A 72,089-nucleotide genomic window follows, 5' to 3' on the forward strand; every position below is an offset into this window, starting at 1 on the left:
CGGCCACAAATACATTTGCAAAGGCTGGGGCGAATTTTGCCCCCATCGCCGTACCAGTTGACTGTAAATAAAAATTAATCAAAAACCAAAAATAATTGTGACTTAAACAAAAATCAATACATTCAACCAAAAATTCCCCTTGTGCTTTAGACATACAGTTGCAAGAAAAAGTATGTGAACCCTTTGGAATAATATGGATATCTGCACAAAATGGTCATAAAATGTAATCTGATCTTCATCTAAGTCACAACAATAGACAATCACAGTCTTGCACAACAGTCAGGAGTAATTCTTTACCATTCCTCTTTACAGAACTGTTTCAGTTCAGCAATATTCTTGGGATGTCTGGTGTGAATCGCTTTATTAAGGTCATGCCACAGCATCTCAATCGGGTTGAGGTCAGGACTCTGACTGGGCCACTCCAGAAGGCATATTTTCTTCTGTTTAAAGGGTTTCTACCACCAGAAATACTGTTATGTAGCTGACTGACATTAACGATGCGCTAATGTCAGCACTACATAACAGTATGTGTTTTACCTTTCTACCTGCAGCAGTTCTGATAAAATACATACTTTTATAAAATTCTAATGAGCCGCTAGGTGCTATGTGGGCGTAAAATCAGTACCTAGAGGCTCCGCCTTCTCACCCTATTAGAAACTATCAATACTAAACCCGTATACCACAATTTAAGATATGAGGAAAGGCAAGCATTGCTAGCCCTGGAATCCCAAACTTAGATAGAGATAAAGCCCGCCGACAAAGGGGGTGGGGTTGTGATAATGGATAGGATAAAATATGAGGCAGAAATGCTGAGATTATTGGACGATAAAACTACATATAAAGTGTCGAAAGACCCTAGTATTGAGTTTAAAAAGGAAATAGAGTATCTGTTGGAAAAAGGGTATAAAAAGGGAATATTGAGTGGAAAAGAATATAAATACCTGAGGGTTAAACATCCAGTCATACCGATAATCTACCAACTTCATAAAATACAGTCTTGTAGATCCACCCATAGTTTCGGGAATAAACTCAGTAACTAGTAGATTGACAGAGTATGTAGATTACTACCTACAGAAATATGTAATAGCTATGGCCTCATATTTGCGGGATACGGGTGATGTGCTGAAAATATTGAATGACTTTGGATCATTTACTGAGAATATGTATCTTGCTACAGCTGATGTTATGTCTTTGTACTTGGTAATTCCTAAGGAGAAAGGGTTAAGAGCGGCTCAGAAGCATTTGGAAAATGATCCGAATATGTCTAAAGCACAAGGGGAATTATTGATTGAATGTATTGATTTTTGTTTAAGTCGCAATTATATTTAGTTTTTGAATCATTTTTATTCACGGTCAACTGGTACGGCGATGGGGGCAAAATTCGCCCTGGCCTTCGCAATTTTATTTATAGATCCTATACTAAATTTGCGACAAGAAAAAGGAAAATTGTGTTTATGGAAGCGATTTATCGATGACTGTGTGTTCATTTGGGAAGGTGAATTATTGGGGTTGGAGGAATGTTTGAAAAATATTAATAATAATCACTTAAATTTAAAATTCACAAACACTATAAGTTCAGTTAGTATACATTTTTTGGATCTCACTATTTATGAGACAAAGACATATTACAAACCCACAGACGCAAATACATACATTGATATCATCAGTTGCCATTATGGTCTCAGGATTGTAAATATATCACAAAGGGTCAGTTTAAAAGAATTCACCGGAATTCTCAGAGAAAATAACCTATAGGGAATAGAGCGATATGATACAGAAGCTGTTTTTGGAAAAAGTGTACAAAAATAAAAATCTAGAGAGGTGTAGGGAAGAAATAGAGAGTGAAAAACAGGAAAATCACAACAAAAAAATGGAAAAACAAAGTAAAAAGAATTATAGGTTTTCATTTATCACCTAATTTAATTGCAATGCTGGTTTAATTAAAAATGCTATAAGAAAAAATTGGTCAGTCCTTAAAAATGATCATGTTTTAGAGGAGGTGATCCCTGCTCATCCAGAATTGATATTCAGAAAGGCACCTAATATAAAAGATCGCCCCTTTCATAGCTGTTTACCTTTAAAAAATGAAGGTGTCCAAAAACATGTGTTCACATGGTAGCGGTTTCTGCTTGCCGTGCAAAAAACTTCAAAAGAAAGATAGAAGACCTAATGTAACTGAAGTGGTGTCTATGAGCAATGGTGGTGCTTTTACGATTGGAGGTGAATTGTCCTGTGAAACCATGGGGTCGTCTACATGCTGGAGTGCCCTTGTGGACTCAGTATGTAGGACGAACTCTTAGAAAATAAAAAACCTGTATACAGGAACACATTAGAAATAAAAAAAAATGGCTGAAAACACATAGTGTCTCGGCCCATTTCAAAAGAGTACATAATAAAAATATCACGGACGTTCCCGTGGCAGGGACCAGGAGATCGGAGAGACTGGCAACTCGTGGGCTAAATTGACAAGTTCACTGTGGATCTTATTGTGTCTATGTTTTGGTGAATGTCACACCCCTTGCTTCAGGTGTTGCTTGTTGGTGATTTGTCTTTCCCATAAGTAGCCGCTACTCACTCTTGGAGGATCCGGTTTATAGATTTTCTTCCTGCCTTCTAACTAGCTGGTCGGTTGTACTCTGTGATGCTTCTGGAGTTGCCAGTTTTTTGCTTTCAGATAAGTCTTGTCTTTTGTGCCACCGGAATTGGGTCGCAAGGTGTTGGAGAAACATCATTGTACGGTTCTTACAGGACATCCTGGGAGTAGGTCCACTGCCAACTCCATATCTCATAGATTCTGGTGGCCGGGGTGTCTTAAGTGTGTGAAGGACTATGTGTCAGCCTGTACTACCTGTGCACGTGCCAAGGTGACACATACTCGACCTTCTGGATCTTTACTTCCATTACCCATTCCGTCCAGACCATGGACTCATGTATCCATGGACTTTATCACTGATCCATGGACTTTATCACTAATCTACCTACTTCTTCAGGAAAGACAGTTATTCTGGTTGTAGTTGATCGCATTAGTAAAATGGTACATGTTATTGCATTACCAGGCCTACCTAATGCTAAAACCCTTGCATAGGTATTTGTTGACAACATTGTGAAACTTCATGGCATTCCCTCTGACGTGGTTTCAGATCGTGGGACTCAGTTTGTTTTCAGATTCTGGGAGGCGTTCTGCACTCGTCTGGGAATTCAACTGTCCTTTTCTTTGGCTTTTCATCCTCAGTCGAACGGACAGACGGAGCGCACTAATCAGAGTCTGGAGACTTGAGATGTTTTGTATCTGAGAACCAGGAGGAGTGGTCTTCCTTTTTGTCTTTTGCATAAACAATCATAGTCAGGAGTCCACTGGTGAGTCGCAGTTTTTTGGGGCCTATGTGTAATGACAGGCGTCACACACAGGGAGGAAAACAGGGAAAGCCCTGCCCAAGGGAGAGGGAAAGGTGGTGACCCCTGACTCACCTTGCGGCTGGCACCTGACTGCCCTGACGTCCCTAGACGGGTTCCTCACCCGTGCGGCGATCACGTGCCTAAACCCTGGCTTTCCCTGAAATGAGCCCTAGATAGTGAACGGGCCGGTGGGATCGCTAGTCCGCACCACTGCACTAAGAGGGAAACACCAGGGAGAGGACAGACAATACAAACAAACACAAACACCCAGGTGGGCGACCACAGCAGTCCACAAAGGTCCAACAGGGATCCGGAGGGTAGCGTTCTGAAACAACCATCCGAGAACGCAGCAACACAGCTCCAGTGGGTCAGAATAGATGTCCAGTGAGGCCTATGGATTTCACCCGCAGTTTGGCACATTTTCTGGTTCTAATACTTCTGGTATCCCTGAGATAGAATGTTTTTCGTCATCATTGTCATCGATATGGCGAAAAATTCAAAATAACTTGAAAAATATGGGCAACAAATATAAACGTGTGGCTGACAGGAAACGTATGAATGGTCCAGACCTAAGTGTGGGTGATTCTGTGTGGCTGTCCACAAGAAACATTAAGTTGAAGGTACCTTCCTGGAAGTTGAGTCTAAGGTTTATCGGCCATATAAGATCACGGCCATTATTAATCCTGTAGCTTTTCGTCTTGAGCTTTCTCAGGCCCTGAAAAGTCATAATGTGTTCCATAGGTCTTTGTTGAAAAAATATGTGGAACCTTTACAGCCATCTTCCTTGCCACCTGCTCCAGTCATGGTGGACGGTAATTTGGAATTAGAGAATGCAAAAATAGTTGACTCTCGAGTTTTCCTTGGATCCCTTCAATATCTTGTCCACTGGAGAGGTCATGGACTGGAGGAGAGGATGTGGGTGCCGACATCCGATGTTAATACCAATCGTTTAGTGAAGGCCTTTCATAGATCTCACCCGGATAAGGTCGGTCCTGGGTGCCCGGAGGTCACCCGTAGAAGGGGGGGTACTGTAACGGACGTTCCTGTGGCAAGTACCATGATATTGGAGAGAATGGCAACTTGTGGGTTAAATTGACAAGTTCAGTGTGGATCTTATTGTGTCTGTGTTTTGGTGAATGCCACACCCCTTGCTTCAGGGGTTGCTTGTTGGTGATTTGCCTTTCCCATAAGTAGTCGCTTCTCACTCTTGGAGGTCCGGTTTATAGATTTTCTTCCTGCCTTCTAACTAGCTGGTCGGTTGTACTCTGTGGTGCTTCTGGAGTTGCCAGTTTTCTACTTTCAGATAAGTCTTGTCTTTTCTTTGTTTTGTGTTTGTTATATTCCCTGTTGTTTGTATCTGGGCCTGAGACAGAGACTTCCATTTGTCCATCTGGGGAGGAATGGGTTGTCTCTGATCCAAACCTCATTGTAGGGCCTGATAGGGATATAAGGGCAGATGAATATTCCTGTTCCCCTTCCCTCCTGTGTTTAGTGTGGAGTTTTCCCCCCCAACACTGATCGTGACAAAAAATACGTCCGGGTTAAAATGTGTTGGAGCTGAGTGTGTGATGAACAAATGGCGGGGAGATGATCCTGTTGCCAAGATTAATCGCCGTGAAATAGAATGGATTCACTAATTGGGTACTCTGCAACCTGCAGGGTTAAATATGGAGTTTGATTTAAAACCTTGTCTGGTATAAAAGGGATGTTTGGCTTGTAAACTGATGGTCATTCATATATAATAGTAATTCATTAAAAAAATTATCATGAGAAATGGGAACTTGAGTATGAATAGATGCTTATGAGAGGGTAGTAGTTTTTTTTTAATGGGTCTTGATAGTATTCTCCTATTGGCCTTATACAGACATGTGATGTTGGAAGGAAGCATATACACATATGTGATGTTGTAATGAGAAGGATTGTTGATTTTATGGATTTTAAGAGCTAATGAGCTATTTTTTATATGTTAAACCAATGCTTTCACTTGTTATATAGTGGTTTTATAAGTTTTTAATGCAAACTAAGTGAGAGGAGGAGCATAACTTGTATATAAAAACACGCCCATCTTGAGCGGGATATGCACCCCTGACAAAGCAAAGGTGAAACCTGGGGCGGGTGATAGACGGAAAGCCAGTCGAATTGTTTTATATGCCTATGTCCCTCGCATGTTTGTGAGTATAATAAAAGCTGGTTTGTGATTAAATCTCATTGCGGTGCTTCACTATCTTTGCCTATCTGGTCTTGACCATTGTAGGACAGGCGAATAGATGTGTAGCAAGAAACCAGTGATTGGCGTATTTATTACAGTCAATGCAAACTGAAGTGGTCTGAGTGGAGCTTCTGGTGAGCAGCGCGGTTTTAACATTGTAAAGATTGGAGCTCGGTGTGAACAGGACCCACCACGCGTAACCTGCAGCGCTCAAAGTAGGATTGACTATTCGGAATTGACTTTGATTTCTAGTGATGATTAACTTTGAACCTGTTACAATTATAACTAAACTACAACTCCAAATATGCAGGACAACCACAAAGTGTGAAGGCATGCTGGAAGTTGTATTTTTTCAGTAGCTGGAGAGCCACCGGATAGGCAACACAATCTTAAAGCATTGTTCTATTTTTAAAAAGGATATCCTAAAGGATCCCAAATGGATCAAATGGATTCCTGGTGCAGTTCTGGTATTTTTTTTGTAAAACTAGCCCCACATACTGCTCTGCTATTGCCCTAAAAAATGCCGGAAAGCCTGATGTAAACCCAGACAGAAACCAGTAATGCCAAATGCCAATGTAAAAGAATAAGCAATAAGTCACACTGATGGTAGTCAGCCAGTCCGGCATCATTTTTTATGAGAACCCTTAAGAATCAATGTTTCTGAGTAATAATACTTTTCCAAAATTATTTTTTTAGATCATGATTTCAGACAAGTGATTCATAGACAGTTTTGTCAGCAATGTATTACATGGCTGTGGTTTAACACAATGAAGCATCTTTTGGTATGTGAAAATGTTTCTGCATATTTCATTGTATCTGTAGGCACTCCGTGTGATGCTGTTTGGTACCTCTTCTGAGGCATCATATTCTTCTCTGGAAGCAATGCCGAGAGTCAGTGAGACCCTGAGGATAGTGAGGGAGATTTATCAAGACTGGTGTAAAGGAAAACTGGCTTAGTTGCCCATAGCAACCAATCAGATTGATCCTTTTAGTTTTTAAAGGAGCTCTAAAAAATGAAAGGTGGAAGCTGATTGGTTGCTATGGGCAGTCTTGATAAATCTCCCCAAATGTGCTAGTGTAGAGTCACAACCACCGACAAAAGTACTAATACAGTCCTGATAATTGGAAACCTGTGAGAACAGTGAAGAAATAAAGCCTAACAATAGATGGCCGCTCGCTCTTTCAGCCAATCACTGCTAGAGTAATTATGTCCACCCCCAGAAGACAGTATTGTCTCTTCAGAGAAGTAGTTCATTGGTCCCAGGACTGTTACAGTGAAAAGGGGGTCACCTAGTAGTTATTTTTCCCCTGGGGCACACCATTGTTGGAGGTTCCTACCCGATGGGAGGTGGTATGCCATTAGGGTTGCCACCCGGCCGGTATCTCACCGGGAAGGCCGGTAACTTACTGGCCCTGCCGGTGACGGTAATTTTTTTGTACCAGCAATGTTAATTGCCGGTATTTTCCTTTGCAGACTGCTACTAATGAGTGCTTCCATTGTGGAGCGCTCATTATTGCAGCCTTCCCCCCCCCCCCCCCCCCTGTTTTAATAAAAGCAAAAAAACAAAAAGCACTCAACTTCTCCATTTGCTGACGCAGCTGACAGGATGTGCAGGACAGGACCTGCGAGACGTCATCACGCTGGAGCGCAGGTCCTGTCCTGAGCTTTAAGTCAGCAGGGGGCGTTCACTGCAGAGCGAGCAAATGGAGGAGGTGAGTGCTTTTTTTTTTTTTTTTGCAGAAGCAAACTGGGGGCACAAATAGGGATATTATTCTAACTGGGGCCACTAATGGGTGGCATTATTCTTCCTGGGGGACACTAATGGGGGCATTATTCTTAATAGGGGCACAAATGGGGGGCATTATTCTTCCTGGGGGGCACTAATGGGGGCATTATTCTTCCTGAGGGCACAAATGGGGGCATTATTCTTCCTGGGGGCACTAATGTGGGCATTATTCTTCCTGGGGGGGCACTAATGGGGCTATTACTCTTACTGGGGGCACTAATTCTGGGGTGCACTAAAGGGGCATTATTATTACTGGGGGAACTAATGTGGACAGTATTAATTCTGGGGGCGCTAATGGGGGCATTACTATTACTAGGGGCACTAATGGGGGCTTTATTAATTCTGGGCGGCACTAATGGGGGCATTAATTCTGGGGTGCACTAATGGGGGCATTAATATTACTGGGGGAACTAATGTGGACAGTATTAATTCTGGGGGCACTAATGGAGGCATTACTATTACTGGGAGCACTAATGTGGGCATTATTAATTCTAGGGGCACTAATGGGCGTTATTAATATTATTGGGAGTCACAGTATGATAGGGACTTAACACCCAGTGTTAAGCCACACCCTTTGGTGTGTGGCTTAACTTGGCCGGTATTTTTTGTTGGGAAAGGTGGCAACCCTAGATGCCATTGGTGTTGTACGTGGCGCGGTGCAAAAGACATAAGACAGGCAAGGAGGAAGTGCACTTGACCATAAACAAGAAATTTCGTCAGCACTTGCAAGCTGCCATACTGATACATCTGGGAGTTGGAAACTTTTACATGCAATCAAGTGCTGTGAAGTCTAGAAGCTGTTTACGTGCATTACCTTCACAAGCTTAATCACGCACCACCTCTTTTTAGCAGCTCAGCAGTCTGAGGTGGGGGTTCTTATGCTCAGACTGCAGTTTACAGAGGCCAAGCTCAAGGGGTTAAGTTCTGCCCTGCAGCTGGAAATAGTACCTCAGGGACATGAGAGACATGTATGCTAATTAGCCCCTTTGTGCAACGAAGACGTTGCTGTTGCACTGGAGGGTCCACTCATCTTGTTTTCAGGCTGCACCCCCATCACTTTAACTGACAGGGCCTGGTCCGGAAGTTTTGTGGCACTGCATTTGGCGCATGTGCAGTACAGGGATGGATATCGCCACGAGGATGGTAGAGTTCCATTAAACTGGCAAACTCCAACCTTGTACTTTCTGTGCGTGCGCCAAACACGCTGCCACGAGACTTCAGGGCCAGGTTCGAGTACGACTTCAAAGCCTGATCCTTTCAGTCAAAGTGGAGGGATCACTGCCTGGAAACAAGATGAGTGAAGCCTCGGGTGCAACAGCAATGTCCTCATTGCACCAAGGGGATAATAAGCATAAACTTAAAGTGCGGAATTTCTCCGGATTGTGGGCACTCATGAAGGTGGGACCAAGAGCAATAAAATGTTACTCCATTAAACTGACCATATATGTGAGATACATTCAGATGAGTGGAGGTCCATCCAAGAGCAGCTATTGTACCCCCAAAAAGATCAAAATTTGAATGCTACAAGAGTCCTCAAGGCTGCTATTTTATTCAGTGTATCCCTCATTGAATGCTGCCATGTGGTGCCATGCCAAGTAATCATATATTGTATGGCTCTAACATTTAAAAAACACAGGACACACAGCTTTTACAACAAAGCACATAGAAAATTTATAGCTAGGAAATAGCAGATATAAAATGTGCATTGATGGTGGAATTGTAAAGCAGTTTTGTCATTTTTTACTCTGATTCATCAACAAAAAATCCATTAAATATTATGCCAACATTTTCTCTTATGTTACTCAGAAGTGAGCAAAATGATGATATCATAGGAGAACAGACAGCAGGGAGTCTGAGCTATGGATGCCAACCCTTGTAAATATTTCTGCTCTGACGCTTAGTTTACTGACACATTGCATCTTTAAAGCCTTTCTCAACAGCAAATAAAGAAGGATAGTAAAACATAGAATGCATGATAAAAAATACTTGAAACACAGATACTGCAGAGATAATACAGTCAGGGTTGTCACTAGGTCGAAACTTCTAGGGCTTGGGCCATGGGCCATGTTGACTTCATTGCACCACCTGGGCTGAGAAGCCAACAACTCAGTATCACAGGCGGCTACGGGGAAGTTAGGTGAGTATTATATATTTTTGGTCTTCTTCCTCACTTTAGAGGAAGATAGTACTGGGGCACTATGTAGGGCGGACATTATAACTACAGGGAGGCACTATAAGTACTGGAGGCACTAGAGGGCTGCACTATACATACTGGGGGCACAACAGGGCACATCATATATACTGGGGCACTACAGGGGGCCATTATAACTACTGAGAAAAAATAGGTGGCAATATACTTACTGGGAGCACTGTAGAGGGCATTTTACTTACTGTGGGCATTATACCTACTGCGGGGCACTACAGGTTGTTATTATAACTATTGGGGAACTACAGTGGGGCATTATAACTACTGGGGCAATTTACCGACTTGGGGTACTACAGGGAGCATTATAACTACTAGGCAAACTACAAGGGGTATTATAACTACTAGGGACCCCACAGGGGGTATTATAACTACTGTAGGCACTATGGGGGTCATTATTACTACTGGGGCACTGTAGAGGGCTATTATAACTACTGGGGCCACTATAGGGGGCATTATAACTATAGGTGCTCTAAATGGAGGCATTATTACTAGTGGGGGCACTTTGGAGAGGTTGACCTATCTGGACATTCATGGCTTATCGATAGGATATGTAATAAATGTCCAATAAGGACCTACTCCTAACTCAGGAATGGGGCCCCACCCTTAATAGAGAACACATTGTGCATGCACAGTCAACCTTCCTTTCACCACTATGGGATTTCCAAAAATAGCTTCTATGGGAATGCCAGCAATTTTTTCGGAACTCCCATAGCAGGAAATAGACAAAGCTGTGTATGCGCAACTTGCTCTCCATTCATATTGGGGCCCCATTTATGAGATAGGAACGGGTCCCAGAGGTGGGACTCACACCCATCATACATTTATGGCATGTTCTAAAAAAAGGGGTAAAGGGTATGGGGAGGGGGAGGGTTAATGATGCTTTTTACATATTCCATCTTTAGTGAGGTTTTTAGTATAACATATTCTGGTCATAAACAAATGATACAAGCTTACAATAACGATGCATTGTGAAAGAGCACACATAACATACAGTGCTCAGAAGTAATAAGCCACGCAACAGCGTGGGTAATGGCGATTACGAAAACTTGGAATATAACAACTAACAAAATAACTTAAAGGAGAAGAGAGACAGACAGAAGATGGTATGGAAGGGGGGGAGGTAAGGAGGGGTAGGGAGTCAGATATGGAGAGTCACATCTGTATATACCGGCACATCTACAAGGAGGACCCAAGTTTTGAAGAATCGTGAGGAGTCTAGGGGTGTAACACTAATTAGGTCCTCCATTCTCTGGTATAGAATGATTTCCTCGAACCATTCCTCTGGTGAAGGAGGGGAGGGGGATTTCCAGTGTTGTGGAATAACAGCTTTTTCTGCTTGAATCATGTATTTCTGGGGTGAGGTTTTGTAGGCAGGGATATTTAGGAGGAGTACAAATAGTAGAAGAGCTTCAGGGGAGTTCTGCACAGGAATGCCCGTCACCTCTCCGATGGTTTTGTGCACAAAGTTCCAAAAGGGGCGCAGGACAGTACAATTCCACCAAATATGGATCATCATGCCCTCCTCTGTGTGACATCTCCAGCAGCGATCTGACACCTCGGGAAACCATTTATGGAGAAGTGCGGGCACCCCGTACCATCTGGATAGGATTTTATAACTTGTTTCCTGGGCCTTAGTAAAGATCAACGCTTTATGGGATAAGAGAGTAAATTGTGCACCTATATCCCGCTCCCAAGCTTGACAAAAAGGGGGGAGATGTGAGGAGCGTTGATGTATTAGTAGTTTATATATAGTGGATATGTTCCTGAATACCTCTTAGGGGGTTATGCACATTTGTTCAAATGATGTGAAATTTTGCTTTAATGTATGGGACTTACTCAGAGAAGAGTAGAAGTGTTGGAGTTGCAGATACTCAAAGGAGCTGCGTGGTAGAGGGAGGGGGGTCTCTAGCAATTGAGATAGGAACTTCAGAGACGATCCCGAAAGGACATGGTAAAATCTAAGTGCACGAGTCTTCGTACCCTTGAGAAAGGGATGAGGCGAGTTCCCTGGAGGGAAGTGTGGATGATCAGTGATTAGGACCAAGGGACCTTTAGGATCAATTAGAGAGGTGTGGCGGTTTATAGACGCAATTATCGCAAATGTGTGGCGGGCCGTGAAAGAAAGCTTAGAAGAGGTAGAGCATGAGGTGCCTATTAGCCATGGGAGTAATGTTAAAGCGCAGGGAGAAGAGCCTTGTGCTATATGTACCCAAGAGGCGGCAGTCCGGAAGACGAACCCCCCCGCCTCTTTAGAGCGGTTCAGCACTACCCAGTTAATCCGTGGTTTACCAGGCGATCATACAAATTGCGTAAAGCAGCGGCGCACTTGGGACCAGTATACAGCCGGAATACGGAGGGGAATGGTCTGCAGGAGATAGAGTCATTTTGGCAACAAGGTCATTTTTTAATATGGTAATTCTGCCAAACCAGGAGAAATCCCGTAGACGCCAGGCTTCCAAGTCCATTTGGAATTGCTAAAGGAGGGGGGGGGGGGGGGTGAAGTTTAATCTATAGAGTTGTGACAAGTCAGCTGCGATTTTTATACCTAGGTATGTTATCCCGTTTGATGGCCAGGCAAAGGGGAAAGAAGTTTTAAGAGAAAAAACCAAGGCGTTGGGTAGGGAGACGTTTAGGACCTCAGATTTAGTCATATTGATTTAGAAGTTGGTCCAGTCGCCAAATCGGGAGATCTCACGGAGAAGAGATGGCAGGGAAATGTGGGGATTAGTTATATAAAGCAGGAGGTCGTCTGCGAAGGCCGCACATTTGTATTCATGATCTCCAATCTTTACTCCGGAGATGTCCGGGTTGGCAACGGGGCCGGACTGGCCTGCTGGGATACCGGGAAATTTCCCGTTAGGCCGGCAGGCCTAAGTGCTGCAAGGCCGCGGCCTTGGTGACAAGTGGGGGCGGCCGGCGGCAGGGCACAGCAGGAGATGAGCTCTTCCATTGTGAAAGCGCTCATCTCCATAGTCATCTGTATCGCCGTCCTGAGGACGGCGATACAGATGTCTATGCTGCGTCAGGGGAGGGAGAGGTGTGTACCCCTCCTGTTCCTCTGATAGGCTGCCAACACCTCTGATAGGCTGCCAGTCATCGCACTGCCTGAGCCGTATAGTGAGGGACACAGGCCGGAAGAGGCCTGCATCGCATCACTGGAGGTAAGTATGTTTTTTTTTTTTTTTTATATATAGGTACAATACTGGATCATGATGGGGATCTACTGGCACATAAGGGAGAGCTACTGGAACATGGTAAGGGGGGGCTACTGGAACATAAGGGGGACTACTGGCACATGATAAGGGGGGCTACTGGCACATAAGGACGACTACTGGCACATAAGGGGGGCTACTGGCACATGATGGGGGCTACTGGCACATAAGGGGGGGCTACTGGCACATGATAAGGGGGCTACTGGCACATGATAAGGGGGCTACTGGCACATGGTATGCAGGCTATTGGCACATGATATGGGGGCTACCGGCACGGCTACTGGCACATAAGGGGGACTATTGGCACATAATAAGGGGGGCTACTGGCACATGATAAGGGGGACTACTGGCACATGATAAGGGGGCTACTGGCACATGATATGGGGGCTATTGGCACATGATATGGGGGCTATTGGCACATGATATGGGGGCTACTGGCACATGATATGGGGGCTATTGGCACATGATAAGGGGGCTACTGGCACATGATAAGGGGCGGCTACTGGCACATAAGGGGGGCTACTGGCACATGATAGGGGGGCACTCTGGCTACTGGCACATGATATGGGGGGATCTGGCTGCTGGCACATGATGGTGGGGGGCTTTTATTACTGGCACATGACTAGGGGGCATCTATGGGGGCACATCTTACTGGCACACGATTGTTGGCATCTATTGGGAAACTTATTACTGGCAGATTATTGGGTGGCACTATAGGGGCATCTACTGAGGCTAAAAAGAAGGGGTATTTTATTTGGGGGGCTCTGTATAGGGGCATTTTATACTGGGACACATTATGGTGGGTACTATGGGGAAGGGGGGAGGAGCACTATGGGGTCATCTACGGGGCACTGATTAGGGGTATTTTATATAAGCACATTATGGGAACATTAGCTCAACTGGGGGCATTACAAAGCGGTATGTTTTGCACATTATAAGGAGAATTATTACTACTGGGGAGGCATTATGCTATCCCTCTGCCCCTTCTCCAAATCCTTATTATGAAATCTTTCTAATTAGGATAAAACACATCAGCTCCACCGAGACCCCGGCCAAAGTGTGGAAGTGGTGTCTGAGATCCCCAAGGGCCAAGTAATTGTAAGTTTTCATGTGAAATATGTTTATGTTTGTAGTTGATCTTTATTATCGATTTTACATTGCAGATTTTTTATTTTTTTTTGCAGCCTATGGGTGAGATTTACTAATATTTTTATTATTTGGTCGAAATGCTCATTGGGGGGGATTGTAACAGGACTGCCGTAGAATATCTAAAATAGCTGGTCAAGTAAAATGTTGCATGCAACAATCATTAAATAGGTGGCCAACAAAAAAGGGTCAGGTCAAAGGGCGTGGTAAATCACTGTCTGAGCATGCTGAGAGCTGTCGTTTTGCAACAGTTGGAGGCATCCTGGTTGGGAAAACACTGTGATAATATGAACAATGGGGGTTCTACAAAAGAGCTATCGTGGGGCAAAGTTCATATTCGTGTTTACACACGTGTTTTAAAATAAATGCTTTCTCCTATTGTAAACAAGTAAATAATGACGCAACGCTGTGGGGCTGGTGTGCAACTTTTTCCAGGGCTGGATTTTATCCCCAGTCCGGCACTGGTTGGCACGTATAGAGGACATAAGATGCTCCATAACCAGGACGTAGAGCTAGTGATGCTTTTTAAACTGTAGATGATGTATCACTGAATTGGTAAAGTAGATTTACAATGCATTGATACAAATGTCTGTGATATAAGATATAAAGGAAATATAAAATAAAATTTAGACTGATAGTTTATGGTATATACCAGTGTTCTGAGATTTACAGCAAATAGAGGAAATGGCTATTTAATGTTGGTTTATTACCAGAATCATCCCATTCGCTTCCATATAACCAATAATCACATTCAAATCCATTAGGTATTAACAGATATTGTCAACATATTGTTCTCTTTTTCTTTTTTTCTTTTAGCATTTCCAAAGAATGGGGCAGCTGCAATTAATAAGAACAATGACATTGTGCAAATGGCATGTACTAAGCAACATAACAAACTGTATTGTGATATTTACTGGTACATGGAGGCTCCCACAGCATATGGCTCCTCATCACGAGTGTCACAAGGGAACTGAACCTAGGCTTAACAATAAGGATTGTTGAAGCAAAGGCATGCAATCAGTCTCTGGCACTGTGTCCTAGCGTCTCTCTCGTCCAAGGTCGACATGTGCAGAGGATACTGATATGATTTACAAATACACAAGATTTGCAAATACACACAGTACAGAGAATCGCACATCAATCCTGACACGTCTGTTTAGGAAATTGGTGTATTCATATAAAATAATCAACAAATATTAATCTTGTTCCTCTATTATTCCTTCTAGAAATGTATGAATGTTACCATTCCTTTGTCAAAGGGATGTGTCCCTATACTGGCAGCAATGATTGGACAGTGTCAGACAGCATACAGATACTGGTAACACCCTGTTGTCAATTCCTAAATGTCTAAGAATAAAATGGCACAATGCAGTGCTATAAGAAAAGTTGCTCCAGTATTGTTTTTATTAGTAATGCAAGTACAGTGGTGCTTGAAAGCTTGTGAACCATTCAGAATTTTCTATAGTTCTGAATACGTTTGACCTAACACTACATCAGATTTGCACAGAAGTCCTAAAGGTAGATAAAGAACCAAATCCAAAAAATGAGTCAAAAATATTAGACTTGATCATTTATTTATTGAGGAAAATGATCCAATATCACATGTCTATGAGTTGCAAAAGTATGTGAACCTTTGTTTTCAGTATCTGGTGTGATTTGTAATGTGAGAAAGGCCTTTAGTTGCATAGAGGTTACCTAGGGTTCCTTTGTGACCACGTGGACTATTAAACGTCTTGCTCTAGGCGTGATCTATGTTGGTTGACCACTCCTGGGGAGTGTAATGATGGTTTTGAATTTCCTCCATTTGTACACAATCTGTCTGTGGATTGGTGGAGTCCAAACTCTTTACAGATGGTTTTGTAACCTTTCCCAGCCAGATAAGCATCAACAACTCTTCTTCTGAGGTCTTCCGAAATCTCTTTTATTGGTATCATGATACACCTCCACAAAGATTTGTTGTAAAGATCAGACTTTGATAGATCCGTGTTCTTTAAATAAAACAGGTCACCTTCGCATACCGGATTGCCATCCCATTTACAGAAAACACCTGACTCTAATCTCACCTTCAAATGATATGCTAATCCTAAAAGTTCACCTACTTTTTCCACTTACAGACTTATGATATTGGATCATTTTCCTAAAAAAATAAATGACCATGTCTAATATCTTTGACTCGCTTATTTTATTTGATTCTCTTTATCTACCTTTCAGACTTGTGTGAAAATCTCACATATTTATGCAGAAATACATAATTCTAAAGGGTTCACAAATTTTCGATAACTGTATTTACTAAAACAAACGTGTTAGCAGAGCTGATAGACCCTCTTTAATCATGTAGACTACATAGGGATTGGTAAGCTGTAAGATTCACCTGAACTTAGAATGCTGTGTTTAGTGTGTATCCAAATCAAATTATGCCATCTAAAAACTGGCAGGTTAAAGAAATTTTTTTTTTAGTTTTTTTTTCATTAAGTAAAGAATCTATTTGCCAGAATATATAATTAAAACTTGTATTTTTATTATTTTTGCAATTGAAATGTAGTGTAAAGAAATAATCAGTTGATACGTGTACAAGATATATATTCAAACCAATATGGAAATAGCCTATATACAATCTAAATACCTGTCTGCAGGGATGGACAGGCCCATAGACCCTACAGGGAAAATTCCCAGTGGGACAATGCCCAGCAGGGCACCTGAGCCCCCCTCACCTGGCCACTGGCTGGCTACATAACGATACTGACAATTTCTGCTGGGGCAGTATATCGTGATGCACTTTGCCATTTGGTTCTGCTACAGAACCATATACAGGGTAGCCCACGAAAAAGTAGCCTGCCTCCAATATCTCAAAATGAAACTGTCAAATAGTAAATCTGTCTTAGTTGTCCATAGCAACCAATCAGATACCAGTCATTTTTTCAGAGCCCTGTAGGAACTGAAAGCTGAGCTCTGATTAGTTGCTATGGGCAACTAAGACAGATCTACAATTGGGCAGTTTGATTTAGAGATAAACGGGCAAGAATAGGACAGGCTATATTTTTTTTGCTGACCACGGAACGGAGCAACAGATGCGGACAGCACACGGAGGTAAGAGGCCCAGATGAGGATTCGGGGAAAACAATATCTCCAGAAGAGCATTGCCTGGCATATAAGACTCCTCACACCGTATTCTCCAAACAATGATTAAGAGACATGCAACTCTTAATAATAGTGGTCTATGTGACGCCAATGGGAAATAGGCATGTAATACGTTGGTTTAAATAAATGTCCTCCACAGTGTCAAGCATGTAGTACACAAGGCCAAGTGAGAAGACTAAGCAGGAACCTGGGAGGGCTGTCAGCAGAGAAAACAGGATTAAAACAATGTATCCCTTAGGCCTCATGCACACGACCGTTGTTGTGTCCCGTGTCCGTTGTTCCATTTTCCGTGATTTTCTCGGCTAAAACTCGGCTAATGCACCTTTTGTCATCCGCGTCCGTGATCCGTGTTTCCAGTCGGTGAAAAAAATAGGACCTGTCCTATTTTTTTCACGGACAACGGTTTGCGGACCCATTCAAGTCAATGGGTCCGTGAAAAACTACAGAGGCACACAAGATTGTCATCTGCATCTGCGTCCGTTTTTTTCCTATCATTTGCATGGTAAACTTGACTTTTTTTTTTACTTTCCTTCATGTCTGGAGATCCTCCAAAAATAAAGGTAGACACAAGAAAAAAAAAAAAGGAAACGGAACAATGGAACCCCTTTTTGCGGACCGCAAAAAATACTGTCGTGTGCATGAGGCCTTACATCATTAAAGGGAACCTGTCACCAGGATTTTGGGTATAGAGCTGAGGACATGGGCTGCTAGATTGCCTCTAGCACATCCACAATATCCATTACCCATAGCAGTTTGTTCCCTGAGGCTCTAGCTTTGTGACGTCGGGGAGCAAGGAGGCGATTCGGAGGATGCGGGGCGGAGCTGGACTCCTGCACAGTGGGCGTGGCTGGGCTCAGAGTCCGATAACGCTGGACTCATCTCTCAAGCACAGAGGAGGCAGGACTCATCTACGGTTAATTTACCCATCTCTTTTTTTTGACACAATAACAGCACAGAGAGCTATGGGGACTGGATATTGTGGAATTGCTAGCTGCGATCTAGCAGCCCATGTCCTCAGCTTTATACCCAAAATCCAGAGGACAGGTCCCCTTTAAGTACCAATTGATTCTGTCCCCTTTAATTATTGCATCACCTTCTATATTCTTTGTAAATGTAGTAAGTTAGGGATAGCTAGATAACATACAAACCCCCATTGTGCAGAGAAGGCTGCGTTCTTGAGTGATTATCTCAGAGACATGAGTACTGCACACTGGAAATCCTTAGGATGCGGGGCTGAAAGGTATAAACTTATGTGCACAAAGACAAAAAGAGGTGCTCCAATGAGAATATTATCCCTCTTATGTATCACCATGGGGTGTCAGCCATGTTCTACGAGTCCCCCATTGTGTGGCAGGCCAGTGATTATTTTTAATACTCTGTATGTGATTTGTCTGTTTTATATTTTTTATTTAGTAAATATATTTGTTCACATAGCCTGTGTGAGCTTATTTAGTCTCAAATCTTTTGACTTCATGTTAAAACACCTGAGCTGAATGGAAAAGCAGCAGGCATCTGTGTCCACTGCTTCAAATGGGAGAACACAGGATCTCATTCTTGTGATCACTGCACCAGTGGTTGGGCCCCCACCAGACACTGTGGATACGGGATAAATTGATGTCATGAAACAAGCATATTATTAGGAAAAAAAATAGCTATGACCACAGAAATCCAGAGAAGATAAAACATCAAAAAATGACAGTGTCAGCAAGTGCAGGATCACATCACCGCTATAAATTCCGTTTTTGTTTTTCATTATAAAAACGGAAAATAACGGAATCCATAAGACTGAAGTCAAAACGGAAGCCTTTAAGAGGCATTCCGTTTTGATCTCTCATAATAGAAGTCTATGGGAATCATAACGGATCCGTCTGGTTCCCGTTATGCAAGACGGAAAACAAAGTCCTGTCAACAGACTTCCGCCTTATGGATTCCGTTAAAACCATGTTATAACGGAAAACAAAACCGGTATCCATAACGGTGATGTGAACCCGCCCTAACTTACAAACAGGCTTGGTCGTTAAGAGTGGAATAACATTTCTGGTGACATCCTTATAGAATGGTAACGTAAAGACCTTCAGATCATAGAACTGAAATGTAGAAATAAGTTAGGCTACTTTCACACTTGCGTTCAGAGCGGATCCGTCTGCATTATATTGTAAAAAAAATTCTAAGTAGCCTCAGACGGATCCATTTGAAAATTGAGCCATATAGTGTCAAATTCAAACGGATCCGTCCCCATTGACTTACATTGTAACTCTGGACGGATCCGTTTGCCTCCGCACGGCCAGGCGGACACCCGAACGCTGCAGCAGCATTCGGGTGTCTGCCTGCTGAGTGGAGCGGAGGACAAACACTGCCAGACTGATGCATTCTGAGCGGATCCGCATCCACCCAGAATGCATTAGGGCTGGACAGATGCGTTCGGGGCCGCTTGTGAGAGCCTTTGAACGGAACTCACAAGCGGAGCCCCGAACGCTAGTGTGAAAGTAGCCTTATGCGTTTATTTAGGTCCTGTGTTGCATTTCCAATCGCTATCTCTATATCTGCCAGGAGGCATGGGATCTCTGGGCCACCAGTGTAGGACATACTACAATTGCAAACCATTCAGCTAGAACACAAAGCATCTGGAAGCAAACACGTACATGCTCTAGCCATCTGCAATTATGGCTGCTCCATCTGAGCACTGAAGGGTGCAACGGCTGCAGAATGTGGTCACGGTCCATAGCCGATCAGACGCCCTACAGTATGAGGTTAATTAGGAAGGGACCAGGACGGAGGCTGATGGAATAGGTTGTGATTTAGTTCCCCATCACAGAGCAAAGAGCAACAATCAGAGGAGGTGTTAAAGTGACAAGCTCCCTAAGCTCATTAGCTACACTATGTGAGCAGGAACAAAAAGAATGGTGTGACCACAAAGCGGAGCATGACAAGCCAAAGAAAGACGCAAGGTTGTAACAGGGATGCAGCACTTACAGCTTACTATCATCCAGGGGTGGCAGACACATTACTGTGACCCGGGCCTGCAGTTGATTTAATAAGTCATAAAGAGCTACTCATGCCTGCTAATTAGGAATGTGGACGTTGGGCTGCAGAGAAGCTTTCAGCAAGGCCTCATACACAGGACCGTATATGATGTGGTAATGTATATGGGAAAGTAGTGGAGGGAGTGTATACTTCGCCCAGGTTCCTGAGCTGGGTGGGATAGCGTAAATGCATCTTTCTGGATTTCCTTCAGCAGATCAGTTTAGACCAAATAAAGCACAGTTTGAAACCGCTGTTTCTGTGAAAATCTACTGTTGCCAACCCTACTGCCAGTACAGATCCCTACAAGGAGTATAGCATTAGTTTATATATTCGGTGTTTGCGGCGTGCCGTTGCATTGTGTTTGACTACTTGTATGGCATACATCGCCCATTTACACATATTGAAAAGGTGTACTGTGCATTATACTTGTTTTTTGCAGTGCGCTTTCCTATTCAGAAGAAAAAGGGGCATGCTGACAAGTTCCAGCCCATAGGTGGCCATAAGGACTACAATGGAAATGTATATACTTGGAGCTTTTCCCAACACACATGCCAAAAGTAGGGCGCACAGTGTGCACAAAAGCCTTAGGGTCCTTTTATATAGGCAGATCGATGATATAACAAGTCAAATCGGCGCTCGTTTAAGGGTTCTTTACACGGGCCGATGCAACGATTGTTAGTATGGGGCCCCATGCCCCAGCAGCTGACTGATGGACAGGTCGATGACAAGCAGAACGAAGGTACTTCAAAGGGACTTTATTTTAATTCAAGAAAGAAAACTGAATTAATCATTTTGATTTCAATATTGTATTACCAGCTACCCGCTTACCAGTATAAAGCCTCATTCACATGTCAGTGTTTCACGGACGTGTGCTGTACATGTTCTTCACTGACAGCACACGTCCCTATTCATTTTAATGTGTGTATTCAGACATCAGTGTTTTAGCGCGGTCTGTGGGTCCGTTTTTTTAGCACGGATGCATGCTCTATTTTGTCCGTGTTCACAGATCCATCACGTCCATTACAGTCTATGGGTCTATGAAAACCACGGATGCCATCTGCGTTTAAAGGATCATTAAGAAGAGATTATTTGGAAAAAAAAAAATTCAACTGTTCAGTGTCTGTGAAACACGGATGCAACACAGACAGCAAAAAACGGACACACGGACCCAACATGGATCTTTCACGGACAGCTTCACCGATTCATCACTGACCACCTGCTCACGGATCTGAACACGGACGTGTGAATGAGGATTAAACAATAACACCCTTTATAAATCAATCACTGACCACTAAGCACCACAACCAGTAGTTAAAAAAAAAAACACAAACAGCAGACTTTCTCAAAATGTGACTTTTATTAATTATAAATAAGACACCATAGCACCATACACATGAAAGAAAATAAAGTCACAGAGCCGAGGGAGAAAAGTATGTTTAACTGCAAACATAATGCTGCCTAAAAGGGTTAAACAAAAAATATATATTCATTTATATATTTCACAGCATGGGAATAAAAGAACAAGAATTACGTAACCAAGTTGCTTTGTTCTGCAGCATCATTCACATAGAAAACTTTTTAGAAAGAGCTGTGGAATCAAATTCTCATGAAAAGACAGTACTGGATATGGGGGAAGGGGGATTCTCCAGGGGCTGATCATTTGGCTACGTCAGAATTTAGTATACTGCTACTTTGCTTTATTTATTTTGCATTGGTTTTAAGTTGGTGCATGCCCACCCCTCTCCATTCGAATACATAGCTGCTTACAAAACTCAGCTGGTTGCCCTTGGAAACAGACAGCGGCTTATCTGCACTCCGCTATCAGACATGTGACCCATCTGCTCCCCTCTAATGGCCACAATGCACTGATCTCTGGTTTACGTCCCGTGTATACTATACAATGGCTCAGGGCCGAGAAACCAAATGCACGACATGATCATTTATTGGATTACTTTGTTTCAAACTTTTCTTTATATCTCAGATGCAAAAATAGAGTTATTTTCCAAAGTAGGAAACATCCCTACAATGCTGAGAAACAAGTAGTGATGGCTTAAGATTGAAACACTGGGATCATCACATCTGTTGCCTGCGTTTTATGGATCTAAAATCTGTAGCAATGGTCTATAAATGGACGGGAATGAACAGAGCCAGCTAAAATAGGACATTAGCTTGAATAGAGTGGAAAGCGGCAAGTAAATAAAACCAGTATATGATAAGTAAAGCAAAGTATTTGTAGTCACTTATCATTTTATATAGATGTAAACGGTTGCAAAAAATGTGCTCAAAAGTGATCATTTCCTTTAGGCCACCCATACATACTAGAAAATTATTCGGCAGGCAACAATCCCACCTGTAACATGAATGTTCTACTTAAGGAGGAAAGACAGACGAACGAGAAGGTCCAAGAGCTCCGCAAATCAGTGGTATAGGGGAAGGGTCCTGTCAGTGGACATATATATTAAGGGGGTTGTCTGACATCAGAAAAATAGGTAAAAGAAGGCTAAGTGATAAAACAAAACAAATCAATAGTTACCTGTTAGATTCTCAATGCTCCAGTGCCACCTCTCTGGTGCTTCCTGCTGGTCTTGGTTTACTTGGCTGCAGAGGTGACATACCTGTCTACCATGTGACCGCGCAGCCAATCACTAATAGGCTCAGTGGTCTCGGCACTGGAGGACCTAACAGGTGATGATTATTGGTTCTTTTGTTATTTTATCACTTTGCCTGCCTTTGAGCAAATCTTATGATCTTAGACTTTCCCTTTAAGGTGTCAGCAGATCCTACAGAGGCCAAGGACTCTACCGTGTAAGGGCAGCTAAAGGTGTATAGTATTTGCACTTGTAGAATCCAGTTTTAGTAATATGATCGGTTGTCAGTGCACTGACAACCGAAACACCAATCAGCGAAGATGTATCGTAGGCTATTTCAGAAACAAGGGGAACCTAGTGTACCCCGATTGTGATCAAATCTGCTCTGTGTCAAGTAGGAAAGGAAAGAAATAAATTAAAGAGGCATTTATTTAAAAAAAAAAAAAAAAAAAGTGTATAAAGTAATTATTTAAGTGAAACTGAAAGAATGGACCGCAAAACCTGGATCCCAAAATATTAAGACTTTTCGGGACAATCTTTTTAGGGAAATGATAAAATAAAAGTGTATACCTGCCTTCTGACTCCGCCCCACATCAGAAATTGCATAGGATATACTTGTGCAAGACAACAGCCTAACCCACGTCTGGAATATTGACACTTAGCATTACTGGGCAAGTCTCTTCTACTGAGCAACCACACTTAGATGTCATCAAACTTGTGTTTCAGGTAGTCCTTCATAACCCTGGCAATGGGGAGCTCGTCCAGTAGCTTGAGGTTCTGCAGTCCAATACAGTAGCGTATTTTGATCCGGCATAAATCCTGCAAATATCGGGGTTGCCCTGCAAACAAAGGAAAAAATAGCAGTGGGTTATCGCCGGTAATGTGTGTGCCATCGTAAAATGCAAAAACTGCTGGAAAAGTTCATCAGCCAACAGCATGTAAAAAAAAAAAAAAGTTACTGGTGAGAAAATAGCAGAACGACGCCTGGGAAGGAGCCACGCTGTCCACTTACCTCCAAGATCAGCCTGCAGAAGTAAAACAATACACGTGGCCTGCACCATCAGCAGGTCTATTATACCAGTCAGGAGGCATGACATGTACACTGTTCTATATTGTTGTATATTTGTCACATTGCAAGTTTTTGAACCCAAGATTGTGATAAAACCCACAACAGAGCTTCTATATGAGAACTCGTCCAACATGGATTCTGATCTTTAAACAGATAATATTAGCCAAAGGAAACTAGAACACAGCAAACGGTTAGATTTTTTTTGCTACTGTCGTGTCGCAGTATGTCGCAGTGCGACACCACAGACTATCATTATTAAAATTGCCGGGCAACACACGTGTGGTTATGCGCCAATGTATGAGATGGGACAGCCCCTTTAAATCTGTGTGTTCTATATTAAATAAATCCTGGGCATCTTTTATTAGAATTTAGAGTTGTGTTGTTCCTGTTATTCTGCCTAGAAATTTTAAAAAAAAATTGACGCAAGGGTATTGACGCCTTGATGTCGTTATCCCTCCTGCAAACCCTGATGCGGCCATCATCAGTACCAAGGCAGAATCTTCTTTCATCATGGAACAGCATTGTATGCCATTGATGGCCGCATCAGAGTTCGCTGGAGGGTTCGAGATGGCCTATACTTTGTAAAATCTTAACTCCATCACATTAAGTTCTCCAGCTGTTCCTGATTCATTTTCCAAAAGTGCATATTTGTCAGCAGTCGAGTATAATTCCACAGTACGGCAGAATTGGTCCCTTTCTGCAGCAGAGGCTTGAGCCCATCACGTGTCATTGGTAGACACTTACAGACCTGGCAGGAAAGTGGTGACTGCTAGGAGAGTCAGTCTGTAGTCTCTGACTATTTTTAACCCTTTGATACCTACTATCGCCAGATGACTGCGCAATCTCATTCTGGTCAGTCCTTCCGCCTTGCATACTGGAGTATTTACCAGGAACAAATTGCATCTTCCAGGCTTAAGCCTTTGTTATTACATCCAGTAAGTTCTAAAAGCCAAAGTCAGGAACAGTGCAAGGTTCCCTAGGAGGAGTGTCTGCACTTAGTCATTCTTCAAGATGAATGAAAGCAAATACGAGAAAACCAGTAACAGGAGGAAAGGTCACTGGTGACTCCCAGTACTGATAAATCTCTGTCGGGGTACATGCTGATTCACTACTAGGAAATATACACTAGGAAAACATATGTACAGTTCGGAGGATCCCAGTTCCCACTAGCGCTTCAGATTTGGACGGCTGTTCCGGCAGGGAATAGCCGGACGGATATCTCAGCATTGCTGGAAGTTTGTAAGTCTCGGTCCAGTCCCATTAACTACAATGGGGACCTGAGGAGATCTGGCCACATTCAAGCAAATATGGCGAGAATCGGCCAGAAGAGACAGTTGCTCCATAATGCAGAGATCTGGAACAGCCGGACGGATCTGAAGTGCTAGTGTGAAACTGGCCTAATAGAGGATAAAACTGCTCACTGTCCTTTAGGATCAATCATTTGTATAATTTGCTAAATGTTGTGCCAGGATATTCTAGAAATGAACATTGTCAGCACAATTTCCCTATCCTGACAAACTGGGTTGTCACTAAACTTTCCATAAATTAATAGTGCAGGTGAATAAAAGAAACTTTGTAATATAACTTATCAGAAGAAAATGCCACTCTCCCCCTCCTGATCTAACAGTATCTGCTAAGGCTACTCTCACACCAACGTTTTCCCTTTCCACTATTGAGAGCTGTCATAGGATCTTAATACCAGAGGAAAACGCTTCGGTTTTGACCCCATTCATTGTCAATGGAGACAAAACTGAACTGAACGAAACGGAGTGCACCAGAATACATTCCGCTCCATTTCATTGCGTTCCCACGACGCACACAAAAGCACTGCAAGCAGCGTTTCTGAGTGCACCCTGGGATGCGGAGCAAGAGGGATACGTCATGAATCACAATATAGGTCAATGACGACAGATCCATTTTCTCTGACAAAAGAAAACAGACCCGTCCCCCATTGACTTACAATAGTTTTAGAGACGGATCCACCATTGCTATTTTAGAGAGAATGCAACCGGATTCGTTCATAACGGATGCAGACAGTTGTGTTACGACGGAAGCGTTTTTGCTGATCCATGACGAATCCAGCAAAAACGCACATGTGAAAGTAGCCTACATCTGCCTTCAGAGGCCAGACGGGCTGTCAGCGCACTAAAAGATCAGAAAACATATGCCCATGGAAGTCTATGGGAGAAGGGAGGAGGTTCAGAGAGTGAGAAGCAATCTATGGAGATGGTGAGGAGAAGTGAGCTGCTAGAGGAAGAAAGAGGCATTTTTCTCTGATAAGATAAATAATACCGTACTTAGAAACTCGCCTCCTGTCTAATCTAGAAAACGCCATGGAAATTGCTCACTTCACATCAGCTTCCATTTCTTGCACCACTTCTACTGGCTGAGACACTTTCTTATGGATGGCTCCCTTGGTGTTCTGGGGCCTTGATTCTCCATGAAGAGCCCATATCTACAGCAAAGGTTCAGTTCATGATGTGACATACGAATAAGCCGAGTTGTAAACCAGGGGGTTTAAAATCAATTGTTGTCTGCCGGATACCCCCACCATATGAAGAGGGAGCAGAATTACATAAGTCTGGGACTTATACAATGCAAACTAATCTTTGGGCAGAATGGCATAACTTTCCATGACAACTCAGCGCTGAACTAGAATTTATGACTTGTTTTCAGTAACAAGTATGAGGTCACCCGTGCATTTCTCACTAATATGCGGGATAGGATCTGGTACAACATAGCAGGTGCCAGAGGAAAACTTCCCATGGATAACCATCCCTGGGCTGGCACTACGCACACAGGGAAGCTGTGTGGCTGGGATTTCCTGCAGAGAAGCAGAGCCTCCATGAAAATTAACACGCAAAACACCTTCCACTGAGAGGGGCCCCGCACCCATGAATGGGGCAACCCCATTTACTGGCAGGCTGCTGGACATCTGGCAGTGTTTGTGAAGCATGTGGGTCCTCTCAATCCTGCACACAGATGTGGGCTCTCTCTTCACGTTACTCTATTGTGATGGAGGATGTAATGTAATCTGTGACAGATTAACTTCAGGACCCACACTCATGACATCTGGGCCGGGGAGAATACACGATACAGGAGTAATTCCACTATGCCAGCGTTCCTCAAAAATATTTCTGTACAAGGTCTTCTTGGCACAGACATGAAAAAGTGTTACCTCTGATGACCTTATACTAATGGCAGATAAAGCAATTCCTTAATAAATGTCTATTATCACAAGGTAAAGCACGTCAAGAAGCGAGGAGCGGTCAGGTCAGGCCTTAGCCAGAAATCGAAAGCCCAACCAGTCTAGTCTGCCTATGGCACAGCAGCTGCTCCATTCAATTTTATGGGAGTTCCAAGAACAGCCACCCAAGTGTGCATGTTGGGAGTTGTAGTTTCGCAATAGCTGGAGGTTGCTGATCCCTGCATTAGACATTTGTAGAAAGATCTCACAGATTTCATTAGAATCCACAACTATCCCTAAAAATCTCTACTCCGGGTAAACTAGAAACGGACAGGCTGAATTTTAACCAATTTCCTCAGAGAGGCCTGGTAGCCACTTAGCTCCTTCCCCTACTAGAACCAAAACTGAATGTGCAGAGTTTGTGAAGAAAAAGTGGCTGTAATTTTGGCCTCTGGGCTTTGGGATGAAGGGGGCTTGTAAATGAGCTTTCCAAGATGTCTTCTTCTTTCATAAGGAAGATTGGAAATAATTTATAGCAAGCTTAGAGGTGTACACCTGAGGCACGGGAATTTGGGATTGTATATCACAACTGTGGGTGAGGGATCCTTAGAATACTCAACCAATGGCCTCTTTTCTTGGTGATTAAGCCAATCAGGGGGCTCAATCCTTACTGAAGTGCTGATTGGCTGTCTAGTAGCGCCTCTCTCCTGTACTGCGCTCTACCTGTGCCGGGACAAGCTGCTGCTTGAACATCAGATGAGGCTGGCTACTATCATTTATAATGTCCACCAGTGGTGGCCAAATAGTACATGTCAGAATGGGCGCCAGGAGGTTGTCACCTATCTGGTGGATGGCTGGTCCATACTTTTTGTGGGATAACCCTTTTAAAAAGTTTTTTTTACCTTTTTATAAGCTTTTTTAACAGACCTCACAGCTCGGCCAGACCTGTGGTGGTAATCATACTTACCTGATCCCTACCACTGGTTTCTGGCTTCTTCCATGCCCCACCAGCTCTGCAGATCCCAGGTCTTCCTACGTCAATAGCTGCAGTAATGACTGGCCGCAGTAATCACCTGTCACCCATGCAGCACATGGTTCGGTGATGTGCCACATGGATGACATGCCACAGTTGCGGCCAGTCATTTGCAGTAGCGGTAACAAGACCCACGTCAAACTGGCTATGGACCCAGGAAGACCTGGAACCTGCAGAGCAGGCGGAGCGGCAACAGAGCTGGAACCCAGCGGTAGGGATCAGGTAGGTACGGCCACGCTGTAGGGTCTGTAGAAAAGAGCTATACAAAGGTGAACAACCCCTTTAATGCTGGATTAATGGAAGTTTACTGTATTTTGTAGCAATCTCTGTCACAAAGTTAGGTAAGGACAGAGTTAAATCGTTAGTATTCTCCCTATAGAAAGCCGCTGAGTGGCAGAAATACATTAATAATGAGCCTATGTGTTTCTACAGTAAATTACCTCAGGCTCATTATCCTGTGCTATTCCCATTGCTCTCTGATCTTATCCAAGATGTTCATCATCTTCAGGCACTTTTTTATTTTTTTGTTGTTTTCTTGCCCCCTCTGTTCTTCAAAGACATTTCATTCTGAGGGTCAGCACTCAATCCTCGTTGGAGCGGCCAGAGTCTTTGGGAAAGATTTATATTCCCCCATTAAAGCAAACTTATGAAGATTTAATGCTAACAAGGGCCGCTCCTTTGAACAGTCCTGGCACGCTGCGAGCTAAGTGACGTGCTTCATTTAATGGCTCGCACAAGCACAGACCCTCACAAGTATAAGCACTTAATCCCCCTCCTCTTAGCGGTTAGACATGCACGTTTGGTCTCCTAGTAATGCACAGATCTGGGGCCGGTGCCGCTAAATCAAATACAGCCAGAATGGGCCTGAATACTGATTGCTGGGAGCTATGGAGAACACATCTACGGTGCGCACACGACACATAATACAGCAACATTTCGATCACCAGATCCTCCCATGACAAACCGAATATAGACCTATATGGATATCTACTGTATAGGTCGTTTAACAGATAATGTGGAACTACAAGGCTCAGCACAAGCTAAACGTTACATAATACACTGCATGGCTGAAGAGCTGTTCCCACAGATGGGGACTACAATGACATCTGCTGGATAGACAAATCCTAAAAGGAAACATTCCTCCGGTGTCAAGCTTTCAGCAAGTATGACTACAGAAGACGACTTGACGTAACCTGGCACGTCCAGCACTAGTGATATAGTACTAAAGTGACCAACAAACTGTCCTGGATAATGCGGTTTCTGCAGCAGTCTGGCATCTGCATCTCTGTTTTACCAGTTTTATGAATTGTTCGCAGGTTGGAGGCTCTGTTCACACCGACATCGTAGCTTCCATTACCAACTGGGCTACGTCTGCTTTGACTGGATCTAGTGCAAAATAGGATCGCATTGACCTTCAGATGGGTATAGGTCTGACATTGCTCCACTTGGCTTCTTTTCACATGTTATTCTTGCAGCGCCCAGCTGCAGTGTGAACAGAGCCCGATATGCATTTACCCTGCTGCATTGTCTGGTCTCATGTACATAGTCATTGAATAGTAAAATATTAAAGGGGTTTTCAAAGACTTCTATTACCGATTATGTATTCTCAGTACCCGATCAGTGGGGGTCTGACACCCGGGCCCACCGCCGATCAGCTGTTTGAGAAGGCACCGGCGCTCACAGCCGCAGCCTTATTGCAGCACACCACCGTACATTGTATAGCGGCTTAGCCTCATTCACTTCAATGGGGCTGAACTGCTCCTAGGCCACGTGACTGGTGAATGTGATGTCACGTGGCCTAAGGAAAGCTGTGAGAAGGTGGCGGCGCTACTGTGGGGGGGGAAGGGGGTCAGTATATACACCTCAGCTCATGGCACGTCTCAAGCGAGGAGGAAGTACACAGTGTTCCAGGCACGATATTTCGGGCGAGCTAGTGCCAACACCAGGAACTTAAAGGAATGTAAATAACGGGTGGGCTGGCGGCAGAGACTCCATGACTTGGCGAATCCAGCCATACGCCCCCGGGACTCCTGTTCCCACACGGACCGCAGGTCAGACTAAAATACTACTTTTTGTTTCAGGAAAAGGGCTTTACGGTTTTTTGAAAACTGCGCAATGTGAATAGCAGCAACATGCCATTTGCTGCATAGGGAAAAACCTGATGACAGGTTCCCTTTAATATTCCATTTCTTACCACTCTCAACATGTCTGCTTGCAGTCAGTGTACGGAAGCTAAAAACATGTCCTCCTAATGTGCCGCTCACACAGGTCTATATTACATCATTGCAATGCTATACTGTGTAAGCGTCGGAATACACTGGTACCTGAGGATACAATATTTAACATGCAATGGTCTTTCCTGACCCGTCATATTAAACTAGACTGATCATACAATGCCTTAGATCTAACCAATCAACATGGCCAGTTCTTGGTAAACCACCTGCATCGATCATGGTACTACATGTCCTGTACTGCCCCCTGCCTGTAGCCGGATGAGCTGCTCCTGAGGGCAGCTCCATTTTATTCTGCTGGTACGCCGTGTACTGTACAGGACCCTGAAGAAGCTCCTGTCCTCACCATACAAAGTGATTTACAGCTTCCAGCATCTGCTCCTGACTGCTATATGTAAAGACTTCCTTCATCTGTCTTGGGGTACTTTCACACTAGCATTAGAAGAATCCAGCAGGCAGATCCATTGCCGGAACTGCCTGCCGGATCCAGAAATCCGTATGCAAACGGAAATCATTTGTTTCTGGATCCGGATGACAAATGCATTGAAATACTAGATCCGTCTCTCCAGTGTCATCCGGAAAAATGGATCCAGTATTTATTTATTTTCACATCTTTAAAGGTCAGCAAATGCGAAGACCGGAAAACCGGATCCGTCAATGCGGCAATTTCATGAACACTTGGTACCGGATCCGGCATGCTGCGGTATTTTCTCCGGCCAAATACCGTAAATGGGACAGAACGGAAGACATCCTGATGCATACTGAACGGATTGCTTTTTATTCAGAATGCATTGGGATAAAACTGATGCGTTTTTTTCCCGGTATTGAGCCCCTAGGCCGGAACTCAATACCGGAAAATTTTAACGCTAGAGTGAAAGTAGCCCTAGTTATCTGCTTATTTTTCTTACATCTTCACTTTCTCTTACCCTGGTATGACATTTTGGGGCTTCAAAACCAATTACTAGGTTTCCGCAGTGGTTCTAAACTCTAGTTACAATGGTTTCAACTTACAATGTGGTCATCCCAGAACAAATTAAAGGGAACCTGTCACCTCAAAAATGCATCTACACCCTCCAGCAGTACCTCATAGTAGCCCACAGCCTGTTAATTATCATATATTCCATCCTGTTGTCCGATGCTGCGCAAGCTTAAAAAACAAAGTTTTATTCTCCATCAGCGCTATAGTGCTGGCCAGCTTGAAGTCAAGGTAACCACGCGCCCTAACCATCCCCTCTTGCCTGAGAGTGGCAGCCTGCAGTGCGGCTGCGATTCACCAAGTCTCACGCATGCGCAGTGCGCTCTGTACTAATGCGCTATCCCATCTCCTGCTGCCGCTGTTATCCGGGTTACATCGCCGCAATGCGCATGCGCTAGACTTGGGGAATCACAGCCGCACTGCAGGCCGTCACTCTCAGGCAATAGGGGACAGTTAGGGCGCGTGGTTACCTTGACTTCAAGCAGGCCGGCACTATAGCACTGATGGAGAATAAAACCGCGTTTTTTTAACTTACTCAGCATCGGACAACAGGATGAAATATATGATAATTAACAGGCTGTGGGCTACTATGAGGTACTGCTGGAGGGTGTAGATGCATTTTTGAGGTGACAGGTTCCCTTCAATATTTAGTATACATAAAACATGATACAGTGAAGCCATTCTAAAAGACCACCCCTTATCCAGACTGCTTTAAAGTTCCATCCTACATTATGCATGCTGGCCAACTTCTTTGAGAGGACCAACCTTCTGGAAGACCACTTTCGAGTGGAATTTTGGATGGTCATTTCACTGAGGTTTCACGGTAAATAAATGGCTCTCCATACAGAGACAGCAAGCAGAGCGGAAAATGTTGGTGCTACATAAAGATTATTATTAGGCTCCATTCACACATCCGTAACATGTTTTGCGGATCCGCAAAACACGGACAACGGTAATGTGCGTTCCACATTTTGCGGACCGCACATCGCCGCCACTAATAGAATATGCCTATTCTTGTCCGCAATTGCGGACAAGAATAGGACATGTTCTATTTTTTTTTCGGGAACAGAATTGCGGACCCTGAAGTGCGGGTCCGCAATTCCGTATCGGGGCAGCACATCGTGCTGCCCCATAGAAATGAATGGGTTCGCAATTCCGTTTCGCAAAATGCGGAACGAAATTGCAGGACGTGTGATATGAGGTGATACACAAATGATGTTAGTCTCAGGATGGGCATGTGAGGACGTGCCAACAGACATCAATTGGAAATAGACGTTACACTTGGACACAATTGGACGTGGTTACTTACTTCGTACTTCCTGTAGGAAATCCAGACAGGGCCGACTAGTTTCTGAGATGCTTAGTGATACATCTAGTGGGGTCTGACCCTCATAGTTCCTAGTGTTCGTGTCTGCACCATAATTGTACAACATCCGGGCGCATAGAACATCATCCCGGAGGGCTGAAATGTGAAGAGGGGTCTGTCCATCCTCTAGTCGCCCTAAGTTCGTATCAGCACCTCTTTGGAGAAACATGCGACAGTAAGAATGGTTACTTTTCAGCACGGCATAGCGTAGCAAGAACCCGTTTTGAATATCGATATTGGCATTATGGTCCAGTAGGATCTTCACGCAGCTGGATCTTTCCCGAATGATGGCAAGTTGCAAGGGAGTCGTACCCTTGTCACTTAAAGGGTCAACCTCGGCCTTGAACTCCAAAAGCAGAGTGACAAAGGAGTCTCTGCCATAGTGTGCAGCCACATGAAGGGGCGTCCAGCCGTCATTGCTCTTGGCGTTAATGATGTCACTGCGGTGCTCTGACTCCAGCAGAAGGCGTGCAATCCGAGCCCGTCCGTGCATGGCAGCATAGTGCAATGCGGTGAAGCCTCCAATCAGGTCCTTCACTGTAGGATCCGCTGAAACAGAAAACAATGAGGTTACCCAATGTTCATATGACATTTCAACCATCGACGAGTGGATTTTTACATAGCGGTAACTATACTGCAACAACACCGTCATAATCCGTCTGCAAACATATACTGCATTTAGAAAATCCTAATTAAAAAGCACAATGGCATAGGTATTGTTGGTCGAGCAGAACCATGGGAGGTCCAAGAAGAGAAGTCATAAGGATACTACCGCTGTATGAAAGTGACGTTATTACCATGTGCAATACCTACCCCTCAGAGAAGCAAGTATAGGGGCCACCTATAAATCTTGCCTAGGAATATATACTGCCCAAGCGTGTTAATGTAGGTGGTGTTTGGTCAAGCATCTATGAACATGCCTGCCCATCCCTGTGGTAAGAGTACATGCACAGGACGTAAACGGAGAAGAAGAAAAAAATCTGACATTGAGTTTGCGATAAATGCATGACAAAATCAGCAACAATTACATGGCTTTTAGGCCTCGTTCACATCTCCGTCCGGCACAAAAGCCGTCTGTCAGCTGGACAAAAAAAAAAAAAACGTTGCATTTATTCTGGAAAGTGGCCAGATCACCGCCGGACCTCACTGCAGTCAATGGGGATCTGGTGGTGAACTAGAGAATCCAGCAGGCTGTCCATCTGCTTGACGGAAATGTGAACGAAGCCTTACTGTGGATTTGCTGAAAATTTCAGTCTATGCATTAAAAAGGGCGACAGAAAATGTGCAACATAAATGGAAAACCTTTATATACAGTACACTACAATATACATCTGTAAAGTTCGTGTGTGTGTGTGTGTGTGTGATGAGAGTAATTTCTTTCCTCCTGCAGTATACTGGGAAGCTATCGATGCATCCTCCTCCATATCAGCAGTCCTATTAGACGCAGCCCGCTGTGCCCTCTGTTGCCTCCAAGTCTTCTGCGCTTCATGTCCTTGCTAAGAGAAAGCATGTGTCGGAACATCTGCCGATCATTGGATTTCCTGTGGTCTGGCACGACTGGTGTACGGAATTTAGGTAACACGCTCCTCTGTGGCTTGTCGCCCTTCCAAGCAATACAACATACATTATTTAAGGGTCTTCTGGTACACTGTGTCCAGTGTGCGGGGAGCGTGCCCCTGCAGTTAATGTAAATGGAAGTGAAGGGACAGGAAGAGTGTAATGGAAATCTGCCTTCCTCTGACTCTTGTTTGATTACTGGGCTGTTTGAAGAGACATTATTTCTGGAACACGTTCATCAGGTACCTGTGCTCAAAGGCAATGTCATGGAATCAAAGCCGCAGAGGCACAAGAATGAATGGGGCACATCAAAGACGGGCAAGGGAGATGCAAGAACAAAATACCACCTGGCACAATGTGCAACCAAAGACCAGGGCAAATCTGCCACTCACCAGAGTGGTAACTCACAGCAGCTATTCATTGCCTAAACTTTATTATAACCAGCACCAGGCCCCATTCTGCCCTTACACTACCTGGGAAAAGGTGGCAACCCTTTCATCTCTGGGCTTTTTGGCCACACACCTCACCAACAGGTGCCTATGAAGAAGTACACAGCCTTGCAATCCGCAGTGGCAGCAGAGCGGGTCATACCAAGGAGCTCTTGGATTTCCAATATGGCACTGTCAAGAGGATTTAAAGGGGTATTCTGTTTGGTACAAGTTATCCCCTATACAAAGGGGTCATCGATATCAGATCGGCAGGGGTCCGACACCCAGCACCCCCGCTGAAAAGCTGGTTGAAAAGAAGGCTGCGTGCCGTGCCAGCGCTGCCTTCTGTTCATTGTTAAAGCGGCATTCCCATCACAGACAGTGGGGGCATATCGCTAGAATAGGCCCCCATAGTCTGATAGGTGCGGGGCCCAGAGGTGGACAAAGAGAACAGAGCGGGAGAGTTGTGGCTGCGCAGCCCCCGCTCCCATTCATTTCTATAGGGACGACGGAAATAACCGAGCCAGCGCTCTGCTATGTTCGGCGGCCCCATAGAAATGAAGGGAGGGCGGCTGCGCACGAGCAGTGCGCCCTGCACTACTTTCCCAGCTCTGTTCTCCGTGTAGGTGCGGGTCTCAGTGGTGGGACACGCTCCTATCAGACAATGGGGGCATATCCTAGCAATGTGCCCTTATTGTCTGTGATGGCAAAACCCCTTTAAGGCTACTTTTAAATACGAGCTTTACATTCTTGTTTTGAGATCTGGCAAAGGATCTCAAAACCGGAGGAAAATGCTTCCGTTTTGTCCCTATTCATTGTCAATGCGGACAAAACAGAACAAACCAGATCAGGATGCATTCCGTTCCGGTTTGTTTAGTTTTTTGTGGTTGTATTAAACCGAAACTGAACAAACCGGATCCAGCACGAAAAGTAGTCAATGGTGCTAGATCAGTTTTTTTTGGGGATTAAAAATAATACGGTTTGTTTAGTTTCGGTATAATACAACCGCATCCAAACGAAACAGATGCATCTGGATGTATAAAATCCAACTTTTGCTCCGGTTTTGAGATCCTCTGGTAAAAGTAGCCTTACCTGCTCGCCGTTGCAACCGCAGCGGTGAGAAGGTGTAATTACAAGAAGCTGTCCCATTCACTTCAATGGGAGGCCTGTTTCAATACACTTTAATATGAACGAACTGTCCCATTGAAGTGAATGGAACGACTTCGGCGTAATTACACCTGCTCACCGCTGCGGATGCAACGATGAGCAGGTATACAATAAAGAGAAGGCAGCACTGGCACTGCACACGCCACGCCAACTGATTGGCAGGGGTGCCGGGTGTCAGACTTCTGACGATCGGATATTAAATAACCTATCCCGAGGATAGATCATCAATAAAAATACCTTGGACAACCCCTTTAAGATCGGTGGGGGTCCTACTGCTGGAACCAACACCGATCACGAGAATGGGGGGCCCATACTGCTGCAGCTCCCCTAAAACGACCGGAGAGGCCAGTCGCACGTGCGCGGCCGCTCCATTCATTTCTAGGGGCGTTCCGGAGATAGAGCTGCAGGGGGTACAGGGACTCTGTTCTCATAATCTGTGGAGGTCCCCTACCGATCTTAAAGTTATACCCTATCCTGTGGATAGAGGATAACTTGTACCAACTGGAATACCCCTTTAACCTTTCCAACAGGCTTGGTCTAAGATAGGGACCTATGACTAACGGTCAAGCCCACGCACAGCAGCGCAGTTTTATGACAGAATCATGCAGCCACGGGCTACTTGTGACCAGCCACACTGGGAGGCCGCAACCGAACGAATGCAAAAATAGAACTCCCAGCCTGCAAGTGTGCATGTGGGGGGGTTGCTCTAAATCCTTGGTGTTGGTGGGGAGCCTAGTGGTCGAACGCTCAGGGAACAATTTTATGGCAGGTTTTACTGATATACTATAAAAAAAATACCCATTTAAGACAATTATTTTTTGATGGAAGGGTCACTGACAATAAGCTGGTCACAGAAGGTCTTGCTACTGGGAACCCTAGGGATCAAGCTGTAACCTGCTGGGAAACCTGGCAGCAAGTGCACAATTACCTGCAGCGCCACCACAGGAGAAAAAATGCATTACGTGATGCTCACTGGGATAATTGCAACGTCATGGATCTGGTTTAAGTCCTCGCAGGGATAGATGCTCTACATTTGCTCCCCACGGATCCTAAAGAGGAGACCCTACTTTATAACCAGACAAGCCGCAGTAACTGCACACTGTCTGCCAGCAGAAACGCTGCACGACGCCACCGTACGTCTGTCCAGACTCCATACTACAAGTGGCTGCTGCTTGCTTCACTCTAGTGTCGGCCATGATCATGTACATTCAGGAGCACCTTTAATAAAGACAAGTAATCCTAGGGCACTGAACCTTCTCTAATAAATCTTCTATATTCCTGACCCCAGCCCTCTGGATGGTTCCAATTACTGTTGGAATTAAAATACACAAGGACATCACTTTCCCACCAGAAACCACAAGCTAGAAAAACACCATCTCTGGCAACCAAATCCGAGAAATGCGGATGTCAGCGAACTGACATCACTGTGACGTTAGCCTTGCTCTACACACGGATTTATTTGCTCACAGTAATCCTTATGTACAGATTATACGGACGGTATTAATTGGGTGGTTACAAGGTCTTATCAAAAGCCATTAAAATAGTTCAAACAGTGCGTGATCAAAGGCGTACTAACCTGAGCGCTGTCCTGTATGCTCGTGCTACACGCTGACCACGTACATTACAGAACAGTGGTCTGTGCATGGCCCAGCTTTCTGCTGCATGGACACACTTTAGCAAAATGTATAAATCAAAAAAGCTTTTAGTAACAGAAGCAAACTGGACACAGTTCAGAAGCCGTTGACGCCAACTGGACACTGGTGCCATGTCCCAGCAGGATACCACCAATTTCTGCTGAGGCAGGTCCTTCAAACTGGAGAACACATAAAAATGCACCTCTGGGAAGGCCTGTCCAAACATATAATGCGTACACCATCTACTGCAAGTACAAAAATCATCAAGCTGAATGTAATGTAGATGGAAATATGAGCTACTTTTATAGATAAGTAACAATAACTTCTGAGCGCAAAAGAACTCACTGAATCCCCACCCGGAGGCATTATTGTATAGCTCCTTCAGAGATGCAGTGCTTCCCCTGGATCACTGAGGTCTCTAGGTGCTGATGCATCTGCTGCAGTTTATACATTATAGGATATGCTGCCATCTCCTGGCAAAAAAGCTGAATTACATCAGACTGCTTTGAAATTGTACTCCACATAAATTATTCTGTAGCACTAATGAAAACCTTCAGACTTTAAAAATAAATCAATAAATAAAATACATGTGCTGAAGATTTTTATTAAATGGACAAACTGAACATGTGGTAGTATGTTAAAGCGAGTCAGTCACCAGGAAACTCACTGTTAAAGGGAACGTGTTGCCAATTATTTTTTTCTGCCAGTAAAATACATACCGTAGCATAAATCCATTTCACAAGGTCAAATTCCTCAGGAATTAAAGAGGTTTTTTTTTTTTTTACTATTGACCTATCCTCTGGAAAGGTTTGTCAGTATCTGATCGGTGGGGGTTCAACATCCGAGACCCCAGTTGATCAGCTGTTTGAGAAGGCAGTGGTCCACCTGTGGGCGAAGTGGCCTACTCTGCCTTTCCTAGGCCACGACATGTTCATCGGTCACATAGCCTAGGAAAAGCTAGACAATGTACAGCGCTGTACTTGGTAAGGACAGTTAGAAGGCCACAGCACTCCCAGGAGCTCCGTGGCCTTCTCAAAACAGCTGATCGGCGGGGGTCCCGGGTGATGGACCCACACTGATCAGATACTGATGACCTCCCTCCAAGTCTTGATTGACAGGGCCAGGCAGCGTTCGCATCCTCCTGTCAGCTCTGAGCGCATGGTAAATCTCACGCCTGCGCCGTTCAGTATTCAGCGCAGGTGCAGTAAGGAAGTCAGCAGCCAGTAAGCGTCCTTCCTTCACTATGCCTGCGCCGAATACTGAACAGCAAGGCACAGGCGCAAGATTTTTTTTTTGGGGGGGGGGGGGGGGGGAATCATTGAGTAACACTATCTGGGTCTCTGCAGCGACAAGGTCTCCTACATCCTCCCAATATTTACCCAGTTTCGGGCAGCCCCAAACCATATAAAGCAGTTCCGCGGGCATGCGGAATCTGTAAACCAATTTTAAATAGGAGCTTGGGGGTTCTATACACTCTATGAATAAGATATATCTGAGACAATCTTTGAGATTCATTGAGTGTGAGACTAGGAGTTAAGGCCAGAATATCGCTCCATTGGCCTTGAGAAATGGCTCCAAGATCTTCCTCCCATTTGCCCTTCATCCCAAAGGGATCGATGAGTGACTGGCGTTAAGCATATATTTATACAGCTGAGATATCAGGCCTTTGGTAGACCTGCCTTCCAACAATTGCTTCACCATGGGAGGAGAAACGGCGACATCTACACCCAAGCTGTGTTTGGTACGCATGTCTCATTTGGAGAAATTGAAAGAAAATGATGTTTTAGGGGGGCCATATTCCTCCTGAAGCTGAGTAAACGACTTTAGCGCTCCACCTGAGTGAATTTGGCCCAAAAACAAAACATCCTTCTTCTCCCACGGGGAAAAACCTTCCAGTCGAAACATTTTCGGTAGTTGAGGGTTGCGCCACAAGGGCGTATCATCATAAAACCCTGTCAAATTCGCTGATTTCTTAAATTCAGACCATATTCTCGCTATAAGGGAGATTGTGGGGAGTCCTACCAAGAGGCTGCTGCTTATCTATTTCAACCGAGGCAATGGGTGATCTCTGTTTCACAGAGGAAACAATAGCAGCCGAGGAGTCTAAGTTACTGGTCCGCGACCACCCTGTAATATGCTGCAATTGCGCAGCTATAAAAGTAGAACCACGGGTTTGGAAGGGACAGGCCGCCCTCATCATTACCTTTTTGGAGTGTCTCTATACGAATTCTCGGTTGCTTTTTTTCTCTGATGACCTAAAAATCCTGTGAATTTTGTAGAATATTCTGTGATGGACCCATATCGGAGAATTATGTAACAGGTATAATAATTGTGGCACGAGTATCATCTTGGTTAAGTTACACCGGCCAATGACACTTACACCAAGCATTAATTTAGGTCACAAATTTAGCAATTTACGGCTCTATGTTAATTTTTATGTACTCGGCCGGTAGAGGGGTTATCACCACTCCTAGATATTTGAAGCTAGAGGTCATCTGTAACGGTACACGACCGGGGTCCAATTGGGGCGGGGTAGAATCCAGCGGAAGAATTGTGGACTTATCCCAATTAATTTTTAAGCCAGAATAGTTTCCAAAATCGACACTCTCCTTCATTACGGGATCTATAGACGTCCGCAGATCTCCCACATATAACAAGTCTTCTGCGTAAAGCAAGACTCTTTCCTCCCGCGGGCCTACGGGAAATACCTGCCAGTGTGGAGAAGATTGCAGCAGACAGGCTAGAGGCTCAACCGCTATCGCGAACAACAGAGGACACAAGGGGCAGCCCCGACACGTACCCCTATGTAGAGGGAATTGATCAGAAAGTATCCCATTCGCCCTAATCCGTGCTAGTGGTGAACAGGCGCGAGATTTAACATGCACTCAGGGCCGGGAGGAGGATGCGAATGCTGCCTGGCCCTGTCAATCAGGACTTAGAGGGAGGCGACAGAGGTTGGAGAACGGAGCCCCCCCCTTCCTGCTCCTGGAGGCTAATTTGCATATTATAAAAGTTACATTTATGGAGTAACAGGGGCATAGATAAAAGTAGGAATAGGCTAGTTAGGTATAGCTGACATTAGCACATCACTAAAGTCAGCCAGTTTAATTTAGGTATTTCTGGTGACATTTTTTTTACAAGTTCCTGCAGCATGACCCCATAAACAGAGGATTCACTTACCTACTCCAGTTCTCTGCGCTGCTCCTGCTCTGTTTATATCTGGCTATGTGCATGCTCACATTCTCCGCTCCAGCCAATGACTGGCTTCAGCAGTGACATCCTGCACATAGCCAGCCGGATGTAAACAGCACCGGTGTTCTGCCAGATCTCTATAGCTTGCCGAAAGTCTATAGCGGAAGTGACGTGGTGCGCTATGCAAGCGCACTTCCACAAATCATCCGAAATCATCATCTTAAAGTGACAGTCACTTCCAGTAAAATACAGCATCTACATTAATTTGTACCCTCGCGGGCTCGCTTCGCTCGGCATTTAGTAAAACTAACTCTATGCCGCCATTGATAGTAAAGAAGGAAATGGATAGTAAAGAAGGAAATGGATAGTAAAGGAAGAGACTATCCATCTCTTTCTTTACCATCCATTTCCTTCTTTACTATCAATGGCGGTATAGAGTTAGATTTACTAAATGCCGAGCGCAGCGAGGCCGAGCCCGATGCGCAGCGAGCGTACAAATTAATGTAGATTAATGGAGCTGTATTTTAATGGAGATGACTGTCACTTTAAGAAATCTATACCCTTAAGTGTGCGCACGCGCGGTGTGCGAACTACTGCAGTGGAGGCTGCAGGAATGCTTCGCTGAAGTACGCTTGTGCGCTTGCGCAGCGCGCCACGTGACTTCCGCCGTAGACTTTCGGCAAACTATAGACTTTCGGCAGAACACCGGTACCGGAAGATGGAGAGTGTGGAGGCAGCGTGGACAATGGGGGAGAGGAAGTATGAATCTTCTGTTTCAGGGGATATGCTGCAGGATCTTGATTAAAAATCACTTGCGGCCTACCTGGAGAATTTTACAAGAAGCATTGAGAGTTGTTACTCCAGTATCTCTTAGAGGTTTTCAGAGACACCTATCATACGGGTACTTTGCCAAACTCGATGAGAGAGGCGATAGTGGTAGTGCTCCCAAAATCGGGCAAGGATCTCAATCTGGTAGATTCCTATCGACCAATTTCTCTTCTGACGGTCGACATTAAATTGTTAGCTAAGGTTCTAGCTAATGGACTTTTAGGTGTCATATCCACCATTGTCCATGAAGACCAGTGTGGTTTTATGCCTGGGAAATCTACATCCCTTAATTTGAGACGGTTGTTCCTAAATCTCTAGTGGGAAAAAGAGGGGGGAGATTGTTGTCGTGCCGTGGTCTCACTCGACGCTGCCAAAGCCTTTGACAGCGTGGAGTGGGATGATCTCTGGGCGGTCATGTCTAAAATGGGATTTGGCCCTGTGTTAATTAATTGGGTGAAGCTACTATATAGCCAACCACGTGCTAGACTAAGAATAAATGGGGGAATCTCTCCGGTGTTGGAGCTTGAGAGAGGTACAAGGCAGGGGTGTCCCTTGTCGCCTCTTATTTGCGATCACAATAGAACCTCTGGCCTGCCTCCTTAGATCTACCCCACTAATGCTGGGCCTTGGCAGGGGAGATCTGGAGAAACGAGTGTCGCTATATGTGGGGGACTTGGCATCATCTATTGACCCCATTATATTGCTTATCTCTGATTTCGGAAGACAGTCTGGTTTGCTCATTAACTGGACTAAATCGGCGATTCTCCTGCTTTCTCCTCTCCCACAGTCTCTATGTCTTGACCACATTAATCTTCAGGTAGTGTCATCCTTCAAGTACTTAGGGGTTGAGATTTCAACTAACCCCCATAAATATATTCCCGATAATATAACACCACTATTGACCAAGTTTAAACTCAAGGTAGCTTCCTGGCATAAACTCCCTTTGTCCCTAATCGGTAGGGGCAACTTGATCAAAATGGTGCTGAAGCCACAACTTTTGTACCTGTTTGGATACCCATACATTATTTTTGCAAGGTACAGCGAATTTTCCGCTTTCTGTTATGGAAAAACGGCAGGAGCAGGATTAAATTTGAAACCTTGCAGAGAGGTAAAGAGTCGGGGGGCCTGGCCTAACCCCTTTTCTTACTTCCTAGCAGCTCAGATGCAGCATTTTAAGGGATGGCGTGTGACTGGGGGTGCTGGGAAGTGTGGGGGGCTGGTAGACTGGGTGCCCAGATGCCTTCCCCCTGTCGCGTTCTTTGAGAGTGATGTGGAGCCAAGTTTAAAATCCTCCCCAATCATCGGGCTTATGAAGAAGGTATAGGAAAAGGTTAGGGAAATCTTGGGTGTTTTTGGGCTACTGAATATTTCGCCCATTTAGAATAACCCTGCTCTGTCAGAACTTTCTCGTTTGACGGGCTTTTCCCTTTGGGAAAAGAAGGGAATTTGGAATATTAGTCAGCTTTACTCCAATGGAGTTCTGAAACAGTTTCAACTCCTCTGCCCTGAGTTTGGATTACCCTGGACTCATTTCTACAGATACTTGCAGCTTAGACATGCTCTAGATACACAATCCAGAACATCTTCCCTGCAATTTACGTCTAACCAGCTGCTCAGTAAGGTCGTTGGGACGGGGCCAGTGAAGGGTGCCATCTCAACTGTCTATCAGTCGTTACATGAAGAATTCCTGAAAAATTCACGCTTAAAGGGATTCTGTCACCTCCCCTAACCCAAAATCCGATTTTAAAGCAGCCATGCAGCACAGCTTACCTTGATTAGGCTGTGCTCTTCTATCTTGTAATCCGTCCAGTAGTTTCTGTAAAAAACTACTTTTATGGTTATGCAAATGAGCCCTGAATGTGCCCAGAGGGGCGTTTTGTTCCCCTTAGTGAGCCCAGTACCGCCCCTCTTACAGTGCCCAGCCCGCCTTCCTTGCGACTGTCTAACCGCCCCCAGCCTCCCACAGCCTCTCCTCCCCCTCCCTCACGGCCGAACGAATTCTCGCACAGGCGCAGTACCCACTGAGGGCTGCGCCTGTGCGATCTGCTGGAGACTGAGGGCAGGAGCTTCATCCTCGTCACTGGGCATGCGCCGAGCCCAGTGACGTCCGATGCTCGCTCTTCCCTCAGTCAGCAGGGAAGAGCGAGCATCGGACGTCACTGGGCTCAGCGCATGCCCAGTGACGAGGATGAAGCTCCTGCCCTCAGTCTCCTGCAGATCGCACAGGCGCAGCCCTCAGTGGGTACTGCGCCTGTGCGAGAGTTCGTTCGGCCGTGAGGGAGGGGGAGGAGAGGGAGGAGAGGCTGTGGCAGGCTGGGGGCGGTTAGACAGTCGCAAGGAAGGCGGGCTGGGCACTGTAAGAGGGGCGGTACTGGGCTCTCTAAGGGGAACAAAACGCCCCTCTAGGCACATTCAGGGCTCATTTGCATAACCATAAAAGTCGTTTTTTACAGAAACTACTGGACGGATTACAAGATAGAAGAGCACAGCCTAATCCAGGTAAGCTGTGCTTCATGGCTGCTTTAAAATCGGATTTTGGGTTAGGGGAGGTGACAGAATCCCTTTAAGGTAAAATTACAGTGGGAAACTTTATTCCTAGGCTGAATGGTATAATATGGTTGGAAAGGGGGATACATCTTAAGCGAAATTGCATTTCGAAATTTGAGGCTATTTTGGGCTTGTGGGTCGATAGATCTGGAGTATGTAGTCCCTGGAGGTGTGGGAAGTGTTATACACAGAGTAATATTTGTTTTGTGGGTGTCCTGGGGGTCATGCAGTTGATACCCTAGAAAAGCCTTAATGCCCCTTCTTATTTCGGTACTTAAACCATATATGTTTGATTTGTACTACTGCATCTTTGCTATAATTGTCTACATAATATACACTGTCTGCTAGTCCATCTCGAGTGGCGTGGGTGGGGGGGTTGCAATGTTTATATCTTTGGATTGACTGCATGTGTACAATTTGCAAATTGTCATTTTTGTGAAAACTTTCAAAAATTGATAATAAAATATCTGATCAAAAAATAAAATAAATCACTTCTACCAGAAAACCTGTGATCACTGCAAGAACGTAAGTTAGGCCGCTGCCGGCGGCGCATGCGCACAGTAAACTGTGATGCCCCGGCCAGACTGTGGTCATTCAATGCGCACGCGCCGATATCGCGGTCATCGGCGCATGCACGGGATTACGGACAGTAGGAGGAAAGATTGAGAAGAGACCATGGGCGGGCAGACGCGGAGGATGGGGAGTGAATTGGTATGAAAATGACCCAGGGGCCTGGGCACCGGCCGTTGTAAGGCCGCCCCTGGGCACCTTCACAGCCTCATTTGCATACAGAATAAAAGTGTTTTTTGGACAAATGATGCTAGCAGGGAACTAACGGTAAGAACAGTTTTAATAGGGGGGATGCCGTGGACATAAGTGTGTTAATAGGGTCAATCGGCGTGAAAGACTCCCTTTAATGTTTGTCACACAGAACTATCCCGAGCAATAATTCTTGGCTGTTCTGTATTGGCCCCATCTGTTTTTGTCCCTTCATAATTATATCCATGTACAGAGTCTTCAGTCCCCTTTAAATGGGACGATACAGATTGTCGTGACGGGAAGCATCGCCTGTTCGTCAGTGGAGGAGACCGCTGCTATTATATATGCAGTGATCTCCTCCACAGTCGGGGGGGGAGTTATTGCTAATGCATTTGCTCGTCCCCATAAGGAGTCATTATTTGCTGGCAGCAGAACGTGTTTACACAGTACATTCTGCTGCCGGCAAGCGAAGATTTTGGTGTCCGTGTGAATTACCTCATGAACAACCTGGGTAATCGGCAGCACTTTTACACCGCCAGATAATCTCTTTGCAGATTCTTGGCCAGTGTAAAGGGCCCTTTAGTTCTCAGCACTACAGCAACGTCAACTGTTCAACGATGGACCAGCATTTGCCATGGTTATGCACAGGAGAATAAGGCCTATATTATTACACCAACAGATTATCGGGCAGATTTTCTGACGAATCATTGGTCAGATGGCTGTTTACACACACAGATCTTTTGTTATACATACTAACTATTGGTCTGATTGAACAGATATTGGTCAGATAATCTGTTGGTGTAATATAGGCCTTACAGGAGTCCTATCTGATGTAAGCATTATTTATTAACATAAAAAACGATTTTTTTCTGTGCCTGACCATTTTTATCTATATTGGACCTACTAAATTCATTGATATCCACATTGGGATATACACATGGATTATACAGAAACCGGATGTATTTGAATCTGCACACCGTTAAAGGTTTTGCTCATCTACATACATGAAGATGTCAAGAAAAACCACTGGGCACGTGATCCTAGCCCAGTTTCAACCCACAATGTACAGGGCTCGAGTCTGCGCAGTCAGGCAGCCTCAGGCACAACCCCCATATATTCTCGGTCGACACCGGGCTAGGATCACATGAAGTCCCAGAACTCATTAGACTGGGAAGCGCAGAGCTCACTCGGTAAGGTAAAAATATTCATCTGGATGCAATTCTTGGAAGATTCGCCACTGTGGGAGAGATTATAAAAAAATATCTTTTTTAAGTAGCAAGACCATCCAATAAATAAATTATTTATTAAGCGCATCATCCGGTCACACAAAGTTAAAACGTTAAATGACACTTTTTTTTCCTATGCCAGGACAAACTATTTTTTTAATTTTCAAAATTATTAGCGCCCATAGCAGAGAAAAATGGTGGGGGTAAATTCCACTTTCTATATGTGCTACACCATTTTCTTAGTGGTGAAGGGGTTAATAGTAAGATCCATAGTGCTGTAAGGTAGATGTGGTGTTGTACCTAGACTCTATGACTGTCTAGTGTAGGAAAAGGTTAACATCTAATATTCCTGGAGAGTTATGTCTGGAAAAAAACTTCCTTATGTTATCAGTGGGGGTCCAACCAGCAGGGAAATACAGAGGGACTATTCTATGGTTAGGCCTTCGATGTATGTACTACTGGATGTTATTATTTTATTAGATCTGTCACAGTAACAGGTCGTCTTCAAAAATCAGCTTGTAAGGCATCACAAAATGCAGTGCAATCTGTAGACAGCATGCTATAGAGCAGGAGGAGCTGAGCAGATTGATGTGTAGTTTTATGGTAAATGAGTCAAAAAAAACTTGTCATTTATATCTGTGCTATTTCTGACTTGAGTTGTACAAATTATCAGTGATTGATAGCATTCTCTGTCAGTGCCCCAGACTAAAAATAATTCAACAGGAGCTATTGGCTCCTAAACTGAAATATGTAGGAGCCAAATTACATTTTTAGTCGCCAAATTGAAAATACATATATTTATAATGAATAAAAAAAGACTTGGAGAAGATGACACGCAGGTCACAGCAATGAGCCAGCACTACATATTAGGGGTGTCAGGATACCAAAATTTTGATTTGGTTTCGATACCATAAAAAAGTATTGCAATACTCGATACCATGCAAAAAACTTTTCGGACGTGGCGATATGTAATATGTTTATTATTTATATATTTTATAAGTTAAATTGGGAAAGGGGGCGATTTATACTTAATATTTTGGTGTTTGTATTTTATTTTTTACACTTTTTATTTAATAACTATTTCTCCCCTTAGGGGCTAGAACCCTTGTCCTATTCACCCTGATAGAGCTCTATTAGGGTGAATAGGACCTCACAGTCTCCCTGCTGCCCTGTGCATAGTACACACAGCAGCAGGGAGCTGACTATGGCAGCCAGGGCTTCAGTAGCGTCCTGGCTGCCATGGTAACCGATCGGAGCCCTGGGATTACACTGCTGGGGCTCCGATGGGAACTGCCACCAATGACTAATACTTGGGGGGAAGGGGGCGCACTGCGCCAACAATGTTTGTAATACTGGGGGAAGGGGGGGCGCACTGCGCCACCAATGATGATAACTCACTGATTAATTAAAATACAGGAGGCGGGTGCTGGCTGCAGAATCACACATCCGACCTCTATGGCCTTCCTCAAGGATCCTGCAGGATAAGCGCAATGTCCAGAGACCATTCAGAGGAAAAAGGATTTTCCAAAATCTTTGCCTGCAAATTGCCACTTCTGTCAGAGCCCTTACAAAAGGAAATGAGGCACGCTCCACATGAAGCAAACTGTATCTCACCTCCATGTTCCAGGAATACTCTCACACATCTTTCTTTTCCTCTGGCTGCTGAGAAGTGCAGAAGAGTCCATCCGTTGGTATCACGACCATTCGGTGAGTAGCCCTGTTCCAGCATTGTGCGGACAGTGTGGACATCGCCTACGGCCACTGCCCCTTGGATCCGCAGTTCCTCCTGTAGCTCAGGATTCCTGCGGCAGTGATGATGTAACATCCTCCACGCTCTGCTCTTCCTCCACATAGATTCACGTGACGTCACCTGTCATACATACACAGGATCAGCATTTACATCTGTAGGGAGCATGACTGATTTCTTGTAAGCATTGTGTGTGGTGCTAAAACTCTGCTTCCATGCACGGACAAACAAACTGCCAGCCATAGCGTCCCCATCATAATGTCAGTCACAGGGCCGATCATATTGTCAGCCATAGTCATAGTGCCCTATCAATACCGCCTAGCTTACCCGACAGTAGCAGTGCATAGAGGCAGGAGTTACTGCGGACAGATCTGCTCTTGGGTCAGTATACAGAGGAGAAGAGTCCTGGTTGCCCATGTTCTAAGCATAATTAGGCTTGGCGAGAGGGCCCTGGCAGAGAAGTGTCTGCACAGATTAAATTGTCTGGGGGTAAGATGTGACTATTCAGTAAGCAGATAACACCAATACTGTGTACTAGGCCCAGTACATGCTGCACCTGAACACTGCACTGCCAGGAGCTTATAGACCCACAGAGCTCAGCGTCTCCTGCTCCTGAACACGGCACTACCAGGAGCTTATAGACACACAGAGCTCAGCGTCTCCTGGTCCTGAACACTGTACTGCCAGGAGCTTATAGACCCACAGAGCTCAGCATCTCCTGCTCCTGAACACTGCACTGCCAGGAGCTTATAGACACACAGAGCTCAGCATCTCCTGCTCCTGAACACTGCACTGCCAGGAGCTTATAGACACACAGAGCTCAGCGTCTCCTGCTCCTGAACACTGCACTGCCAGGAGCTTATAGACACACAGAGCTCAGCGTCTCCTGGTCCTGAACACTGCACTGCCAGGAGCTTATAGACACACAGAGCTCAGCGTCTCCTGGTCCTGAACACTGCACTGCCAGGAGCTTATAGACCCACAGAGCTCAGCGTCTCCTGAACACTGCACTGCCAGGAGCTTATAGACACACAGAGCTCAGCGTCTCCTGCTCCTGAACACTGCACTGCCAGGAGCTTATAGACACACAGAGCTCAGCGTCTCCTGCTCCTGAACACTGCACTGCCAGGAGCTTATAGACACACAGAGCTCAGCGTCTCCTGGTCCTGAACACTGCACTGCCAGGAGCTTATAGACACACAGAGCTCAGCGTCTCCTGGTCCTGAACACTGTACTGCCAGGAGCTTATAGACACACAGAGCTCAGCGTCTCCTGGTCCTGAACACTGTACTGCCAGGAGCTTATAGACCCACAGAGCTCAGCATCTCCTGCTCCTGAACACTGCACTGCCAGGAGCTTATAGACACACAGAGCTCAGCGTCTCCTGCTCCTGAACACTGCACTGCCAGGAGCTTATAGACCCACAGAGCTCAGCATCTCCTGCTCCTGAACACTGCACTGCCAGGAGCTTATAGACACACAGAGCTCAGCGTCTCCTGGTCCTGAACACTGCACTGCCAGGAGCTTATAGACACACAGAGCTCAGCGTCTCCTGCTCCTGAACACTGCACTGCCAGGAGCTTATAGAAACACAGAGCTCAGCGTCTCTTGGTCCTGAACACTGCACTGCCAGGAGCTTATAGACCCACAGAGCTCAGCGTCTCCTGGTCCTGAACACTGCACTGCCAGGAGCTTATAGACCCACAGAGCTCAGCGTCTCCTGCTCCTGAACACTGCACTGCCAGGAGCTTATAGACACACAGAGCTCAGCGTCTCCTGGTCCTGAACACTGCACTGCCAGGAGCTTATAGACCCACAGAGCTCAGCGTCTCCTGGTCCTGAACACTGCACTGCCAGGAGCTTATAGACCCACAGAGCTCAGCATCTCCTGCTCCTGAACACTGCACTGCCAGGAGCTTATAGACCCACAGAGCTCAGCGTCTCCTGCTCCTGAACACTGCACTGCCAGGAGCTTATAGACCCACAGAGCTCAGCATCTCCTGCTCCTGAACACTGCACTGCCAGGAGCTTATAGACACACAGAGCTCAGCGTCTCCTGGTCCTGAACACTGCACTGCCAGGAGCTTATAGACCCACAGAGATCAGCATCTCCTCCTCCTGAACACTGCACTGCCAGGAGCTTATAGACCCACAGAGCTCAGCATCTCCTGCTCCTGAACACTGCACTGCCAGGAGCTTATAGACACACAGAGCTCAGCGTCTCTTGATCCTGAACACTGCACTGCCAGGAGCTTATAGACCCACAGAGCTCAGCGTCTCTTGATCCTGAACACTGCACTGCCAGGAGCTTATAGACCCACAGAGCTCAGCATCTCCTGCCTCCTGAACACTGCACTGCCAGGAGCTTATAGACCCACAGAGCTCAGCAGTCTCCTGCTCCTGAACATTGCACTGCCAGGAGCTTATAGACACACAGAGCTCCTTGTCTCCCACAGGAGTTTTAAGTATTTTTAAAGGCAGGCATACACTGGTACACACAGCAGAGTAAATGTGTGCAGTGTGCGATCTCCCCAGATCTTTGTACCACGCCCCTCCATGCTGTGCACAGGACGGATCTATCCCAGTACTTCAGACTCTTGCTGCTGCTTCTGACTGGGTAAGATTAGGTAGCAAGGCTGTCCCTAATGACACAGCTCTGTGGTTGGCATAGTCAGGGGGCACCGAGACTGGCATAGTAAGGGAGCATTATGGGTAATATGATGGGGGACTGTGACTGGCAATGTGAACACTGTATTTTCTATTTGTATGCTTCTAATTGTGGGTGTGTCTTATAGTCTGAAAAACATGGCATATAGTTTCTATTATGTTTTACTACTCTTAAAAATAAACCTTTACAAAAAAAAATCTTTGCATCGCCATATTCTGAGAGTCATCATTTTTTCTATTTTATATATCTGCTATTTTTATTTTTTTCGATTACAGCGTTCACTACACACAATAAATAACTTTATAATTTTAATAGTTTGGACATTTTTTAGCTGTGACAATACCAGTTATGTTTATTTTTTAATTGCCTATAGATTTTTATATGTAAAATTAGGAAACAAGGTGATTTGAATATTTCATATTTCTGTATTTTTTTTATATTTGTAAAAATATTTTTTCAATGTAATTTTTAGTCCTCTTAGGAGAATTGAATGTGCAATCTTCTGATAAAGTATTATTGCAGTCTATGGGATTTTGACCGCCTTAACAGGCATCATTATATGGTAGGCCTGGGAGAAACCAATCGGAGTATGCGATTATGCATTAAGGGGTTGAAGGGGGTTGTCCTGGATTTTGATACAGATGACCTACGATACACCATCAATATCAGATCAGCGGGGGTCCAACACTCCACAACCTCTAGCAATCCGCAAAACACACATGGATGTGTGAATGGACCCTTAGTCATCAAAATCCTGGACAATTCCTTTATAATAAAATAAGCATTCAATGCAGCATTTATCTTAATATATACTAACGATATATCACATATGGTAAGACTAGTTTTACACCAGTATTAAAATCATCCATCAGGCTGTTCCAGTAGAGGAAAAGCCTGCCAGAGTTCTTTGTATCCGTCATAGCCAGATATTGTCTTTCTGAGCCGGAGCCCACTGACTATAATAAGGCTCTTTCCAGCATTAGTGTCCGGTTTCCGGGCTGAATCCTGGCACTAATGTTGGAAACAGGCCAGATCCTATTACAGTCAATGGGACCTGGTGGTTCTCCAGCATTTTTCAGCTATGCCTGATATGATGCACTCCGGCAGCTCTGTCTGAATCTAGAAAGTTTACTAAAATGACCAACCTGGGAGCCTTTGTTGGTTGCTGAGGTCAATATTGACCTTGGTATCAATGGGGTTAAATGGTCAGGACAGGAGTTACCTCCAATACTGGCCGTTGTACATCAGATTGGAGGAAACAGGGCTATGCACTGACACTTCACAAACGTACCAGGGATCATGTGGCTGCCAATACCAGAAAGAGATGGCAGAGCTCATTGACCACTATGCATACAGAAGGTTTAAGGCGGCAGAAACCGCAAACATCTGGCTGTACGATATTTCATGCAGAGTCACAAGATAAAATTCGTTAACAGTCAAGGCTAGTTTCACACAAGCGCTAGGGATCCAGCAGCGGCTTTCTTCTGGACGATTCTTGGCATATTTGCTGGGTTGCTGCTGGATCTCCGGCGGACCCCATCATAGTTAATGAAGCCGGACGGAGACATTCAAGCTTCTGGCAATGCCGGAATGCAGAGAGATCCTGCAGGCTGTTCCCTGCCGTAACATCCTGCCCGATCCCTAGCGCTAGTGGGAGACTAGCCTAAGCATGTTACGTGACTGGAGAAAAAGACTGTGGCCTTTACTGGGAATGGAAATACCTCTCAGTGCTGAGCCTATTTCTTTTTTGAGCAGTGGTGGAGTCTCTCCTGGCCTGAGGTACTGAACCACTTCATGTCCTCGGAGTGACTGTTTTCACCTGCAGGAGAAAAGAAACCTATAATAATAAAAAATAAAAAAATAAAAATACATGTATACAGGGCAGGGCAGTTACGCTAGTGATGACGACCGATGGACAGGGACTTCTCTAGTAGGACGCATGGCGTTCACCTGTTTAACAAACTAGTTTCAATTAGTAAGAGGATCGTCAAGATTAGAAAACTCAAGTAAAGAGGTTGTGCAATCGGGACAATTATGGCATACCCACATAAATGTCTGATAGGTGCAGGTCCCACCTCTCTGACCCACTCCTGTCTCAAGATCGGGACGCTGTATCGCGCTGCAGTGAATGAAGGGCAGGCCATGCATGCATGCATTGCTAAGGGACCTTCAAAAAATAGCAGAGTAAGGGCTGTTTCACGCAAGCGGATGCCGTGCTTTGACATCCGCTGCGTGAAAGAGAGCCAAGACCCACTGCGGACAGCAGAGACACGGAGCAGTAACATGACTGATAAGTGACAACTTTATCTCCCTGTGACTTTGTAGTAAAAAGGTCACAGAGAGGCATGTTAATGCTCTGTGCTTTTTCTATCCGCAGCGGGTCTTGGCTCTCATTCACGCAGCGGATGTCGCGCACGGCAGCCGCTCGCGTGAAACAGCCCTAAGAGCTGCTATATTCAGAAGTCCCTTAGCACTGAAAGAAGGGAGCATTCTGAAAGGGGTTTCCCGGTCATCACACAATGCAGTGCCATGTGCAGACAGCATGTTCTAAAGCAGATTTACATATAGTTTCATGAGAAATGATTCAGTAAAACCTTTTCAATTTCTACATCTTTTCCTATAACTATATATCAGTCTGCTCAGCTCCTCCTGCTGTAGAACACGCTGCCTGCAGAGTACATTGCATTTCATGGGTCATTTTAAAGGGGTTGTCCAGACTTTACTACGTGATGGCCTAACTTTAGGGTAGGCCATCACTAGCTGATCAGCGGGGTCCGACAGCCTGCACCCCCACCAAGCAGCTGTTCTGGGTCCAACGCTGACACTACAAATGAACAGCGGATCAGCCCAGGTGCGGGGTGCCAATCTGCTAGTGATGGCCTGGCAACCCCTTTAAAGAGGTTTACTCACTTCAGCAAATGGTATTTATCATGTAGACAAATACAAAACACTTACTAATGCAGGGACCAGCAACCTCTGGCACTCCAGCTGTTCTGAAAGTACAACTCCCAGAATCCTCCTTTTACTTCTGTGGGAGTTACCAGAACAGCCCAGTAAGTTTGCATGCTGGGAGTTGTAGTTTCACAGCAGCTGAAGTGCCGAAGGCTCCTGATCCCTGTACTAATGTATTGTTATTGTCCATATTGCCTTCTGTGCTGGCTGCATTCATTTTACCATCACATTATACACTGCTCATATCCAGGGGTTACGACCACCCTACAATCCAGCAGTGGTGGCCGTGCTTACACACTATAGGAAAAAACACACCAGCCTTCTCTGGTGGCCGGGACTGTGGCAGCACACACAGGTTGGTGCTTTTTCCTATAGTGTGCAAGCACGGCCACTGCTGCTGGATTACAAGGGTGGTCGTAACCCCTGGATATGAGCAGTGTATTATGTGATGGAAAAATGAATCCAGCCAGCAAAAGAGACAATATGGAGAATCCCAATACATTAGTAAATGCCTTGTATTAAAGGGGTTCTGCACTTTCATTTAACTGATGATCTATCCTCTGGATAGATCATCAGCTTCTGATCGGCAGGGGTCCGACACCCGGGACCCCCGCCGATCAGCTGTTTGAGAAGGCAGCGGCCCTCCAGCAGCGCCGCTGCCTTCTCACTGTTTACCGCCGGGCCGCCCGCCCACTGACGTCACGACTTGTATCAACTAGCCTGGGCGCGGCTAAGCTCTGTTCACTTGAATGGAGCTTAGCCGCGCCTACTCTAGTTGATACAAGTCGTGACGTCAGTAGGTGGGCGGCCCGGCAGTAAACAGTGAGAAGGCCGTGGCGCTGCTGGAGCGCCGCTGCCTTCTCAAACAGCTGATCGGCGGGGGTCCCGGGTGTCGGACCCCCGCCGATCAGAAGCTGATGATCTATCCAGAGGATAGATCATCAGTTAAATGAAAGTGCAGAACCCCTTTAACTTTCTCTACATGATAAATTCCATTTGAAGTGAGACAACCCCTTTAAGATAAAACAATTAATGGAAGTTGAAAATTTAAATTATGTATATTTTTAATAATAAATATCATACAAAAATACATTTCTGTGAAAAAGTAGCCTTACCTCCGGTCCTTTCCTTTTACTTCCACAAACTCTCTAACACCAGACCTATAATATAACGAAAAATGGGAAATAGAATGAGACGCCAAAAAGGAGCTGTAATCAAACATTCCCATTTCAAAGTGTATGCACCCAGAGGAAAAATAAAGAACATATGGAATTCATTCATGGCGCGTCATGAAAAACATATCCGATTTGGATCCGGCCAAACAAATACCCCAAATAATCATAGGAGAGACACAGGGATTAAAAGGCCACATACTGTACAGAAAGCAAAACCATCATGAGGGCAGATTTCTACATGATATATTTCCAGCACAAGCGCATTCAGTGTGGGAGGAGTATTTCCCGGACTGAACACTGACCCTCCGAAGTGAACTTGCAGCATCATAATGATTTATAATGATGTGTGTTGCTGCCCGGCCTTGGCTGCTCTAAATTGTACTCGGATATTGACGTCAGCACAAAACAGTACAGAGGTGGTCGGGCAGGAACACACAGCATTATAATGCTGTGAGTTCATGTCACAGGAGCACAGTGCATATGCTTGTGTGAAATTGGCCTCTTTCTTTCCACCGCATTAAAAAAAAAGTGCTGAATGCTGCAGTATGGAGAGTCATCATTCACACGGAATATAACCTTCTATTTAGGGTCCCCACACCAGAATTTGGACCTGGTGTTTTTACTAAGAAAAACACCATATTAAGTGCAAGCTTTTTTTGTTCTTCCACCAGTGATTTTTGTTGTGGTGTTTTTTTTTTTTCTGGCTTGTATTTTACCACTGGCTTTTTCTTCATAGGGTTTTTCCCCTATAGAGAAGGGGAAAATGCCAAGAGCTCCAGCATGCTGCATTTTTTATTTAATTTTTCCAGCTAATATCTGGAGCTTGTGTATTTACTGCAAAAATGTGGCAAAAAGAGCCAGTTCAAAAAATGCCACTAAACCTGCATGTGATAAAAGGCTAATCGCATCAAAGCTCTTGTGCACCAGAGATGGAGTCCGTTTTTTTCCAATGTTTTATATACTTTTAAGGGGAACCCCAAACAGCTGGCTGACAGGGTGCACTCACACGCTGCACAGACAAAACATCTGTTCCATTCATCTGAATGGAGCTTGCAGAAATCCATGTGCTCGCTGCCCCATTCAAATGAAAGGAACTGATTTACAAAATCCACATCAGTCCCGGAAAACAGCCATTTTCCGCAACAAAATCCACTAATAGCTTTCCACTGACTTCAACTGAAAAACTGCCATCATGTGCACATGACAGCATTTTTTATTTTTTTTGCTGCTAAATTGAGATCCGCTTATGAAGTGGCACATTACGTCTTAGGCTACTTTCACAATTGCGCTTTGTGCGGATCCGTTCAGATAATACAACCGCTTGCATCCGTTCAGAACTGATCGGTTTGTATTATCTGTAACACAGTCATGACACATCCGTCTTGAACACCACTGAAAGTCAATGGAGGACGGATACATTTTCTATTGTGCCAGATTGTGTCATAGAAAACGGATCCGTCTTCATTGACTTACATTGTGTGTCAGGACGGATCCGTTTGGCTCAGTTTTGTCAGACAGACACGAAAACGCTGCGAGCAGCGTTTTGGTGTCCGCCTCCAAAGCGGAATGGAGACCGAACAGAGGCAAACTGATTATGCATTAGGGCAAAACTGATCCGTTTTGGACCGCTTGTGAGAGCCCTGAACGGATCTCACAAACGGAAAGCCAAAACACGAGCGTTAAGTAGACTTAGAAACGGATTGTTAGTGTATTTTGTATTGAAGTCAATGGGGAAGCGTTACACAACACTAACGGAAAAAAAAATTACTGCGTGTGGGACTTTTTTTTTTCCCCGTCTAAAATAACGGATCTCCAAAGGAAATGGCTAAAACGGATGCAAGATCTGCTTAAGGTACAGGATCTGGGTTTTTTGGTTGTTTTGTGTTCTTCTGAAGGATCAGAAGTACGGAAAATGAAACGATGAAGTGAACCCGGCTCTAGCCTAAGGGTCCATTCATATGTCACTGTGTGTTTTGCGGATCCACAAGACACGGAAATCGGCGATGTGTGTTCGGCAGTAGGCGGACCGCAAATCGCCGACACTTAATAGAAAATGCCTATTCTTGGCAGCAATTGCGGACAAGAATAGGACATGTTCTATATTATTTTTTTGGGAACAGAATTGTGGACCCGGAAGTGCCGATCGTGCTGCCCCATAGAAACGAATGGGTCCGCAATTCCGTTCCGCAAAATGCTGAACGAAATTGCAGACGTGTGAATGGACCCTTAGGCTGAGTTCACATCAGCGTTCAGCCTTTCCATTCTTCAGTTCCGTTATAGGAGCAGGAAAACAGATTCAGCACAAAACTGAGCCTGCGGATCCCATAGACTTGAATGGGGTCCGTTAGGTTTCCGCTCAGAGGAAGATTTTTTGAAGCGGAGACAAGTCCTGCATGCACCACTTTTGTCTCCGCTCGAAAAATCATCTTCTGAGCAGAAACCTTACGGACCCCATTATAGTCTAAGGGGTCCTTAGGTTCCGTTCGCCTCAGTTATTTGCCGTCCTTTCCGTTCCACTGCTTTATAATGCGGCAGGGGAACGGAAAGGCTGAGCGCTGATGTGAACTCAGCCTTAGAAGTGCAGGCCTGACAAACCAGTTGCAAGCAGAGCTGCAATGTAAATCCAGGTCAAAGGTTACGGCCCATTTTCGCACACGGTCGTGTCCATATTTCGGTGCAAAAATAAAACTGTTCCACCTTCTGTGTGCAGTCCCATCGCATCTGCAATACGGACATGAATACAACATGTTCTTTTTAATGTGCGGAGCGGCCATACAGATCCAGAAAAACCACAGACGCGTGCACGGCCCCAGTGAAACGAACGGGTCGGCAGTATAATACAGACGACACACTAATGATGACGTCTCAGCAGCAGAAGCAGCCATTTCAGGGAGCACAGCCTAAAACAGAGTTCATTAACTATTTAATGGTCATTTGTCAATGTATAAAGCAGAGAATGATTCCTGACATAGGCATACAGATGAAAGTTAATACAATGGAGTCTGTGAGGGGTGAGGGGGGGACAGTCTAGCCCCCTGATCAGAACGGGGAGACAAATGACACATGCAGCTGGTGTGGATCATAGGCCAGGACTACTGCAGTACACACCTTTCATGGGCTGGGGTATTGTCTGCAGCTGGTACAATGGCCGCAGATGATGCACACGGTGCTGGCTAGCCTTATAGCCATCCTGTGGAGCTGCACGTCACAGGGGGCAGCCGCACACAGCCACGGCCCGCACTGGGCACTTGCTGCTGGCTAAGGGGGGCACAGGCGGCCATTGTTGCACAGTAGTGGCTGCAGGGATCGGGCGCTGGGTGTGAGGGCCTGTCTGGGAAGTGGTGAGTGCAGGAAGGGCTTACTGAACGGAAACACACTCACCCCCGAGACACACCACTGCCCAGCGCCTCACACCGCTCCGTACTTTCCAGGGCCTGCCCCATAACCCTCCGCGTTAACGGGAAGCAGGCACAGAAAACCCCTCCAGCACAACCAATCAGAACACAGCGCCGCAAAGCGAGACCGGAACGCTGCAAAAAGAGATGAGCTGGGCCTGCGCTAACAGACAAGGAAGTCAAGCGGCGCGGGCCGGCCTTCGCGATGATTGGCTGGAAGTCGATAAAACCCCCGCCCAATCCCTTCGGAGTCCCTAGTGGTTGCCAGGCAACAGCGACCAGCTGCTGTAGGCGGCAGTTACCTTGTACGCAGGCGCAGTAGAGCCGAATAGCCCAACGACTACATTTCCCGTCTTTCTTTGCGCCTAGTTTGAAAACGCTGCATTCTGGTTTATATTGATAGCCAGCCAGAAGCATTTGTGTCTACTGAGAAGAAAAAACGTGCAGTTATACACCCGAGTGCTTGTCTGTTATTTACAAAGGGCAGCTATATTATTATTTTATAATCGTGTTCACAAGGTGCGATCGTGTACTGTGCCTATTTTAGCTCCTGTTCCTGTGCTCCATCACTGTGTTGGGGTATTTCAGCTCTGAGTCTGAAGCCAGGAAAATTGTAACTGGAGCTGTAGACTGTCGTAAAGGCCGTGTTAAAGGGGAGATTTTTTATTTATTTTTTTAGGAAAAAAGGGGGGACAAGATATAAAAAGGGTTGTTTGTAGAGATGAGCGAATTTCATGTTATGAAATTCGTTCACGCTCCGATTGGTGGTAAAAGCAGAATTGCGTTATGGATTCCGTTACCACGGACCATAGCGCAATTCTATGACGGAATGTCTTTAGAGGCATTCCGTTATTCATTCTGTCATAATAGAAGTCTATGGCCTGCGAAACGGATCCGTCCTGTTTCCGTTATGCAGGAGAGGACTTCCCTGCATAACGGAAACGGGACATATCGGTTATCCAGGCCATAGACTTCTATTATGACGGAATGTCTCTAAAGACATTCCTTCGTAGAATTGCGCTATGGTCCGTGGTAACGGAATCCATACTGCAATTCTGCTTTTACCACTAAACGAAGCGTGAACGAATTTCAAAATATGAAATTCGCTCATCTCTAGTTGTTTGACCAAAATGTAAAATTGAGGTTTAAAAAGAGTAAATTAATGAAAGTCCCTTCATTCCGGCTCTCATGCCCGCTGTCTCCAGTCCCCACATGAACTGGAAGCAACGATGTGCCATTCCCATTCATGTGCCCACTGCAGTCATCCACTGGCTTCAGAGGTCAAGTAGGGAGTGGAGGTACTGCAGGTACAACAGTATTTAAAGGGGTTGGCCAGTATGTCATGTAAATGGTTAGGATGCCATATACAGTCTGTAATGTATGCTCCATATAACCATGGCTGTATACTGTCCGACTACCCCAGTGCCACTGAAGTAAACATACTCACCTGTCATCCTCTATGTCCAAGATGGATGTGTTGCAAGATGGCAGCAACCGCTTCCTCTGGCTTCTCCTGGATAGCTTCTATGGTAAATGGACCATCCAGCGCATGCGCAACTACAGATTCCTTTGTATCTGCACATGTGCTTGGCGCATCCATTTGCCATTCAGCGCAAGGGCATAGTAGAAGCTATCCAGGAGCAGCCAGAGATAGCATTTGCCGCCATCGTGAAAACCCATGGACACGGATGATTACGGGTATGTTTATGGGACCTCCATTAGGACACCTGGGGGAAAGTTTACAGTAATGTATGCTTGTATGTGCCGTAATAATGTACAATAATTATTCACAGTGGCAATCCTCATACCGATGCTTCCTAAAGCCAGGACAGTGATAGGAGGGCACATCCTTCTTCCATCAGGCACACCATGGCATTGGGACTCCTGTCTGATGGTATTTGGGATGCCCTTGGTGTAAAGTCTTGTATGGGTGCAAGGCAGGAGATGTAGGTGCTGTGGCCGGCGAATAGTGCTGGAGTCAGTAACCAGGCCAATTGTAAAAAATAAACAAGTCTCTAGTTATTAACCCCTTCAGGACCCTGCCATTTTTCACCTTAAGGACCAGGCCATTTTTTGCAAATCTGACCAGTGTCACTTTATGTGGTGCTAACTTTAAAACGCTTTTACCTATCCAGGCCATTCTGACATTGTTTTCTCGTCACATATTGTACTTCATGACAGTGGTAAATTGATATAAAAAATGTATTTATTAAAAAATGCAAAATTTACCCAAAATTTTGAAAAATTAGCAAATTTTCACATTTCAATTTCTCTACTTTTAGAATAGATAGTAATACCTCCAAAAATAGTTATTACTTTACATTCCCCATATGTCTACTTCATGTTAGGATAATTTTGTGAATGCCATTTTGGGGACGTTAGAAGGCTTAGAAGTTTAGAAGAAAATTTCCAAACCCCACCTTTTAAGTACCAGTTCAGGTCTGAACCACCCAAAAATTATCCCATTTTAGAAACTACACCCCTCAAGGTATTCAAAACTGATTTTACAAAATTTGTTAACCCTTTAGGTGTTCCACAAGAATTAATGGAAAATAGAGATAAAATTTAACTTTTTTGGCAGATTTTCCATTTTAATCCATTTTAAAACATTAATAAAGCAAGGGTTAACAGCCAAACAAAACTCAATATTTATGGCCCTCATTCTGTAGTTTACAGAAACACCCCATATGTGGTCGTAAACTGCTGTACGGGCACACGGTATTACGTAGAAGGAAAGGAACGCCATATGGTTTTTGAAAAGCAGATTTCACTGGCATAATTTTAAGCTGCCACATAACATTTGAAGCCCCCTGATGCACCCCTAGAGTAGAAACTCCAAAAAGTGACCCCATTTTAGAAACTACACCCTTCAAGGTATACAAAACTGATTTTACAATTTTTTTTTAACCCTTTAGGTGTTCCACAAGAATTAATGGAAAATAGAGATAAAATTTAACTTTTTTGGCAGATTTTCCATTTTAACCACTCAGCCCCGCTAGCTGAAACCCCCTTCATGACCAGAGCACTTTTTACACTTCGGCACTACACTACTTTCACCGTTTATCGCTCGGTCATGCAACTTACCACCCAAATGAATTTTACCTCCTTTTCTTCTCACTAATAGAGCTTTCATTTGGTGGTATTTTATTGCTGCTGACATTTTTACTTTTTTTGTTATTAATCAAAATGTAACGATTTTTTTGCAAAAAAATGACATTTTTCACTTTCAGCTGTAAAATTTTGCAAAAAAAACGACATCCATATATAAATTTTTCGCTAAATTTATAGTTCTACATGTCTTTGATCAAAAAAAAAATGTTTGGGCAAAAAAAAATGGTTTGGGTAAAAGTTATAGCGTTTACAAACTATGGTACAAAAATGTGAATTTCCGCTTTTTGAAGCAGCTCTGACTTTCTGAGCACCTGTCATGTTTCCTGAGGTTCTACAATGCCCAGACAGTAGAAAAACCCCACAAATGACCCCATTTCGGAAAGTAGACACCCTAAGGTATTCGCTGATGGGCATAGTGAGTTCATAGAACTTTTTATTTTTTGTCACAAGTTAGCGGAAATTGATCATGATTTTTTGTTTTTATTTTTTTCTTACAAAGTCTCATATTCCACTAACTTGCGACAAAAAATAAAAAATTCTAGGAACTCGCCATGCCCCTCACAGAATACCTTGGGGTGTCTTCTTTCCAAAATGGGGTCACTTGTGGGGTAGTTATACTGCCCTGGCAATTTAGGGGCCCAAATGTGTGAGAAGAACTTTGCAATCGAAATGTGTAAAAAATGACCGGTGAAATCCGAAAGGTGCACTTTGGAATATGTGCCCCTTTGCCCACCTTGGCTGCAAAAAAGTGTCACACATCTGGTATCGCCGTACTCAGGAGACGTTGGGGAATGTGTTTTGGGGTGTCATTTTACATATACCCATGCTGGGTGAGAGAAATATCTTGGCAAAAGACAACTTTTCCAATTTTTTTATACAAAGTTGGCATTTGACCAAGATATTTTTCTCACCCAGCATGGGTATATGTAAAATGACACCCCAAAACACATTCCCCAACTTCTCCTGAGTACGGCGATACCAGATGTGTGACACTTTTTTGCAGCCAAGGTGGGCAAAGGGGCATATATTCCAAAGTGCACCTTTCGGATTTCGCAGGCCATTTTTTACACATTTTGATTGCAAGGTACTTCTCACACATTTGGGCCCCTAAATTGCCAGGGCAGTATAACTACCCCACAAGTGACCCCATTTTGGAAAGAAGACACCCCAAGGTATTCCGTGAGGGGCATGGCGAGTTCCTAGAATTTTTTATTTTTTTTTGCAAGTTAGTGGAATATGAGACTTTGTAAGGAAAAAAGAAAAAAAAAAGAAAAATCATCATTTTCCGCTAACTTGTGACAAAAAATAAAAAATTCTAGGAACTCGCCGTGCCCCTCACGGAATACCTTGGGGTGTCTTCTTTCCAAAATGGGGTCACTTGTGGCGTAGTTATACTGCCCTGGCAATTTAGGGGCCCAAATGTGTGAGAAGTACCTTGCAATCAAAATCTGTAAAAAATGGCCTGTGAAATCCGAAAGGTGCACTTTGGAATATGTGCCCCTTTGCCCACCTTGGCTGCAAAAAAGTGTCACACATCTGGTATCGCCGTACTCAGGAGAAGTTGGGGAATGTGTTTTGGGGTGCCATTTTACATATAACCATGCTGGGTGAGAGAAATATCTTGGCAAAAGATAACTTTTCCCATTTTTTTATACAAAGTTGGCATTTGACCAAGATATTTTTCTCACCCAGCATGGGTATATGTAAAATGACACCCCAAAACACATTCCCCAACTTCTCCTGAGTACAGCGATACCAGATGTGTCACACTTTTTTGCAGCCTAGATGCGCAAAGGGGCCCAAATTCCTTTTAGGAGGGCATTTTTAGACATTTGGATCCCAGACTTCTTCTCACACTTTCGGGCCCCTAAAAAGCCAGGGCAGTATAAATACCCCACATGTGACCCCACTTTGGAAAGAAGACACCCCAAGGTATTCAATGAGGGGCCTGGCGAGTTCCTAGAATTATTTTTTTTTTTGCATAAGTTAGCGGAAATTGATTGTTTTTTGTTTTTTTTCTCACAAAGTCTCACTTTCCGCTAACTTAGGACAAAAATTTCAATCTTTCATGGACTCAATATGCCCCTCACGGAATACCTTGGGGTGTCTACTTTCCGAAATGGGGTCACATATGGGGTATTTATACTGCCCTGGCTTTTTAGGGGCCCTAAAGCGTGAGAAGAAGTCTGGAATATAAATGTCTAAAAATGTTTACGCATTTGGATTCCGTGAGGGGTATGGTGAGTTCATGTGAGATTTTATTTTTTGACACAAGTTAGTGGAATATGAGACTTTGTAAGAAAAAACAAAAACAAACAAAAAATTTCCGCTAACTTGGGCCAATAAAATGTCTGAATGGAGCCTTACAGGGGGGGTGATCAATGACAGGGGGGTGATCAATGACAGGGGGGTGATCACCCATATAGACTCCCTGATCACCCCCCTGTCATTGATCACCCCCCTGGTAAGGCTCCATTCAGACATCCGTATAATTTTTACGGATCCATGGATCGGATCCGCAAAACACATGCGGACGTCTGAATGGAGCCTTACGAAGGGGGGGATCAATGACAGGGGGGTGATCAATGACAGGGGGGTGATCACCCATATAGACTCCCTGATCACCCCCCTGTCATTGATCACCCCCCTGTAAGGCTCCATTCAGACGTCCGTATGATTTTTACGGATCCATGGATACATGGATCGGATCCGCAAAACACATGCGGACGTCTGAATGGAGCCTTACAGGGGGGTTATCAATGACAGGGGGTGATCAGGGTGATCACCCCCCTGTCACTGATCACCCCCCCTGTAAGGCTCCATTCAGACGTCCGCATGATTTTTACGGATCCATGGATAGGATCCACAAAACACATGCGGACGTCTGAATGGAGCCTTACAGGGGGCTTATCAATGACAGGGGGTTATCAGGGTGATCACCCCCCTGTCACTGATCACCCCCCCTGTAAGGCTCCATTCAGACGTCCGCATGATTTTTACGGATCCATGGATACATGGATCGGATCCACAAAACACATGCGGACGTCTGAATGGAGCCTTACAGGGGGGTGATCAATGACAGGGGGTGATCGGGGTGATCACCCCCCTGTCACTGATCACCCCCCCTGTAAGGCTCCATTCAGACGTCCGTATGATTTTTACGGATCCATGGATACATGGATCGGATCCGCAAAACACATGCGGACGTCTGAATGGAGCCTTACAGGGGGGTTATCAATGACAGGGGGTGATCAGGGTGATCACCCCCCTGTCACTGATCACCCCCCCTGTAAGGCTCCATTCAGATGTCCGCATGATTTTTACGGATCCATGGATACATGGATCGGATCCACAAAACACATGCGGACGTCTGAATGGAGCCTTACAGGGGGGTGATCAATGACAGGGGGTGATCAGGGTGATCACCCTCCTGTCACTGATCACCCCCCCTGTAAGGCTCCATTCAGATGTCCGCATGATTTTTACGGATCCATGGATACATGGATCGGATCCACAAAACACATGCGGACGTCTGAATGGAGCCTTACAGGGGGGTGATCAATGACAGGGGGGTGATCAGGGAGTGTATATGGGTGATCACCCGCCTGTCATTGATCACCCCCTGTAAGGCTCCATTCAGACGTCCGCATGTGTTTTGCGGATCCGATCCATGTATCCGTAAAAATCATGCGGACGTCTGAATGAAGCCTTAGAGGGGGGTGATCAATGACAGAGGGTGATCAGGGAGTGTATATGGGTGATCACCCGCCTGTCATTGATCACCCCCCTGTAAGGCTCCATTCAGACGTCCGCATGTGTTTTGCGGATCCGATCCATGTATCCATGGATCTGTAAAAATCATGCGGACGTCTGAATGGAGCCTTACAGGGGGGTGATCAATGACAGGGGGTGATCAGGGAGTGTATATGGGTGATCACCCGCCTGTCATTGATCACCCCCCTGTAAGGCTCCATTCAGACGTCCGCATGTGTTTTGCGGATCCGATCCATGTATCCGTGGATCCGTAAAAATCATACGGACGTCTGAACGGAGCCTGACAGGGGGGGTGATCAATGACAGGGGGGTGATCAATGACAGGGGGGTGATCAGGGAGTTTATATGGGGTGATCATGGGTGATCAGGGGTTCATAAAGGGTTAATGGGGGGGGGGTGTAGTGTAGTGTAGTGTTTGGTGCGACTTTACTGACCTACCTGTGTCCTCTGGTGGTCGATCCTAACAAAAGGGACCACCAGAGGACCAGGTAGGAGGTATATTAGACGCTGTTATCAAAACAGCGTCTAATATACCTGTTAGGGGTTAAAAAATTCGGATCTCCAGCCTGCCAGCGAGCGATCGCCGCTGGCAGGTTGGAGATCCACTCGCTTACCTTCCGTTCCTGTGAGCGCGCGCGCCTGTGTGCGCGCGTTCACAGGAAATCTCGCGTCTCGCGAGATGACGCGTATATGCGTCCAGGAGGAGTAAAGCAACCACCTCCCGGACGCATATCTGCGTACAGCGGTCGGGAGGTGGTTAATCCATTTTTTCCAGTTACAAAGCAAGGGTTAACAGCCAAACAAAACTTAATATTTATGGCCCTCATTCTGTAGTTTACAGAAACACCCCATATGTGGTCGTAAACTGCTGTACGGGCACACAGTATTGCGCAGAAGGAAAGGAACGCTATATGGTTTTTGGGAGGCAGATTTTGCTGGACTGTTTTTTTGACCCCATGTCCCATTTGAATCCCCCCTGATGCACCCCTAGAGTAGAAACTCCAAAAAAGTGACCCCATTTTGGAAAATACGGGATAAGGTGGCAGTTTTGTTGGTACTATCTTAGGGTACATAAGGTTTTTGGTTGCTCTATATTACACTTTTTGTGAGGTAAGGCAGCTTTTTTATTTTTATTTTTTTACAATTGTCAGAATATTTATGCTGTCTCCGATTGACAGTCTATTTGATTTATGTGAATAAATTAAAATCGGTAACAAAGGAGATTCTAACTTATTATCATAAATATCAAGCTAAAACAAGCTCGTGATCTGCGTTGAATTGAAGACAAAACCCAGTTACAGACAAAATATATATGTAATTTATTAATACAATTTATAGTGCAAAATAATATATATAACAAAAATTGGCGGTAATAAAATTCACTCAATGATATGCAAAATAGTGGTAAAGACAAAAATAATTGAGAACATATATATATATATATATATATATATACACAATTATGTCTTCTTATAATAATACCCCTCACTTATTTTAAAAGTCAATTTAATACTTGATTTCTCTCAGCCAACAAATGTCCGATTAAACCCAAATCTGGTTTATCTTTTATCTATATAAATATATATATATTATCAACCATACTGGTCTAGAACTGAATTCAGTTCCTTGGAGATAATACCGTATTTTCACTAGTATATTTTTAATCTCCCTGTATTGGATTAATTTTCAGGATGATGCTGCAGGTACATCCCAATCTTATTCCAAAACAGATACTATACACAAAGTATGGTTAATTGAATATATCTATAGATATGTATTATATTAATTAATTATCCTATAAAATATAGGTAAGGTTATACTATACCAAAATGTCAGCTAGCAGAAATCAGTTTCAATGGTTCTAAGATGGCTGCCTCCAATGACTGGCAAGATGGTCAAGATGATGTTCAGAGAGAGAGAGAGCCAGATAGCTCTAGAGATCGACCCCTTCTGTCAGCCCATACCATCTTTTTATCCCCTCTTAGAAAGGGCTTGGCCAAGTTTTATCATTAACTAGTGACCTCACTTTATAATTAATAGAACCTCCCTCTAGGGAAAAATATACCCTAGATCTTTGTTACCCTAACATTAGATGGCACTAGTATTCCATACAAAAATCGAAGCATTCATTTATTTCTCTTATTCATATACTAGCAATAAAATGTAATCTAAGGTTTCAGACGAAACCTTGAGAAGATCTTGAAGAGACAATGAGTTTTATACTTGGTCAACTAACTTGTGTATCCTTAAGTCTTTTGACCAAACTTGATTAAATCAAGATAAATAGGGCTATCTCAATTCATTGTTCGTGGAGGAGACAGGGTTTGTTCATGATCACCTGTGTCCACATTTTTCCATTCCAGGAAAGAAATAATTAATTTGTGTGTTCCACTGAGACAGATTCTAAACATGACAGAGGAGTTTATACCTCGTTTCTAATCTTAAAACTGAATATATCTATGAGGACTATACTCTTATATATATACTATATATTCAGCACACCTATTAAAATTGATAATATAAAATCAATCTACTCCTATATTGATTAATATAAAAACCACAAAGAAAGATTAGAGTCTTTCTATTCACTAAAATCATCAAAACTCAAATACATTGTCTTATCTAGGCCTTGCGACATCTTCTTCTCACAAAACAGACCTAGGTAAACACTTTGGTATATATCGTAAACCTTAGGTTAGCAATTTCAGAGTAAAAAAAAAAAATCCTGAATTCACTTTGCCTTAATATAAGACAAAATGGTTGTCCCTTAGGCTCATGTCCATACTCTTTTATATAGGCCTTATAATTATGGACTTTATTCATACCCAATAGTTCTGACAAATCCCCCCCCTTCTTCCCACGTTAGTCAAGGATCCCCTTAAGACCTAACTGGGAGAAGGTCGGAAGAATTTTCATGTTCATCAATATTGTATCTGAGTCTTTTATCGCATCATAACGTCAATCCTGGAAAAGTATATTATCACAGAGATTCTGTGTCCAATGGTTTTAGCATGTGAGAAAAATGCAAAACTTGGCACCAATCATGCCATTATTGCTGTGACTTTGTTCTCATGCATAATGTACCAATTTGGTTCCTTTCCCAAGCTAAAATGGTGATATCCGGTATCTTCATCCAATGAATGTCCTTGGATCCAGTTTCGCAAAGATTCTTGAAATATAATCTTCTTAGCCATCATTCACAATCCTGGGACATCTGAAACACGACTGTAGATTTGGGTTGATGATTAGTTCCGTCTTTAATTGGACCTCTTGAATCAACACCATCTGCACGATATCTGTATCTTTGTTGTCATTATCATCGCCAGGAATCACGTCTGGTTCCGCCCGTCCTTTTTCTATAAAGGAAAATGAAAGTATGAATACAGTATATATATATATATATATATATATATATTTATTTATTTTTTCTTTTGAGATATACAGTTTCCCTAGCGTTGCTATGTAAAATGCTTTATATGGAAACCCCAGAATTGGAACATCTGTGAACTGAGAGAAATCAGATTAACGCATCCTTATTCATTCTCTTATTCAGCGTCATCTTCTATGATTCTCAGTTCTGATCTTGGATGACATACTCGCAATTGATTTACATGGACCCATTTCTCGATGAAACCATCTTTGGTATTAATTTTCACCTTATAAACTACAGGTGATATTTTATCAATTACATCATACGGACCTTTCCATGATGGTAGAAATTTTCTTTCTTTTACCCGATCCCGGGCAAAGTTATAGAGATACACTCTATCTCCTACCTCATATTCCTTTTTGGTAGTTTTCAAATCATAATAAGTTTTGTTACTTACGGCGGCTTTCTCAAGATTCTTCTGCGCGAAAGCAAACGCGTGTTGAAGATACTTACGAAGGTCTTCCACATACTGATGTGTCGTGGCTGCATTGATCAGGTTATGATCTGATGTGCGATACAACAGATGTTGAGGAAGTACCATTCTTCTTCCTGTCATCAGCTCAAAAGGTGACATCTGGGTAGCCGTACTTGGAGTAGCTCTAATGGCCATGAGTACTAATGGTAACCTTATATCCCAGTCTTTACCCGACTCCTTAACATATTTCTTAAGGATGTTGACAATAGACTGGTTATAGCGCTCAACGGATCCGCTAGATGTTGGACGATAAGCAATGTGTAATTTTCTCTTCACACCCAACATCTTCCACATCTTCGCCATTACCTCACTTACAAAGTGTGATCCACGATCTGAATCAATCCTTAACGGTAACCCAAATCTGGAAAATACATGGTTAATCAACAAAAATGCACAGGTCTCGGCTGTGTTATTGCGGGCCGGTAGACACTCTACCCATTTTGTAAATACACAAGTGACGGTTAACATGTATTTATTTCCTCGGGATGACCGGGTAACAGGACCAATAAAATCGATTTGGATGTCAGACCATGGTAATGAAAAACCTTTCTTCTGAAGTGGAGCACGATGTTTAGGACCTTGCGGTTGAAATTGCGCACATACCAAACAACCTTGACAATAACTCTGGACATCCTTTAACATATGAGGCCAGTAGGCATAATCACGTAGTGACTCATATGTAATCTTTTCTCCACGATGACCAGCTGTAGGTGCATCATGGGCATGCTGTAACATTAAACCTCTAAATGTAGTAGGAACTACCCACTGCTGAATACCATTTTTAGAGGTTCTCATTAATAACCCATCCTGAATACTAAATTGGGATTTGGATTTCATAAGTAATCGGAGGTCTTCTTTTTGGGTAAAATTATCCTCCGATATGGGATTATTATTAGGATCCTCAATATATTTATAGAAGATTCCCAATATAACATCTTCCTTCTGGCTTTTGATCAGATCCTCACTAGAAGATTCTTGGCTCCATTGAACTATACTATTTTCAGTTTGGGCCTTAGCCTGTTGTCTAGTGATAGCGTCAATGGGAATCATCTCTAGTAGATGATCTATATTCACATGATCACCATTTATGGCTCCTTGTTTGGCTAGTCTGTCAGCTAGGTCATTACCCTCTTTATCTTTATTTTGGGTTTTGGAATGACCTTTAGTCTTTTTCCAATAAATGGTTAGATCATTATGTCGGACTAGCTCATCTATGGCACAAAACAACTTGGCGTGTTTCACTGGTTTGTTATTGGACCGTAACATATGACTCCTCTTCCATGTGGGCATATATTCTACAAAGCTGTTCCGCACATAATTTGAATCAGTAACAATGACGAATTCCTTTATATTGTGCTCTATAGCAATTTTAACGGTTTGGTAGACAGCTGCTAATTCGGCTACCTGGCTACTAAAATACTATAACCTATTGAAATACTCGGGCACCCATCTATCCACGTGATACCAATTCCTGCCACTAGTTTTCTTTCGTCCCCTACAATGGTGTGGTAAGCACAACCATCTATGTAAGCACAAGGGAGTAGAGAGCAATAGTCGTCTTCATACGCTTTGTAAGGGGAAGATTTTTGTTCCTCTAGAAAATCATCTATCAGTTCTTCCGTTTGAGAATTAGCAGCGCAATTATGCAGTTCAGCAAGTCCTTGGGCTACTGGACACTTTTTATTTTGCTTATACTGAACTTCCAACGGCCATCCTTGCAAAGACAAGGTCCAAGCAGTGATCCTGCTGTTAGACAAGTTACCATCCCTAATTTTATCACTCTGTAGATATTGTAGGGGTTGATGGGCCGTTTCAACAATGATTTTCTCACCCTGTACAAAACTTCTAAAGTTTTAAAGCGCCCAGACTGTGGCTAGTAAAGCTTTTTCACAGTTGCTAAACTTTATTTCTACTGGTGACAGTGATTTACTTGCATAAGCTATAACTTTATGCAATTTATCCTGTTTTTGGCATAGGACAGCACTAATACTAAGATTTGTAAAACCAGTTTCCAGATAAAAGGGTTTACCCCCCTCGGGATAAGCTAGACATGGGGCTTGGGTGAGTCTCCTTTTAAGCTCAGACATAGCTTGTTTCTGATCCTCCCCCCATGTCCAGGGTACACCTTTCTTTAACAATGTCAGCAATGGTTTACTAATTTCAGCATAGTTATGAATGAATTTACGGGAGTAATTCATCATACCCAGAAATGATCTTAATTCACTAATGTTGGTAGGCGTTTTAGATTTCATAACAGCCTCTACCTTTTTCTTCTGGGGATTCAGGCCTTCACCGGTAACCTCATGTCCAAGGAAATTTACCTTAGTTCGACACCACTGGGCTTTCTGTAAAGAAATTTTCACACCTGCCTCTTTCAACTGATTCAGTACATGCCTAATTTCTTGAATATGCTGGTCAAATGAAGTACTTTTCATCAAAATGTCATCTACATAAGTTAAATTTCCTCTTTCTGTGGCATCAGGCATAGCCTTATGTAAAAATACAGCAAATTCATGACCTGAATTTATGTACCCAAACGGTAGTCTAGTCCAGGCAAACTGTTCTTTACCAAAAGTAAAGGCTAATTTGTATTGATCTTCAGGGCTCACTTTAATGGTCCAATATCCCTGAGCGCAATCTAAGGTGGTAAAGATCCTAGCGCCTTGCATTTGTACCAAGCATTGGTCTATATACGGCACGGGCCAGCCGGACATATATACACGTTTATTTAGCTGACGAAGATCAGCACATAAACGCCATTGACCATTCGGTTTAAGAATTCCAAGAATAGGATTGTTATAAGAACTGTGCACTGGTCTTATAATACCTCTCTCCTTGAGATTTTGGATTATTTCCGCTAGCGAGTCGTAACAAGCTAGTGGAAGACGATATTGCTTGATATAAAAACGGGAGGTGCCTCAGGATCAGTCTGAATCCTAGCAATGTGTATGTCAGTCAGACCACAATCAAAGGAATCTTTAGCAAAGATATCCTTGAATTCTAAGAGAACTTCCTTTAGTTGTTGTCGCTCTGGGTCATTGGAGCATCCATCAGCTAATGAGATTTGTTGCTGGACCATTTCCATAAACCCTGGAAAAACTTCTGGTTGACCTATTTCATAGGTTTCCTCCAATCTGTCAGTGAGGTCATGATTTGACTTACCTGCTTTTTCAGCAAACTCATGATATTCCTGGGCTTCCTGCTCATTGATTGTATGATCAAAGGTAAGAGAGGATTCCTCTACCTTACAGGTACCTTCTTCAAGATTAAAAGGATATACTGAACTAATGGTGAACAATCCTTCAGGAGAAGAATAAAATGTTTGTTCAACCAATTGTTCTTCTGTTAGATACGATTAAGGTATTAGGCCGATAATTATATTCTGAAACCCAAAAGTATAATAATCTGAATCTAATGCCATACCAATGATAGTGTCTTTAGACAAATGAACTTCAT

General features: G+C 44.2%; 1 protein-coding gene across 4 annotated transcripts; it reads right to left on the minus strand.

Annotated features, from left to right (window-relative positions):
• Positions 1–21,473: 21,473 nt before the first annotated feature.
• ASB7 (ankyrin repeat and SOCS box containing 7) lies at positions 21,474–57,966 on the minus strand. Of its 4 annotated transcripts, none has more exons than XM_044283185.1 (6): positions 57,830–57,966; positions 54,389–54,433; positions 52,043–52,140; positions 47,521–47,776; positions 32,512–33,117; positions 21,474–23,545 (listed from the first exon to the last, which is right to left on the minus strand). In XM_044283185.1, exons 4-6 carry the CDS (start codon positions 47,756–47,758, stop codon positions 23,406–23,408), a joined length of 984 nt encoding a protein of 327 aa, XP_044139120.1. In that variant the 5' UTR covers positions 47,759–47,776; positions 52,043–52,140; positions 54,389–54,433; positions 57,830–57,966; the 3' UTR covers positions 21,474–23,405. The 4 variants fall into 4 exon arrangements, with proteins under 4 accessions (XP_044139120.1, XP_044139123.1, XP_044139121.1 ...); XM_044283188.1 differs by having other exon boundaries at positions 52,043–52,158; XM_044283186.1 differs by having other exon boundaries at positions 57,557–57,953.
• Positions 57,967–72,089: the final 14,123 nt, after the last annotated feature.

Source organism: Bufo gargarizans, chromosome 2, assembly GCF_014858855.1.
Source record: "Bufo gargarizans isolate SCDJY-AF-19 chromosome 2, ASM1485885v1, whole genome shotgun sequence".
Classification (NCBI taxonomy): domain Eukaryota; kingdom Metazoa; phylum Chordata; class Amphibia; order Anura; family Bufonidae; genus Bufo; species Bufo gargarizans.

Coding starts and splice junctions, on each gene's coding strand:
- ASB7 (XM_044283185.1), bottom strand. CDS start 47,758: ATGTGGAGGAAGAGCAGAGCGTGGAGGATGTTACATCATCACTGCCGC. Junction 33,118..47,520: donor AGTATTCCTGGAACATGGAG/GTGAGATACAGT, acceptor TTTCTGTTTCAG/CGGATCCTACAGTGAAGGAC. Junction 23,546..32,511: donor TTTCCTACAGGAAGTACGAA/GTAAGTAACCAC, acceptor CTTTGTTTGCAG/GGCAACCCCGATATTTGCAG.